Source organism: Pholcus phalangioides, unplaced genomic scaffold, assembly GCF_987345545.1.
Source record: "Pholcus phalangioides strain wild (caught in Gottingen) unplaced genomic scaffold, Ppha-v1.0 ptg000015l_1, whole genome shotgun sequence".
NCBI classification, from domain to species: Eukaryota; Metazoa; Arthropoda; class Arachnida; order Araneae; family Pholcidae; genus Pholcus; species Pholcus phalangioides.
Window position 1 is genome coordinate 76561578 of NW_028301608.1, and position 72089 is coordinate 76633666.

Below are 72089 nucleotides of genomic sequence, written 5' to 3' on the forward strand. Positions count from 1 at the left end.
AAACTTGTCAAGATACTCTCCGACATGTATGCTAAGGCAAAAGTGGGAATCAGAACCCGCGATGGGCTAACTGCTGCAATAAATATTACTAAAGGGGTTTTTGCAGGGTGAAATTTTATCTCCTTCACTTTTCTCTATTTTTATTAAAGAACTCACAGGCCATCTAAATTCCTCTAGTGTATTTCACCAGTTTTTATAAATCATACCACTGGTATACATGCAATTCTGTACGCGGATGATGCCCTAATTTTATCAGATTCCCTAAAAAACTTGCAAAGAAAAATAGATATACTCCATGGTTTTTGCGACAATTTTTTGATTGGCCTTTATATTAATAAAACTCAAGTTATTGTATTCAAAAAATCAGGTAAATTGTCAAAATATGATGAATGGTATTTTAGGGGTCAACAACTAACTACCACTTCGACTTACATGTACTTGAGGGTCCCAATTTCAAGTTCCGGAAAATTTTATACAGCATACTTACACTTTCTGACGATGTCCAAAACAGCAATACAACCAGTAATAAAAATACTTGGAGGAGCTCATAATAATTCCTTGGTCACGGCTTTAAAACTTTTTGATTCCATTTTGCTTTCAACAACCTCGTATGCATCTCCCATTTGGGTATTACAATATATTGATAACATGGATCAAATATTTAGTATTTTCGCTCTAAGAGGCTATTGATAGTTTCTAGAAATACCCCTGGGTACGCTCTGAGAGCTGAACTTGGCCACCCAAGCTTCAGTGTTTCGTTTAAAAAATATATTTTAAAATTCTGGATACGTTTGCTTGAAATGAAACAATCCCGTTTGACAAGAATACGTTATGACCAACTATTTCAATCTTGTAATTCGTCCACTAATAATAAAAATAATTGGGCATTACAAGTCAAAAAGATTCTTGACAGAGATTGCTTTGGTTTTATTTGAGTTCAACAAAATCTTGTAAGTCTTGTAAAATCTTCCACTGATTATCGAGAATATAAAAAACCAGAGTACCAAACTGATTTCTCCCGTATTGTAAATAGTAAAAATTTTTCTCACTATAAAGATATAAAAACAACTTTTCGGATATAAGAATACTTTTTCCTCCTTTTTCATATCTCAGTCAAAAGGATTTTGCCCAACTCAAATTTAATCGGACATCAATTTTCGTTATAATGGCAAAAAATTTTCTACAGATTCCATCAGCAATTGTACATATTGCAACCTTTTGGTATTTGAGGATTGAAATTATGTAATTTTTCACTGCCCTTTTTACTCTAATCCCAAATCCAAATATTTAAATCTCTCTTCAGGTCCCGTTAATACAGTACAATTACTTTCGATCACTGATAACGTATACTCAATATATCTATTTATCTTTGACGTGTATTCGCCTACGCTCGCTCTGTTTGGACTGAATTCCATATATTTCTATTGTTATTAATTTTTTCTTCTTTTATTACTTGCTTTTTGTCCGTTTAATATGTATGTTACCTATTATTATTTGTCTTTATATTGTTTCGTAGTAATTGAGACAGAAAGTCACGAGAGACGAAAAGTTTAAAATCATAAAATATTGTATTCTGTTGAGTAACACATGGTATAGTTATAATGATACGTACAACTTGAATCGATTAATGTATTCATTATTTTTCTCGAACTATCCAAGTCCATGACCTTCTCCTTAAGGTCCCGAAAGTCGCTCTCCTCAAACCAAGCGTCTCTTTCCTTCACATACCCTTGGGTCTGTTTCTGTTTCTCTTCTCCCTCGTACTGCTGGGAGATCGTCAGAATGGAGGGGTCATAACGTCACAATGATTAGGATCATGTTTATTCTGTGTCCTTATCATTCATTCATTTGTTCCCTTGCCTTATACTAATTGTTCTGACACCAACATATGTGCTTCATTATATTACCAATGCATTGTATATTTTGTAAATATGACTGTAGAAAGTAGCAACAACGAGTTGCCACTCATTGAAGGACCTACTGGTAAAATCAATAAAATTATTTGTTTATTTATTTTTATTTAAATTCCATTGATAAATGCTAAATAAATTCCACTGATAAATTCTTTTTTTTTAAATTTCTCTCATCCTCGAAAACTGCGAGTTAAAGGTTGAAAACTTCGAGTAAATGGAAAATTTTAACATTAAAATGCGGAAAAAGCTCTTCGGAATTCATTCATTCACTCGGTTTCAATGACTGAATGGGGCTGAGTCAAAACATTGACTTAAACAGGCACTCGAGTTATCGGAGTTCGACTTATCGCGAATGGCCGTACTTGTAAAATCATCACTTTTACTGGCGATTATGCATAATGTCCAGGTGTCGTCGGTAAATTTTATAAATGCTAAAAAACATTATAACTTTTATTGGTGATTACACGTAATACCCAAGTATCGTCGGTTATAGTCAAGGCTATTAAGTGAGAGTTCATTATATCGGGGTACAATCGTAAAATAGATGTTCGCTATATCGAGGTTCGACTGTAAAGTTCGTGAAATAGGAGTTTGTTATATTGAGGCCTGTTTGTATACGCACAAAAACCTGTAAAAATCCGATGAATCAAAAAATATGTTAAATTGAAGTTCGTTACACCGTGAATCGGTAAAATTTATTAAATGAGATATCATTATATCAGGGTGGGATCGTAAAATTTGTTTGATGGGAGTTCGTTATTGAGGTCTGATTTCGCAATTCGTCAAATAGGAGTTAATTACAGGAGTTACTTCGAGGATGTTTGGAGAAATTTGTTAAATCGGAGTTCATTATATCCGGTTCAGACTCTGTCTCATAAGTACGGTCATCTGTACAATAAATTTTATCGAGGCTATAGGACCGACTTATCATATACCAACTACACGAAATTGTGATTCTTCATAATAGCCGGCAAATTTCGAGGGATTTATCATTTTTACCAACGACGCTTGGGTATTATATATAATCACCGGTGATAAGTTTTTCAGTATTTAATCAAATTCACCACCGATGCTTAGGTATTATGCATAATCGCTGGTATAAAAGATTATTTAGGGAAATTTAGGAACCGTGACATATGCGCGTAAATAGTCTGAAAATAGAATGAAAAATTAAAGATGGCCGGAACAATTAGAATTGGTTTTTTTTTCTTCGGTATTCCGTGCCCTGGGATCGAACTCACTCTCATCGACGCACGTGCGATTAAGGATGAGGACTTGACTCATCCCATTTGCTGCAACGATTCGTTATCTAAGACTCGTGTTGTAGATGTGGTGATGGAAACGTTTCATTTTTCGATGAAACAAACTCGCCGCACTGTGCCTACGGAAGTTTCACTTCAATGAAACTACGTACCTATTTCAATTATTCGTTTCTCGAATCTCGAGCAAATACTGTCCTGTTCGGGTCAAAGACTCGTTACTTCTCAACAAATAAATGAATGAAAATTAATAAGGGGGTCATTCAAGTATTACGTCAGCATCGGGGGGGGGGGAGTTTCCGGATTTGCTGACTTTTGATGACAAGAGGGGGGAGGGGGTCAGTGTTTTGCTGACTTTTGCTGACAAGGGGGGGGGCTAAAAATCTGCTTACGTAATACTTGAATGGCCCCTAAGCATATATGTATGCACTTCCATAATAATGTGTACTAATTCAATCGAGAGGTGAAGTCAACTCGATAAATCGCCAATATCTGTTATAGAAAAAACATTTGTTTTTTTTATTCTTTTCTTTTGTCCAGCATAGTTCTCACTCGACTTTGACCTCGAAAACCAAAGTACGCAAGTTAAGCGAGCAAGTACCACTGAACTTAAGAATGCTTAGGCTTTGAGCTAGGGGCATTCCCCAGAGGTTACATTCATCTTTTCTTGGTCGAAAACCTCGGTACTGAGGAAAAGAGAAACTTGTTATCTAATTCGTTTATTTCAGAAGTCATTTTTCGCTGTGTTTGTGTCTCCGCATTCCTTTCCTAAATCATGTCTTTTGTTTTGATTCCTTGGAATTCCAATCCACCCTCTCTCCGGCCGCGCATTTTTCATCCGGATTCCTAGAGGGATCGTAAATTTCTTCGCGAAAATAAATTGCGAGCGCGAGATATCGACGAAAAGAGAGACTTCCGAACTAGAAGACATCGCGTCCATTCTTGCCTTTTAAAATTAATCGTAACGAGATTGCTTGAGCGCCAGAGAAATTCAAGCAAACGCATCGGTCGCATGCAAAGCAGAGGGGGGAATTATTTCAATCTTAGTTCTTAATTATGATTTCCTTTAGGCTTTGCGCTACTGACGGGATCAATCAAATTTTATATTTCAAGAGCGAAAGAGTTCAATCACACTCGTATTACTTATTTGACAGAAACGAACGTAGATACATCGAACGATAGCTTACTGTGTATACAATACAGATACATCGAAAAACTGGAACCTAGTACCGTCGGATGTGGTTTGTAAAATGTTTAATTTTTACGAAGCGATAGACCAGAGAGCTGTTTGCGTTCAAAAGGAAAATAATACTGTAGAATGTAATCAAGCCGTAGAGTTCCACAGTGCACACCATTGATGTTATGCTGAAGTCCCGTTAGAAATTTTTCAGCTTGTGGCGATCCAGTTACACAAAAATACAACGTTCAACCCCTTAACTGTGGAATATGTTTTGGAAAAATTCATTAAAAATGGAATTATTTATTTATTTATTATTATTATTTTTGTTTAATTTCGTACATTATATCAATGTGACCTTTAAGGTGAAAAGAAAAACAAATTTTTCTCATCACAAGAAAAAGAATTGTCTATAATCACAAATATTGTATTTTTCAGTTGCCCGAATCAAGTTCGGGTGACCCAGGTATTATGGGGGGGTTAATCTTCACGTTGTGAACGTCCATACATATTTCCTGATATGTAATCGAAATGTTTTCTTCCGTGTTGTACACGAACTTTATATTAATTCCCGTATTGGATTTGTCTTTACGGGAATGCATGCTAAACATACGCATTTCATCGGTTCTGCTTGCATTTATCATCGGAATACTTCGGCATTATTAATTTAATTTTTTGACACGCGCTCTTCCATTTTTCGTCAGTTCTCCCCCCCCCCCCGTACACTACTCCAGACGCGTCGCCATGGAGGCCATTTACTACCACGTAATGTGTTAATATGCGTTGCCCCAACGTATTTATGATGTCGAAGTCAGTGTTCACCAATACGCATCAAAATTCAATTTTACTCTTCCAAATTTCATTGTAGAGTGAAAATACTACTTCAATTAGGTAATTTTTTTTATTAGTTATTTCTCATTCACCCGAAGGAAGACATACCTATCTTTTACAAAAATACCCCTCAAAAATTTGGAATGGAGTGAAATTACTGTTCAAAATTATATTTCCGGCAAACACTGGTCGAAGTTATGCGTCTTCGTGATCCAGAAGTGCTGCTATCTGTTTCATCCACTCCATGTCGGAAGTGAAATGCCTTTAACCCAATTACGTACAGGCTTTTGTCGGGAAATTTAAATGATATACAGTTGGAGTATCAACGATGCATCTTGAAATTATATCTTTGTTGAAATTTTGGAAGTGTATAGAATAGAATTTTTGGAAGTACATTAAAATTAGTGAGTAGAATTTTTTCATTTTTTGACAACAAATTAGAACATCTGTGCCCACTGCCCTAACGAAAAATTATACATGCATCGCTGCACCCTTTGATACATAAAGGTGCAGAAAAACCTGGGCTTCAATCAAAATTAGTCCGAAGTCTCATAAACACGTAGCAAATAGTATACTTCGACACTTGCCCGCAAATTCGCTTTGTTTTTTCCTGCGGATTTCCTACCTTCCTCCATTCATTATAAAAGAAATAAATAAATAAAATGCCAGCACTTTCCAAGTCTACATTTCGAAGCTTTTTCTAAAGAAGGAAAAATATTCACCTGCCCCGCCTCACTTTTCCTTAAAAAGAAGAGAAAGGAGGAAAAGTAACTTCCTTGAAATATTTCCGGAAAATTCCGAGAATGGCTTCGGAATATGTCAGAATATTAACTTGCGACGCACGTATTAGAGTTATATCTACTCGTCGATGTAGGCCTGCTCTCGTCATTGTGCTTCATCACTATGACCACCGTCATCGATTCTCTGCCTTCCGCAGCGTCTCTACACGCATACATGCATGTGCACGTGGATATGCACATACGCTATAATCTCTTATGCCTCGAATACAAATATTTTTCTGGAGAAGAATCTTTTGGGGAATCGAAAGTATAAAAATTACTGGAAGAAAATGAAAGTTCGGATTGTGCGACGAGGAGAACCAAGGATCCCTGATGCCGGTCTTTTCAAGCAATTGTGCGAGCTTCCCAGTTTTCAATGACGGACATGAATGGTACGCTTTCAATTAGTCTCGACTTACAGTAAACGAATGTCGCGAGGAACTACGCAAATTGCGCCGCAATCAACTTGCGTGATCGCGGGTAATGCCTGCCACCTCCTTTGGAAATTCGATCAAACTCGGTATATATACAAGGTGGTTTAGAAGTCCTGAACTGTTTCAAAAAATATATATATTTTAAAAAAAGTTGTTTTAAAGATAGAGACAAACGGCTAGAAGAATTTGAAGGAGAAGGCTTCAGAAAGAAAACGAACTTTTAGGGGAATATCAAGTCTAATTCAATTTCCTTCCACGTTATTTTCAACATGGATATTACAAAGAATGAAAGAAACATGAAAAAAATAAAAAAAACGTAAACTCCCTCTCTTTTAATATGCCTCTATTTTTAACAGCTCTTTTTTCCAAATCAGAGACCACCAAGAACTTAATGCAAGTACCGATGTGAAAAAATCCACAGAATTTCAATGAAAACGTTTAGTGGCAACAGCGCTCAACAGAAATAAAATCAATAAATTGTAAAAGAAAAACAAAATCAATTATTATTTTTTACTTCCATTCATTTTACTCGCATCCTCACTTCCATTTCTTGTAACATCCATGTTACAAATAACATGGCAAGAAACACTATATAGGCTTGGCATCCTCCGCGCCACTAAAAGTACGCAACTAGATAAGTAGTAAATAGGACAGACTTCGAAACCTTCTCTTTCGAATTCTTTACGCCGTTTGTTTCTGTCTTCGGCGTTTGTTTTTTTTAATATTTTTTTTAGAAACAGGTGAGGACTTCTCGACCACCTTGTCTGAATCTGCTAAGGAGTCCATAGGATCGCAATCAGAAGATGCAAAAACAAATGATTTCCATAACAAAAAACAACTGAATTCTTATGCCGCACTTTGTTATTAAAATATTGTTATTTCTCAATTTACGGTATATGAATAACGATAATATCAGTCTCTTGGTCCGATCTGAATTCCGTTTTTCTTTCACTATGATTCATTATTATTTTTTATGGAGTTGTAGCCACAGAACTTGCCAAACGAGTCAAAAATAATCGCAATTTACGAACAAAAAAAAGATGTGCTGTATGTATGAGCGTGTTTTTTTTTTTTTTTAACTTTTTTTTAGAATAGGTTAAAATAAAAAAACAGTTGCTCTTTGAAAAGAGCGGCAGCATCAAATCTAAAGCAACAGATTATAAATTCCCAAAGGCATTAGTTCTCTTTCGATTTCCTAAAAGAGTTCGAAATTTCGATCCAAATAAATGGTTTTCTGTAGTCGAGATATTGTTTTCAGCGTCTACCAATAACTGGTTCAACCCAGATAACGGGAAACAATCCGCGAGAACAATACCCAAAGATAGAACTCGGAAAATGAAATGAAAAGAAATGGCTTCTTCTCGGACAAACTATCGCACATCGTAAAAGAGGTTTTGTTTGTTCGATGCGCGTGTCGTTTGGCCATTTCAACCGTCGAATCAACGAGATCAGGCTCAGAATTCGTGCCATTTCATGAATTGTACTTTTTATGATCTCTACTCGTAATTTAAATTGACCGTTTGCAATCTAATGAAGAAAAAATATTGGGGTCATGGAGAGAAAAGCAGATCATTCAGTGCTAACACTAATTAATATATGCTCCCGTCAGGTTTTTTTTTAATGGAACGAGTGATTTCCGATAAACGAGTGAGCTTTACCGTCGCAATAGGTCGATGACGGCAGCCCCAGTTTTCACCAGTGACGCGCGTTTTCTTCAACCCTCTCAGCAGCATTGACGAGATATTTCTCCTAACTTGGTGCTTTGTATTTCGGCAATTACGAGATATCTCGGCTCCTTAAAACCCCTTATTTCGGTAATGAGAAACCCAGATACTGGGTTGCGTTTTTGGCCCGCTCATGCATGTTTTTCATTTCCCACGAACCAGAGCCGCCCTCCAAAAAAAGAGGCAGGTGAGATCCCCGCACTCACGGTAATAGAAGTGAAAATACACATAAATAAAATTTTTTGTAGTAAACAAGATTTCTGAGCTCCAACTGATTTGAAAATTTCATCAATTCTGCAATTGTTACGTTCATCAATTGTGAATCTCCATCAATTCTGGGATTTTTTACTTTCATTAATTCTGCGAGTCTTTCAATTATTTCCAATTTTTAATTTATCAGTTCTAAATTTTAATTAGTTCTCAGATCTATTATTATTATTATTATTTAGAATTATTTCTTTCACCAATTTGAAAAATTCCCTTCAGTTCTCTATTCATCGAGTTTCTTTCATTCAGATGTATAAATTCTTTTAAGTAGATATTTTTAGTATTCTTGTATATTCTGTGATAAAAACATGCATCTTTGGCCCCGCGTCTGATAAGGGGTGGCCCTTCCGAACCTGCCAGACCAACATGATAAGTTCTACTGCATATGTAAGTAAGGGGGGATACATAGTAAGTCCGTTGTTGTTTGTCGTAAAACCTGGCTTTTGCTCTCATTTTGATAACAGAAAGAAATAGGTGTTCGAAATATATATAATACCCTTGGGGGGTGGTATAAAAATATGCGTATAGTATAAATAATAGAAAATGATTACTTCTTTTCTTGATCGGTTGATTGTTCTCGGAGTTGGCGGGGGCTGAAGCACTATCGTCTGCATGAAATTAGATGAAAGTCTTCTTGACAAAAAAAGATGTGGCAATTTTTAAGAGTATTTCGTTATTATTTCCAGTGATAATGTGGATAAGGGAAATTTATCAATCCGTGGGAAGGGTTCGGAGAGAAGTTTTCCTTTTCTTACGCTGTATTGCGAATCATCAATAAGCTATTCAGGCAGTCTATAGTTTCCTCGCGAGGTCCCGGGTTCGAGCACCCCCGTCGCCACAATGGTATCGGGTGAAGTTGGTTTTCTCTGGTTCCCAACTTCAAGGCGCGAATGCGAGCCGATTTCCCCTTTAAAAAGTCTCGCCGCAGAGAGCAACAGATCTATAAACAGTACAAATGTAATTCAATCATAACACATCGCTCATTTCCCTTCTGAAATATAGATGGCAGCACTGAAAAATCAAACACAACACAACACTACATATGTACTCAGACTGTTAGGTACACACACAGCTACACTTCGGGCACAATTCACTAGGTAGTAAATCGCCCAAAGGTGGTGATAGACCTGAGTTGTGCTCGGTTTGAAAGAAAGGGTCTATAGTTTCCACAAAGCAATTTTTTTGACACAGTTATTAGTGGAATGGAAAGAGGAAGCAGGGGCTTCCGCAGCAGTTTTGAGTTACTAACCTTCAAGGGCTAACCCTTTCAGCGGCAATACCGAGATATCTCGTCAAACTTGATCTGCTTTATTACAACCACTCCGAAATATTTCGTCTTCTAAAAACGCGTTGAAGGCATTTTTAACGTAAAACATGTTTTCCATCTCTCCCCTCCAACCAATCAACTGCCAGCTCTTGTTCAAGGCTAGAAAAGCAAAAAATCGAGAAAAATAGATTGTTGTGCTCCTCCCCCCTTCTTTCAGCTCAGTAAAGAAATATAATAATTAAAAAAAAGGTTTCCCCCCCCCAAAAAAAAGTATTTCCTCTTCCTATGGAAAGCCACAACACATGGCAGGTGTTTTTGTATCATAATCAGGGAAATAAAAGCGATGGGCGGAGTAAATTTTCTTGTTAAAGGGGAAAGCAGTTATCAGCTCGCGATCGGGAAAAAATAATTCTTTTCGATAATAGGTGACAATTTGCGGAGGTTTCGAATTTCAAATGTGGCAGTTATAATGCCGATCAGGAAAATTTTAAAAACCGCTCAAAGGGTAAAATCGAAAGAAATCGATAGAAAAGGGTGTATCGATACATATATATATATATATATATTTATTTATTTTTTTTTTTAATTTCTTGATAGTATTATTTAGTTTTGATAATTTGGAGGATTCACGGTTCCCCTATGACCCTTTCTACGTGTGAATGCTCAGTAAGTTTTTACGAGATGGATCACACCCGCAATACCCTCATTTATATGATCATCAGTTTATCAAACGGATGGCATTGCACTTAAACGGGGTTTTAAAGACGTGTTCATCGAGGAAAGGCATTTTCGGGATGTAAATGTCCGGATGAACTCGGAAAGAAAAGTCAGCTCCTCCTCCTCCACAGTTCTCTTACAATCCGGGCAAGTGCACTAACAAATACACCGCAGAAACACGTCAACTCTTTCTTTCTTCAGGCACACAGAATAACGTGACGGACTTATTACAAAGACATAGCTGCCCATCCCCCTTGGGTTGGTGACAGACGTGTTCATGTTTAATCTTGCCGCCAGATCGATGACAAAGCCTGCAGTCATTTTTTTTTTTGTCAGGTCTGAACGTTATTTGATTTTTAAAGCGGGAGAACTACGAAACGTTATTCGAAACGAAATTTAAAACACGGCACAAAAATTCGACACAAAAATACTTCTCATCACACCATCATTTTATATAAAAATGAAATTTACGCTTGCTCCACAGAATTCGTTGGTTTCACTGATAGCGCAACCGAAAAATTCTGCCCCATCACTCGAAAATAGACGGTTTTCATCTCACGCCTTGGATTATTCTTGCCCAATGAAGAGGAGAAATAATGTGTTATGTTCTTTTTTTCGTAATGGATTTTTTCCCCCTTCTCATTTCACAGAGTCGATTATCGTATCGTTTTCCCAGTCGAACCGTTTATCAACGTGCGCTGGAATAACAATTATACCAATAGAATAATAGTTTTGTTTCGGCTATAATGCAGTATCATGTTCATAGATGTGTTTTCACCTTCTGGAAGAGTTCTTCGGAGACGATTCGTAAAACTCTACGATCTCGTTATCTGATAGATATTTGATTTCGGAATCTTCGGCCAACTTGTTCTGCTTCCGCTTCCTTCTTTTGAAAAAGAAGATTGCTGTCGCCGCAGCTGCTCCGATCATTAAACACATGGTGACGACAGCAACCGTAACCGAAGCATTTCCAGCTTCGATCTCGGAAGACTCTGACTTCGGACTCGAATCGGAGTTCCTATATCCGGCTTCGTGATCCTCTTTTTGCGAAACGGCTCGTCCCGATTCCAGATCAGCTGTCGTTCCTTGTTTTATGGTCGTCGATTCAGACGGCGAAACATCTAGGGGTAGAGGGTAAGTCAGTTCGCGAGTGCTACTGCCTAATCTGTATGATGCTGTGGTACTATCGATACTAGGCAGATTGACCGTAGGTGAAGACGTTTTTGAGCTCGAACTACTCGATAGAATAACACCGCTATTTTCCGTAGTATAACCGGGAGAGCTTTTCCTCGTAGAAACTTCTGCTGAGATTCCGTCTGTCGAGGTTGATGTGACGAGACGTGTTTCAGAAGTGTCATCAAGTCCAGAGGTGGTGGATGAATCCTGTGTTGTTGTCGACGGGAAAGAAGAGAAGTGTTCGAAAGGTGTAACAGTCGTCGTCATCTCATTAGACTTCGACAGATCTGATGAAGTCGTTAACGCTAAGCTGCTTCGTTTTTCCTCTGCGCTAGTAGGAGGAGTTGAGGACATAGGTTTCGTACTATCTTCTGTTTCGGATGAAGCATAGGGCGAAAATGGAAACGAACTCATCTCGTCGTTTCGTGCGTTCGGTGGCAACGTCGAAGTAGTTGGTAGCTCAGTCTTGATTCGCGTTTCCGTGAAAGGCTCTCCGGAAGCAGTCACTTGTCTAGTAGTAATGCCTGCCGTCAGGGGCGCTGAAGATGTTATGGAGTTGTCCCACTGGGTTTTGACCGATGTCGATGGAACGATGATATCATCATCCGTTGTTGTCACTTCTTTTATTGAAGTGGAAAAACCTGCAGTGCTCGTGCGAGATGTCGAGTATGACGTGGATGTAGCAATTGAGTGAGACACCTCCGGACTAGTTGCTTCGGTGCGCGCAGCCGATGTTTCAGAAACCACCGTAGTCGAATATTCCAGCATCGTCTCTTGCCATTCGTCTGGTTCAGCTGGAACGGTTACTGTAATGTAGACCGTAGAAAAAAATTTGACACGTAAATTGATAAGATTGGGAATCACCAATTCAAAACAAAAATCTGCAGAAGTAAAACTATCATTTAATTTTTCATACATGTTGCAAACTCTGCACGTATCAATGCATTAAATAACAGTATATTATTTATAATAGTTAATGTACATATATATATATTGATAATAAATAAATATATAGTCTATTTATAGTAGTAAATACAGTCGGCTCTCCGTAATCGCGGGGTTACGTTCCGAGGGTGACCGCGAATAACCGAAACCATAGGTTTTTTTTTTTTTTTGTATAGTTCGTTTGAATAGTTATTGAACAGCTCGAGAAGAGCAGGGTGACGCAGAAGTAGATCTCATGCAAAAGAGGATGCAGCGATTGTTGGTGATGTTTTCTGAAAGAACATTGTCATTTCTTCTTCTTCTTATCCTCAAATATGTTGGACTATGATGACAAGGATTCCTCTACCAATTTTTCTACATGTGAAGAACGTACCATAAAGGGATCTATATCATGAAAATAATTTATCGCTGATTTGAACTTGCGAAGCCCTCCTGCTATGTTACTCATGGTGAACTTGTGGCAAACATTGCGGCCAAAAGTTAATAACCCGAGGTGACTGTTTCTCTCTTGGGAGTTGCCACAGTTTTAGTGATGACAGTAATGTCATTAGAGAGCCAATCCAAAAATGAGCCATCCTAAACATGTACAACTCAAATTTTGTAAACAAAACACATGAATTACGATTTCTGAGTGTCGCAAAAAACTTTTCCAATAAAGGGAGAAAAACCGCGAATACGGGGGGGGGGGCGACTGTAATTTAGTTACCTCATTTTATTTTCGTTTGTGAAGCACATTGATATGTCTATGCGTTAGTGAGTAAGCCAATAATGAGCTTTTAATGAACCACCCGATTTGCATCTTACGGAAAGGAATGAACTTAGTGTGCATCACGAACTCTTCTGTCCACCCCACCCCCTCTTTCGTAATTATGAATTTTCGTCTCGCTACTTATTATCCCAAGCAACAGATGTCTATGTTACTCTGATCATTGTGTTGAACTTTGCGGGGGGAAAAATGTTCTAGAAACCTCATTCGAAAAGTAAGTTTTTACCTGCATTACATACGATGATATAATCGGAACAGCAGGTGGACACGTTGAGGACAGCGCAGCTTCTGGAACAGCTGCAATCGGTGGTTTCTTGCTCGTCTTCAGAGCACCTTCCTCGGCAGGAATCACTGGATGCTGCCGAACGAAAATCTATTAGTCTTTTCATTTTGCATCAACCATGAGAACCAATTAATTTCTAACAGCGTCTCGTGACAGTTCTAAATACTTTTGAATTGAGACAAATTTTATTCCAAGCAAGGTTTGATAATCGATAAATTTAATCAATTTTTTTAAGAACACAAACAATAATTAAAAAAAAAAAGTACGAATATTTTGTTTATCCAACATGACTGATCTCCAAAAAGTACTAATGCCATCATTATACATAAAAATTGGTCACATTAGTTCGTCACAGCCCTAGATGAGAAATCAGCAGCATTAACTCTTTCAGTACCACATTATGGAAAAATGAAATAATTATCATGAAAAATTTTCGGTTAGGTCATTATAGTTCGAATGAAGGCCTCGAAACAAAAAGTTAGTGCACAATGATTTAACTATCCTGGTACTTGAAAGTTTCGTCTGCAGCACTATACGCTTACAGTAAAAAATACAAATTCAAATGTATTGAATAATACATGAATATTTATTTATTTTACAACAAAGAAAGCCATAATTTGTTTTATACATTTGTTCGGGAACATGTTGTAAGAGCGGTGTTTTGCTGCATTACACAAGTGTAATGGACAACCGGGAAACAAACTTCGGCAGGGGTGAAACATCTAACTGAATATTTTATTAATTAACTTGTTTCAAAAAAGAAGTTGACCCACTTATGTTATCATCTGGTAATCGCAAATTACTTATACAGTCTTTATACTTCAAAATACCAACATCCAATAACGTATGCAAAAAAGGTTAAAAAGTTGGCGGTATTTAAAGTACTGAAAAGATCAGTACACCTACAAAATGGTCCCTATGTTTTCTGTGACAAAGATTAAAAGAATGTCAAGGAAACATTTTATTTTTTGGATATTATTCTGAGGTGAACTCGGAAAGAAAAATCTTGTCTCCGCCGGGACTCGAACCTAGGCCCTCTTGCATACCGGGCAAACATGCTACCTTTGGTAGTACCCAGAAAATAAAATATTTCCTTGAAATCTTGGGCTGAGAAAAAGCCGCCTATCTGATTAAAAGAATGGTTTATCGGATTACGCAGTAAAGAAAAAAGAATGGAAGATATTTCCAAAGAAGGACTAAACAAAGAAACGGTAAATCTTTGTTTCACGCTTAACGGCTTCCTAGGTAATCGCAGGACCAAGAAACCACAACCTGAAATTATAGCAAAACATTTCAGAAATAGAATGCCCAAGTGGCACATCACATACATCCTCCACGATCATCTCGACAAATTCAAAGAAAGCACTGGTGCTCACTCAAAAAAGAGCACCTTCACCAAGAAATTCTCAGCATAGAGCATCTGTATCAGAGAGAGAACTCGTCGAAAATATGATGGAAATTATTTTTAGGCACTAAAACATGAAGATGAATAGTACGTATATGGGAATAAAGATGCAAAAAGTCTCACGTTATTTTTGTAGATAATAAACATTCCCCCCCCCCCTAATTTCCTTTTCTATATATGAAATTTCTAGATACGCGACTTGTATTCTGAAAGTTATTTACACTTTTTAAAATGCTTTAATACTCACGTCAATTTCAACATTCTAGTCGGCCAATAGTGAATAATGAATTCACAAATATAGATCCCTCATACCATCACCACAAAAGCGAAGTTTAAAGGAAATCATCATCATTTTCATAATTATTCAAACTAAACAAATACAGATACGCCAACTTCTACCCAGGAAAAGAAAACTGCAAAAGTTCGGTGTTTAAGGGTTCCAAAATCACTCACCTCACTAATAAAAATGCTACTTACATGAGAGAGACTCGCATGTTTCATGCTTTTGCCCGACCCCTGTATTAAGCGGAATTTATTGTACAATAAAAGTATATTGTACTTATAAAACTTCGATTAACCGTCACCGTCTGGACCAAGGCTGTAACGAATAACCGAATAGACGGATAACGTAAATGTCTTAATACATATGTATAGTAGCGTGATTTCATTTTGGCCTTGTGGGGAAAATGAAAATAAAATCCTTAAAAGTGAATAATGTACATATTGTATTTAATTTTACACACACACACAAAAACGATCAATATAAACTTCAATATGAGGTCATCCCAGGCAGTGGCGATATTGAAAATAGCGTCCTTTATGTTGTATCCCTTCCAAAATTCTCTGACAGTCATGGCATCATCAGATGAAAGCGAGCCTTCGATATAAAAGCTTTTCCGTAACGTCGCTTCATATTTTCAATTATGTCCTGTTCCATAGGCTGGATAAGTGGAGTTGTATTCGCTGAAAGAAAGAGGCATGTTATTTTGCCATCATCACTTTTGAGTTCACTAGAGGGGTGTGTCGGGACGTTGTCCATTAATAGCAGTGCTTCTTGCGGCAACTGCTTTTCGGCCATGTGAGCTCTATTTTGAGGCAAAATAACGTTGTGGGGGAACCATTCGGGAAAAAAAAATGTTTGGTCCATCCAAGCACTTTTTTTAGCCATAATAGTTCACAGGCAATGCGTTCATACTTCAGTGATCCGATCTTTTCGGACCTTAAAAACCTGGGGCTGTTTTTTTCCGTATATTTTTTTTAGACGATGACGGGTAACAAAAACTGACAGTTAAACGGGTGACGGTTAATTGAAGTTTTACTGTATTACGTTTTTAATGAAGCACGTAGCATTCGGGGGGGGGGGGAGGGTAGTGAGGAACGTCTTTTTTCAGTAATTTGTACTTTTGCCGCGATCGGTAGCAACGGACTTCTTACCTTCAGCTGGAGAAGTGCTCGCAGAATGGACGAGGACATTGCTGCAGTTGTCTTCCAGCAAATTTACATCGTCGATCGCGATGTCGCTCTCGTAATTCGGGCCTCGAACGCCTTCCACGACTATCTGCAGAATGGGAAGTGACGAACGAAACAAGATTAGAAATTTATCACATTTAACACTTTCTTTTGTACGTGTGTACACACGAACAGACAGACACACGGGATTACAGAATGCCATTTACCATGCCTTTCATACAAAAGTGTGTCAGAATGTGAAAAATTCTGATTTTTCGAGGAGTTTTAAATTTTTGGTGCTTTGTGTTTTTTTGCCTCAACTTCAGATTGAACGTTCAGGTCAACAAGCTCAGAAAAGAAAAAAAGTTGAAAAAGGAAGACGCACGCTAAAGCGAAATTTCCAAAACGAAGCGTTCTAGCAAGAAATCGAATAGCTGCGCTTCCGAATAAATACTTTCACCGGAATAAACTCATTTCACGGTTAACAACACAATGATTGATAACGCATCTTAGAGTCAGACGCAACCATTACAGAAAAAAAAATGATCAGGGCTTTTTTGCATGTCTTTAACTTCAAGTCGTAGAATTCGGCTCGTGTGATAGCTATTGTCGCAGCGAAAAATCTAGTCTGTACTACTCTGACAGTTTAACAACCAGATACAATCGAAGTCGAATTACGGAGTTACGTATATGTTACGGTAAATGTGATAAATTAGTTATACTATGCATACTTATCAATCGTCTTGATAAGTTTGATAGATTTATCGCTTTTACCAGTGAATATGCATGATACCCAAGCGTTGTTGGTAAATTTCATAAACACTACTATACTCAACGGTATATGCACCTCGTACACATTCCTCTACGGAATTTCCAACGAATTGGTACATGCCGGAATGTGCGTATACATGTTGTGAACCTAACGTGGAATTTTTTTCTGTGTAATGCTTTTTATGTGTAGTGTGCTGCCATCTGCCATCAATTTTTTTAACTATGAGTGAATTGTAATCTATCTGTAGTGTCAGTCCGCTGTTTCTCCATCGGGTGACTTCTACTTAATTAACTAAGTATTAAACCAATTAATAATTCTCACGATTCGATCGTATAGTGGCCATGAAGTTTCGTTGTGTTTGACATAAAAAAACATAATTACAGTAACCCGGTGATTACACGCACGGAGGCAAGTTTAAAGTATAAAAAATATTTAATTTATAAATTGCAATTACAGTCATTAACGTTAAGAAAGATGTCTCCTATATCCGTTTAAGAGAATATATATTACAATACCCGCCACAGGTGATTCAACTTATTAACTTATGCATCTGAGAACATGTAACATCCTGACCCCTTACTTAACTGGACATTCAGGTCACAGGAAAAGTAGATAAGTGTACTCACATCGGTCATCGTTGGTGATTTCCTTGGGTCGTCCTAGGTCGGCGCACTTCCTCCACACGGCACTACGGCACTTCTTACACATGGCGCTACGGCCTTTTCATATCCCGCAACTCAAACTTCGGGAAACCTCAACTCTGTCTCCTCAAAAGCAAATTTTCAACTTCCATATCTATTTCTATCTCCTTCCATCATCGGTCCTCCTGATTTTATATCCTCTTCGGCTCCTCCTTAGAACCCAGGATTCACTCCGTCTTGAAATCTTTCTTTCCGTACTACATTTTAATTTCAGGCCTCCAGCAAGGGCAATTCGATTGGACTTCCGCGTGATCATTCCTGAGGGGGCGAAACAACCCCTACCAAAGGATCCTCCTCCTTTTCAGAGGATTCTGAGAAAATCTGTGCTATTCATCTACCCTAATAACCTTCGACCCTTCCTAAATAATTAGAACGCCGACTTGCACCGGTCACCTTCATATCAATACTTAAGGCCACCGCTAGGTTACTTGCAGAGCACAGGTGCTCTAATGGGCAATGTCGCTTTGTATTTATATTTCCTCTCTTACATCCATTTCTGAGCGAGCAATATCCTTACTATTAATTAATTTCAACATTTCATTATTCTCGCTCTCCATAACTTCTCCACAGCTACGCCTCAAGAATCGAATCTCATTCCGTGACAGCTTCTATTCATGTATTTTAGAAAAACACCTTTCTCCTGTCACCAAGCCTTGAGTATGCCAGGTGACGGTTACACACCCGTGTGAAAGTCGCACCGACAGTTTGCTTAAGGGTAACCTATGCATGGCGATTCGATCTCTTTCTAATGTTATATTCTCACTCTTCAATACCCTCTCTTTCTCTTCAAGTTGCGTTCAAATTGCGTCTTCTTTTCAGTGGTGGTCCCGAATCTATTGACATCCACTATTCACACACACAAACACACACACATGTATTTTCCCTTTTACATTCCTATTTCGTAGCTTCATACATTGCCAGATGAACAGATGAATTGTGCTTCATCGGCAGTTGGCCTAAAGCACCTCCTCTTTCTTACATAATCTTTTATAACTCGTCACCCTCCTGCACGTGTCTTTTACGAATACCAAAAGCCAAGCCTCAATTAATACCACACCTGTTACCTTTTCACCTTTCAAATAATCCCTTAAATACAAAATAATACCCAAACAATTAACCATTCAAATAAATTAACAATTTTAACTAATTACCTTTATATTCAAATAATTACGAATAATTATGAGCGCAACGGACCCACTCATAATAGGCCTACAACATCCAGTCTTCCGTATATCTTGAATTTTTAATGGTTTGTCACTTTTTCAATCTTTTTTTTCCAATAATGGAAGGAAATCCGGGCAGCGCTAGGTATTATAGCTAATGATTGAATAATTATACTGTTGTAGGCCTGATGCTGTCTGTGGTGAGACTTTTTAACGGAAAGATCAGCTGGCATTTGCCCCTTGAAGTTGGGAACCACAGAAAACCAACTTCAGCCGACCACCACTCTGGCGACCCGGATCCTCATTTGATTAATACTGAAAACATTATCACTTTTACATACGATTATGCATAATAACTCGAACCCGGATGTTCAGACACTACAAATAGTCGAAATAGGCAGGCAAAAAAGGCACTAAAAATGCCTAAAATAGGTACTAAAAGAAAGGCATTTATAATTTTTAGAAGGAAGAAAGTATTAGTGTTTGTCGGCGTCGGAAAAACTCAAGCCAGCCTTTTCTTTATATAACTACTATAACGTTTTTTTTTTTTTAATTAAACATAATATAAGAACAATTACATGTTTAAGTAGGAAGACGGAAGAGCATCCTATCAGAACCACGTGGTCTGGCCAAGTGTGTCAACTCCTAGTGTTGCTAGATTCATATCTCTTTCTGCTTCTTCCTGGCACTACTGGATCTGTCTGCATTGGTTGTTTCTAGGACGCACTAGATACACCACAGAAGTATAATTCAAAACTTAGGTATGAAGAGTCCAAAAACTATTTGAAAAATTGGTTGCACGTGATCCGTCTACTGTTTCAATTAGAGTTTATAATAACTGCATTATTATCCAAGTTAAATTGATTTCAAGCCCAAAATAAAGTGTTTCAAGTCCCTCGGGATAAGGTCAATTTCAGGGCCACCATTACCAGATATGGAGCCTGAACATAAAATAGTCTGTGGGGTTCCATAGGTGCAAATAATTCTCGTTTATTTCTGATGTATTATTTTAAACAAACCATTATTATTCCTATAGTTATAACACCTTGTTCTATTGTTGTAAAAAAAATTAACTTTTTTTATATTACCACATATGCCTGCGGGACTCCTTCAAAAGCGGGGCCCTGTGGGGCCGCATCTGTCGCATATCCTTTGGGTGACTCTAGTCAATTTAATTAGTCGAATACTAAATATCTATGTAAAATAAATAGCCATGGTTGCTTGCAGTGCATGTATGACGTAAAAAAAATAAAATCACAGCAACATGGGCCACGTTGTGTCTGCTCCTAACCCGTCTTGTGTGAGCCATGACATCAACTGATGACCTCTTCTGGCAGTCGTCAGTTATGCATTGCATATACAGTGCAGTTCAATGCCTGAATGAGACATAATATGTGGAGAAACATATTTCTAATTTTTCTCAGCTTCTCTCATATACGTATAACTGCGTTCATCTGAAACAAAAGCATTTATATATAACACCATCCGGTTGAAGCAAAGTTAATGCACGGCACTACCAAGTTCCCTGTCTCTCAAATCGCTCATTCGCATTTGAATGGGGGGGGGGCCTGCAAGAGCCGGGCTTTTGATGAAAATTAATACTGAGAGTTGGAAAAAAAATTTAAAAACCAATTATTTTGTTCTCAATACTCAAAATATCTGAGTATTGCAGATTATGGCGTCTGAAATTCAATTATAAACTTAAAACTATGTTAAAATGGGCATGTATGGCAGGAAAAGTAAAAAAAAAGCGTTTTTACAAAAAGCTTGAAATAGGCAAAAAAAGGCATTTATAGCATTTTGCCTGGACTTCCGGGCTCTAATAATAACCAAGTGTCGTTGGTAAATTTGATAAATACTTGAAATTTATAACATTCATCTTTGATTATGAGTAATACCCTAGTCTAGTGTAATTGGTGAGTTTGATATAAATATGAAAAAAATATGTGATGAATATAGTCGGTCCTCCTATATAATAACATATTTTACGATCGTACCCCCGATAATGATACAATACGTGTATGAATTATCATGTGTAGTATATCATATAGTACGATTTATCATGTTTAACAACGACGCGACAATTGGGTATTATGCATGATCGACGGTAAAAGTGATAATTTTTTTATTACTGTTATTTATTGCTGTTTTTTATTTCTTTTATTACTTATTAAATTTATCAACGACGCTTGAGTATGTATAATCACCGGTAAAAGTGATTGATTTAGGGAAATTTATGAAATTTGCCAAAATGCATAATAACCGATTTATCACATTTACCGTGACATATATAGAGTACCGTATATACTCGTGTATAAGCCGACCCCCTCACTTCAGGACCACCAAAACAGTAATAAATTAAAAACCCGTGTATCAGCCGACCCCAAAAAATCCGTGCATTTTAGAGGGAAAAAAATTCTTATATTTTCATAGAAAATGAAACCTGCGGAAATTTACAACAGAAAATGATTCAAATTTTTTAATCCGTTTCATCTGAGTCTCCAAACTCATCGTAATTCATCAGATCCTCCCAGGGTGCGGCGCATCTTTGTTTTTATCCTCATCTGGGCTGTCATTGCCATTGTCATTTTCAAGGAGGATATCATCTTCAGTTCCGTCCATCGCATTGCTGATGCAACACTTTTTGAAGAATTAGCGGAAACAGAATTCCACGCCTCATGTACCCATTGGCACACTAGGCCAATGTCAGGTTTCTTCAAGGCACCACTTTTTCTAGTTCCTTGATCATCGGAACTCATCCATTCGATCCACAAATTCCTCAAATAGTCTTTGAGAGGCTTGTTGATGCTCACATCTAAAGGCTGTGCAAACGACATTAGCCCACCTGGTATCAAAGCCAATGATGTTTTCGATTTCTTTGCCTTGGCTTTATTTGACATTATCGGTTCTGTGGAGTTTGAACATATCCCATACAAATAATTCGGGGGTCGATATTTTCTCATCAAAAACTGACCCAAGTATAAGCCGACCCCCCCCCCCCCCCACTTGAGGAACGAATTTTCTTTTTCCACAAAAAAAAACTCGGCTTATACACGAGTATATACGGTAATTTTTATTTTCCGAAGACGAATTTCGAGCACTAGTTTCCTTCTTCTGAGATTCAAATAGAAATACTGTTTGTTGTTGGTTTGTTTCTCCTTTACTTACTTGGAAGTTCTCTGGAATGTCTGGGACTGTAAAAATGCCTCGTAGCCACTGATTTCCCTGATCCCCAAACTTCTCCCAAGATTCCGGAATGTTGCCGAAAACATGGCTTTCCTGCTTTATGTAGACTTTCAGGCCTCCTATCGATAAAAAGTGTGTATGAGAGTCACGACTCAACAAACATCACCTTTCGGACAAAACAAATAAAAACATATTACAGATCATAATACACCTAATCAAATAAGTTATTAAAATTATTCCACTTACCCTTCCTTTCCTTACCCCCCACGTGTCCTTTCACAAACAACTTTCACCTAGTCTACTTCGTCCAATATACTATCTCATGGGGAAAATCACAACTTCATCATAATAAAAATCATCGTGAAGGACTCGTTCTTTCGATCAAGTATGTAACGACCGTGAGAAGATGACTTGATTGTTTATCAGCATCCAGCTCCTAGCGATCAATTTGACGCTAGTTCGTAGCTTTTTCCTCAAACTTTGACAACTGTTTCACTTCATATACATGTGAGGTATTTACGATTTCATAAGCAGTGACGTGTGTTCCGTGATTTCCACTACTAGCTTTGTATGTACTTTTTGGTCGGTGAAGTCTAGTTATCTACACTGTCATGTACATCGCTTTGTTTAATTCTTCGTATATTTTTCTTTTGTATAATGCATATTTTACAGTAAAGTTCTATTTGATTCCCACTACATTACTAACATTGTTATATAGCAATTGCAATGTTTTTATTCATTTTATTTTCACATATTTTTGAACAGTGAAGTTCGTGAGAATTTCACTGTTACGTTTTGTTTCAATTCTCAAATGGACAGTGGTGTTCTTTAGATTCCCATTGCATTGATACAAATAGCGAACATCATCTCGTTAATATTCTATATGTCATGCCAATGAATTTCTTGAATTCAACAAATGTCAATTTTCATATTCTGCATACGTAATATATCTACAATTGCATTAATAGCGATGTTCTTTGATTGCAACTGCTAACTTTATATGTGATTTATTGAACATTGAAGGCCAATGATCTCAAGTGTCATGCATATTTCATTTTTGTTAATTACTGTATATTTTTACATAATGCATATTTTCATTAGAGAGAGTGAAAACACAGTGTGTAACAAAATGAAAAAATCTAAATTTTTACACTGTCCCCTTGTCTTCTAACTTCCAATTAGAAGTTTGTTGCCCTGTCTCTCCTGATGCCAAAAAAATCCATGTTTTTAAGTGCAATATTCACAGAGATATTTGAATTCGAAGAACGGAGAAAATTTGGGAAAGAACAGTGTTAAATGCGGAAATTTTGCAGTTGAAATGCATCCGTTTTACCCGCATTTAATGCTGTTCTTAACCAAATTTCCTCCGCCGTTTTTCGAATTCAAATATCTCTGTGAATATTGCACTTAAAGCATGGATTTCTTTTGGCATCAGGAGAGACGGGGCAACAAATTTCTAATTGGAAGTTAGAGTACAAGGGGACAGTGTAAAAATTTAGATTTTTTATTTTGTTACACACTGTGTTCTCATTCTCAAAACTGGTACAGGGTAATTTTTGAACGCCTGTCGAAAATTTTTTAAGCTGGAATCACACCTCTACGACGGATTTTTTAATGTTTTTGCACAAAAAGAATAAAATATCGAAAGAAAATACCTTTTACATGCTATGTTGGTTCGATTTCTGTTAATTCAAATGCTTTTTGAAGGTTCAAAATTTCTCTGGAAGAAATTCCTTACTTTTAAAGTCTTTTGTGCCCCCCCCCCCCTCGCAAAGGTTGGTCCTACGGGCTTCCCTGCATCAAAGGAACGCGGGAGAGAAAAACATAAGTTAATTTTATTTATTTTTTAATGTTTGAATTCAGACTGGCTATATAGGATTGGAAATACCGGCCAAGAATCAGAATCACAAGCTCTCCATTATGAAGAGACATTGTCAACTCATACAAACTGTATGTGTACGCTGCAACATGGACCTCAACTTATTTCCATTCGAAGATCGACATAATGTTCAGCTGCAGCGTCATGTGCCGTACACTTTTAGACAGAACTCAAATGAAAACATACTCGGCATGTTTCCATGGCAGAAGTTATATGTACATTCACGTATATTGAAATTCACTCAAAGAAGAAAACACGAAACAACAAAGAAGACTGTTCCGGGTGTGTTTAAATAGGTGAAGGTCCACATTTTGATAACGGTCCAAATTTGGGGCACCGCTTAATCTAGGGGCACGAAACGATAGCTTATAAACAGGAGGTCTTGTCATCAACCCCTGATTGCGAAAAGCACCGACTAGCACTAGCAGGAGTACTGCTTGATATGTACGCCGAATAGACGCTCGACAAATTGGTTCATGCACTAGCGGACTTCGAAAGGAGCCACACCATCGGGCTGAGAAGCGTGTCTCAAAAGCCAGTTGCGTGTATCGTATTGGCCGGTGATACCGCGTGCGGTTCGTGGAAAAAAGTCATTTCGAATGCAGATTGAAATATTGCATGATAAATACAGCGAAACTTTGTTAATTATAACTTTTGAATAATTTTAATAATAAATTTTTAATAATTTTTAATAATAAATTTTGAATAATTTTTAATAACTTTTGAATAATTTGATTTTTTCCGCAGTTTCCTTGAACCTCAAGTGATCCAAGCTGAACTGAACATATAGTAAGGGAACAAGAAAGTCGGAAGAGAGCGTAATACCAAAGCCTCCTAGATACAGTGCTACTCTATCTACTAGTATTAGACCAGTATTATCTAGTAGAGGCTTTGTAATAACCCGTCAAAAAATAAGCAGCAATCATTTACTATAGCACTTGAAACCATGTGATAAAAGTAACATAAAATATTTGATCAGTGTTATGACTCATAGTAGCTGCCAAGTCTGGAATTTCTACTCCATCCACCGGACTCCCGAATTTTTCCAGCGAAATTGTCGCCATAGTGCAAAATCGCGAGAAAAAAAAAAGTTTCATCTTGGCGAGGAAAAGACAAAATTCATCAAACAGCAAGCATCAGTTCAGCTTTTCTACAGTTGAACGTGTCTTATATGATCCATAGAGGAGGAATAAAGGAGAGAAAATTAAAATTATATATTTCCTCTAAGGCAGGGGTTGCAAACAGCTGCCCCGGCGCGACCCGCGACCAGATGAAAAAAATATTATATTTTTGATATTAGTTTCGATCAACGAAATTGTGCTTAATGTAGGAAAAAATATTATTTCTAATTTGACAAAAACAATTTGTATTTTCAGTACACAAACACAAAACCTCTTTAAACACACCAGTCACATGATTGATTTCAAAAACCTACTGTGGGAGTTATAGAAAGGAAATAAGCAGCAGCAAATTTCTTGCTCAATCATCGGAGCTCAGTGATGATAATCTCGACGAACAAAACTTTTGTTTTTTTTTCTCCTTCAAAAATTTCCCACGAAGTTTTTTCGTATGAAATTCAAAAATAATGTGCTGCCGTCTATTGGTAGAAATATTCAGTCAAGTATTTACTAGGCTAAAAAAGCAAACTAGAAAGCATTACACGAAATTCTGAAAGAATAACAAACTTCAAATTAAATGAAATTATTGATTTGTTCGATAAACTTCAAATGATTTATGAAGTAACATTCTCACCAATGCTCTTGTTAGAGCATTACATTCATAATTTTCTGAAAGAAAAGAAAGATGAGAGAAACTTTTCTTATTAATTGAAGGGGAAAAAAATCTAAAAGCTTCCAGTTCAACATGGAATTTACCAGCATACAAATGGTCCTTGTTAGTGATGTTTGAGTCTGGTCTGGTAAGACACTGTAGTCCATGCTGCAGCTATTTACGCAACTTCCTCCGGCGCTGAATTTCACTGTCTATGAGATAACATATAAATACTCTTTTCCAAAAACTGAAGACTTCAGTTAATAGTTCATTAATAATTATTTATAGTTAGTATTTAATTGAATGAAGTTAATTATTCATAAATAATCCCGTCAAAATATTTGTGGCCCGCGATGATATAGCAAGCAATCATACTGGGTGCGGCTTATATTCCGGAGGTCTCCCACCCTTCCTTGTGCATGTGGCTACCGGAACGGCGTCCCTGTCGCGGTCCGCGACGCTGCATATGACCATTATGTTGGCCCTCGAACAAAAAGAAGTTGACCACCGAGGTATGACTGTGTCCCGTTTGGTCAGTCTGTCTCGTGTTTTGACGGAATGGTGGTTCTTATTGGCATGGTTTTGATCAGTCTTTGACAGTTAATATTTATCTTACTGTTTGGCAAGGACTGGTGATGTTACGCTAACAAGGATAATGTCACATTTTTTTAAAGAAGGAATCCCTACGATTTTGCTTTGATAAAAAAACCTTTAATATATGTTTATTTCTCTGTATTCGTCTGTGATTTCTGAATAGAGTTCTCCGAAGTTGACGGCTATGGATTGGAAAATAATAGCAACCAAGGAGTGGTGTTTTATGTTCCTTCCATACAACTTTCAACGTGATGTTACGTCAAAAACATCCGAGTGGTTATGGACGGAACTTTCATTTTTTGTACTCCGTTGGATCGATTGAGTTCCGTTCGCGTTTACGCTCTGCCAGTAAAACTGTGTCACGAAGAACAGAAAATTCGATTTACTCGGCCATTCACACGTTTCGGTCATATTTCACTATTATTGATTATTTGAGGGGGAAAAAACACACACAGTCGATCCCGCTTAGAACATTTTCCCGATGTACGTCTTTCTTTCGTGGTCCCAACTCTAGCCAATTCTCATTTAGATTTAGATTTCCCGTTTTCCCGCTTAAAAGACTTTTATAAAGGTTTTCGAAAAACTTTATAAAGTATTTATCCACTGTACATGTTCTAAACAAGGATGAAGCTATCGGCCAATAATCTTGTGTGTGGTGAGAAAAATGTAACTATTTTGTCCTACTACATCCTTCTAATGTCCTTTATTTCTTGAGCAGACACCGACAATCTCGGAGGTATATTAAAGGGGGTGGGAAGCCTAAGCGGCCTATTGTCCAGGGCGGTAAATTCGGAGGAACTGCAGATGTTTGTGTATTGGGTGATCAAGAACATAAATTGGCTAAGAGCGACGAAATTTGAGTAGCCCGCTGGCAGCTAGGCTTCCGAAGAGGAAGTAGAAATAGTCTCGGGACACCAACGTTCCCTCTAATCTTTCAGTTCTCGCAAATACTAGCCCTTAGGGGTCATTCAAGTATTACGTCATCGTCAAGGGGGGGGGGGGGGGGGAGGGGGTTTCCGATTTGCTGACTTTCGATGACAAGGGGGAGGGGGGTTTGGATAATGCTTACGTCATCGACCACTCCTTATGAAAATATGAGTTAGGATTCAGAGGAGTAGAGCTGATGACGAAATTTTGCTGACAAGAAGGGGGAGGGGGTCAGCGTTTTGCTGACTTTTGCTGACAAGGGGGGGGAGAGGGTCAAAAATGTCCAAAAATTTGCTTATGTAATACTTGAACGGCCCCTTACTCGGACTTTTTAAGACAAAGCATCTGGGTTTTTATGGTTGAAGAACCTTGAAGAGAATGAGTGCATACGTCAGTGTTCGTCATCATATTGATCTGGCATTCTTTTTAACTGATCTACTGAATTTTGAATGTGATGATGTAACTTCTAAAATTTTAAACATGACTTTTCTTAAACACGGAGGATTTTGTTATAACTCCGCCCTGTTTCCAGCAAAATTTATTTAGTCAACTTGAAGGGGATATCTTTCAGCTTTCACAAACACAAAACTTTGTTGTGCATTCGTGCGCTTTTTTTAAAGCAAAAATTGAATTTGAAGATACTACGAATAATACCGGAAATTCAAAAGGCATATGAATAATTTCTACTATGTATGGGAATAACGTCGCGAGCAGATGATAAAACCTCAAAATCATTGAAAGATTTAGTTAAGGTTAAGATAGAGATCTAATGGCAACGATATATATATATATATATACTAGCTGATACCCGGCGACGTTGCCCGCCCCGTAAAAAATTTATATATGTATAGCTTAATAATTATTTTTTAATGAATGAAATTTCCGCATCAAGTAAGAAAAAATTACTTTTATTTTTAAATATTTTAATTAAAAACTTGAGGCAATCGCTTGTGGATACACAATATTTTTTGTTTTTCCATCTGGTGTGTAGATGTACAAATTTTTGGGATTACCAACACGCGAACAGGCGACGTAAGGCTGTCCGTGTGGAAAACAGGGCTCAAGTAGTATTCAAAGACATCAGAAATTCTGCAGGATCCAGAACTGTCTGCGCTGAGTCTGTGAAAGTGTCAACCGATTTGTAAGATGTGGTCTCCAGGAATAATTTTTAGGATTTTTTCGTTTGATCTTGTTCATTTTTCGATGCCAGAATCGCTCTCTCACAAAGCCACTCATGGTTTCGGTGATTTTGCTGAATGTTTGGGAAAACTGTCTGAGTAAATTCTTGAACTGAGTTCAACAATTGGCAAAATCCATTTGGGAACGTAATCAGTCCAGTGCTTGGGTCTACGGAAATTCTTCCATTGCCAAGTTTGATCAACTGATGCGAAAATGATAGCAGTGCTGAGTCATTTTGCGCGCATGTTGGTGGATAATGATAATTTTTTAACTTCGTGCCAGAGTGTTGATAATTTGAGGCAAGCATTGAGTTCATCAGCTGGCGTTGAACATTTTTATTCTCAGTTTTGTCGTCGTAGTTGTTGTTCTCTGTTGTTAGCGACGTTATACGTTCAACTTGTGCAGCGAATATTATTCAAACGGCTTTTAAGCATTTTTTAAATTGAAACTATACCTCTACGATGGGCGGTTGATGAGATAAAGGCCGCATTAGCACTTACAGAACACCTTGTATATAGGCTAGCAGAAATACCCGGCGCTTCCATTATAAAGGAATAAACTGTTATTATGGCAGCATTAAAGATGTGACAAACCATTGTAAAGGCATATATTCACGTCTGAAACGCATTATTGGAAACCACGGTAACCAAAGTAAGCGTTCCGAAAGTAATTGTTGAGGCCCCAAAACTATTGTTGCTCGACAGTTTTTCGCCCATTTCGGGCATTTGCGACGACGAAGGCTCTGACGAAGTTTTAAAGTAGCCTACGGTTCAATCCCGGACCTGTTTGGTATATATGCAAAATCTGGCGATGATCGGTTTGAAACTGTAGATTTGTATAAAGAACATACATACATACTTTCACATTTATATATAAGAAGACTAGCTATAATACTCGGCGTTGCCCGGGGTTTTTTCAATGAGGCTTTTTTGGATCACCTGATATCTCCCTCTACTCTTTCTTTGAGGGACATGCAAACCGTGTCTAAGTTCACCAATATGGCGACTTCCTGCGCGGCTCATGAAAGAAACAAATCTAGATTTACAGAAACGTAAAAAAAAAAATTTTTTTTTTCTTTTTTCAAAGGGTGTTAGGTATTTCGATTCCGCCCTTTGAACTTATCTATCTCTGCCTGTTTCTGCTTCAAAAAATGCTTAATTAAAGCTGTGGAATTTTTTCGATGAACTTTTTACGGGCCCATAATTAATTTTAAAGCAACCTAAACTATATGTGAATTTATGCAGTTGAATATTAAAAGACAATACGGAGACATTCATTTTCATGCTTGAGTGGATATAAATAAAAAGTTGAAATCAATGTTATTGCATGGATATCCAACTCAAAAGTATATATATATATACATAGGTCCGGCTAATTACTTCATATTTAATCTCCTGGGTTTCGTATATCTCTAAGCGAACTCAATATTTCAAAAATCGAGAATTCAATACAATTTTTAAAATTATTGATGGGGCGGAAAATCCCACTAATTTCCGCATTTCTACAGTAAAATCGACAATTTTAGCACTGATTTCTATGAGGATCACCCTTTCCCTGACTCTCAAAGCGATGCTGATGATGATTATGACGTCTATTCAAAAAGCCTCATTACTGAGAGTATATTGAAAATGTGGCAAACCATTATAAAGGCATAAACTATCATACATATACTAACAGGATTAAAGAAGTGACAAACCATTGTAAAGGCATATACACGTCTGAAACGCATTGCTAGGGAACCACGGTAACCAAAGTAAACGTTCGGAAAGTGATTGTTGAGGCCCAAAAACCATTGTTGCCGGACAGTTTTTTGCCCATTTGGGGCATTTGCCCTGGGCTGACGAAATTTTAAAGTAGCCTATCGTTCAAGTCGGGGTATATATGCAAAATTTGGCGACGATCGATCTAAAATTGTAGATTTGTATAGAGAACATACACACACAGACAGACAGAAAATCAATTTTATATATATAGATAGATATACATTAAAAAGGCAGCTTAAAAGGCAACTACTTTACGATCAAGGAACTAATATTGCGTCCAAATGCCTGTGGAATAAATTTAAATCAGCTCTCTCTATTTTCTTTCCTCTCTACTCATCCCTACGAGGCTTTGTTGTAACTCTACGAAGTTGTTCTTTTACCTTCTTTTTATTTCTATGCAATTATTAGTGATTTTTTCTCCACATATGATGTATCCTTCTACCATATACATATAAGAGCGAAAGAGAACAGGTAGGGTGAGGGTGAAGAGAGAAATTCATTTCTCTCAGTTAGATTAGGACAAGGATACCATGTTTATCTCCCATTCATCAAACAAAGATCACCCCACCCCCGTGGATCGGAATGGCATAGCGCTGTGGGTGTGGACCCGCCTTGGGAAAGAACTCAACAAAAAAGCCAGCTGATTTCGTGGTTCGAACGCGCCCGAGTGGCGCAGTGGTAAGATGTTCGTCTTCCACTATGAAAATTGCCTTCAAGGTCCACGGGCCCCGATCTGGGCAATAACATCATAAACAAGTTCTTCACGTGGGGTGATCACCGACACATGGCGCCTTCATTTCCCACCCAATTCCACGGGTTGGAAATTGCCGTAGGGCGATATATCACCGGAGTTCGTGTGCGGTTTAATTAGTTCGGCTCGTGAATTTTTTTTTTATTGTATTCGATTCCAAAGATGAATTCGAAAAAATTGCAAAAGGCTTTTTTCGAATGAAAGACCGCGCATTGAAGTTGGGAAACCAATTTTATCTGACCACCAGTTTATCCGGGAAGCGATCCCGGGTCATGGCCAGTAATTGTGGTACAACTCAAAAAGAAAAGAAAAATTGTATTTTTTTGCACAATAGAGCAATTGATGGGAACAAAAATCTTTAAGCTATTTTTTTTTCCCAAAAGTAACTTTTTTAAATTGTGCCATTATGGCAGCCATGACGTAGTAAGTTAACATTGTATTCACATACGACGTAATCTGGTCAGTTAATTACCTGTTCCATTCCCATACATGTGATACCAGAAAACAAAACATCCTGGACTGGAACTTGGAGGGTACACCGGGGAGAAGAGCCTGGCCACGTCGTTTTCTTTTTGAGGCGTAGAGGCTTCCAAATACATGTAAAAACCTTGAAAGAAAGGTTTAGAAAAGACATTTTTTTTGATTATTATTATTCATTCCAACTACAGAAGGGAATTCCGTTGCAGTTGAAGGGGGGGTGAAACACAAAACGAACGAAAATAGAAAACAAGAGTGAAATTATAACTAATAACTGAATGAATGTGAATAAAATAAGCGCACAAAAATAGATATCTCTTGGAGGGAATTTCGCATAAAAATATATAAATGATTTGAAAATACAGTCGACGCCGCTTATCAGAATTACGGATAACGTTACCCTTTTGTATTTTTATCACTTTTGCAAGGAACGGAACAGACCAATACTATAATATAGGAAAAATTCGGTTTAGCTGTATGAACTTCGGATAATGCTATACATTTTTTTTCCGTCGAAAGGGTTTTTTTTTGCTGCTGCATTGTGTGTGAAGCTGAACAGTGTTACAAAAAACAATTGTTATTTTTTTTTTTTTTTTGGTGCGCAGAATTTGATTTAGACTATATTTGGTGTGCTGATTTCCAATACGAAAACAGTTTTTCTCTATCAGCTCTAGTTTTTGAAATTCAGCATAGCTCAAATATGCAATATTTTAACATTGAGTAGTAGTTAAGTATTTTTATGTAGACTCGTTTTCCTCTGCTTTTTTCTTCCTGCTCCGTGTGTCCAAGTTAAATGTGTGCTGTCCGGCTGTCGCATGGTCGTGGAACAATCCGGATCTAAATAAAGATTTAAGTGTTTTTTTAATCTATTCTCTAGGATTTTTATTCCGCAAATCACGAACAACTACATAAATTATAAAGTTCTTAGGGCTGAATATGCAGAAAAGAAAAAATGGCATCCAGTCGAAGAAGTTGTAATGATCATCCTGATGTACTTTGCTACAGACGTAGTGAATACACCCTAAAAGAGAACGGTAAAGCCATTTTTCTGATTTTGTGAAAAGAGCTTGACTTGGGTATTTTGGCGTTAAACTTGGTGACCAAGATAAAGTTTGTACTCCACACACAGTGTGTAAAACTTGTACATAACATCTATGACTGTGGACTAATGGGAAGAGAAGGGGTCTAAATGGGGTCAATATATCCATTGCTCGCTCAACTAAAATGAAAGAGGAATACGATGGTATGATGGAATACACTTTGGTCATAGAAAAGATACCCTTCACAAACATCAATGATTTGTATGGACTTGAAAATGATTAACTTTCTTCTTGGTCAGCAAGGGGGCTATACGAAATATCATTGCTTCGTGTGCCTATGGAATAGCAAAGCCTAACAATACGGCTGGATAGGAAAAGAGTGGCATACGAGAGAGAACATGGTTGTTGGAGAAAGAAATGCCGTTCGTGAACCCTTAGCCAGACGAGACAGAATCATCTCGCTTCCGTTGCGTATAAAGCTAGGGAACAGTCCATGAAAGCTCTTGATCACAGGACAGCCCTTTCTTTGCATACATAGGACAAAAAATGCCTGGAATAAGTACAGAAAAACTTAAAGCTGGAATTTTTGATGGTCCTCAAATCATATAGCTCATAAATTATCCTTATTTCGTAGATTCCATGAACGAGACAGTGTGGATCTCATTTGCCTTATTCCCGGAAAATCTAGGTGATACTATGGTACTAGTGAGAAACAAGATGAACGATTTCACCAGCACATAAAAGCAATGGTAAACCGATACCAGGGCAGATGGGATACTCATATGGGAGTACATTACAGTTGAAATCTGTAGAGACCGCGTAAACAAAGTTCATTTAAGAATTCCAAACAAAAGAAGCTTTCGGAGTGGAAAAAAATAACTTTTCCTGTTGTTTTTATCTGATTTTTTTCATTTCTGATTTTTAATTAAGCTATTGAGTTTTTCAAGAGTTTTGCTGTGTCTTTCTTTTTCTTCAATTTAATGTGTTAACGTTATTTTCATGTCTCACAAACAAGAGCTGATGGGCGAAAACTAATGTCATATTCGATGATTGTACGTACGATAGAGGAGCAGCTTGCTGTTGTCTGATTTTTGTGGGCAAAAGGACTGGATGCAAAGAATATTCACATAGAAATGTTTCCTGTTTATGGGAAGAAATGTTTATCGCGTATAAAGCAGTGTGCAATCTGGTCGAGAGATTTTCTCAAGGCCGCTCAAAAATTCGTTACAATGATCACGAAGCGGTGTCCCATTTTGATTGAGGCAGAATCAACAATACAGCAGGAGGGGGAATCGATCGACATAAAGGTTGCTTAACACAGGAGACCATTCAAAAATTTGGTTGGAAACTTCTTCAGCATCCAATCATACAGCCTCGGCTTAGATTTTCATATTAGCCCACTAAAAAACTACGTTGGAGGCAAACACTTTGCAGATGATGAAAAGGTTCAAGATGAGAGAGAGTTCAATGCGGCTGAGGCAACCCAAAGAATTTTATGCAGCTAGTATTGATGCACTTACAAAACGATGGGATAGGTGCATAAATATTGCTGGAGATTATGTTGAGATATAATTTTGAACTGATTATCACTGTAAGTTATTTTTTAATTATCTTTTGTGACTTACTTAATGACTCCCTCGTACATTAGACTGTTTCATTCTAACGCATCACATGGCTGATTAACAGAAATTCAGAATTTCAGCTTAAAGGGGGAAAAAAGGGCCCCGTTTTAGAATAGAATAAAAAAAAAGATGGAACATTGTAACATTTTGCAACCAATTAAGTGGGAAAGAAAAACAGTTGTCATGTGTTACCAATACCTGTTTACCATACATCCCGTTCAACCAAACGGGATGTATGGTCACTGTACTAGTAAACGGGACTTTTCGGTATGGTTATCATTTGGTTATTGTTATCAGAAACTCTGAGTCTCAATGTGATTACATTAAGCGGCGTGGACTGTTTCTCAATATAAAAAGGAATAAATATCTATACACATAAAATAACATGTCCTGACTGATTCATCATCGCCGAGCCGAAACCGCTGCAGCGACGAATATGATATACGGTTAAAGTTTTATTTTATAACTAGCTATATAATTCGCGGCGCTGCGCGGGTTTTCTTCAATTATTGGGAAGATTGAAGAAGTGACAAACCATTATACAGGAATGAACTAATACTTTGCAACATTAAAGAAATGACAGACCATTGTAAAGGCATATGCACGTCGGGAAAACATTGCTAGGGAACCACGGTAACCAAAGTAAACGTTCGGAAAGTGATTGTTGAGGCCCAAAAACCATTGTTGCCGAAACCATTGTTCCGAAAGGGGTCATTCAAGTATTACGTAAGCAGATTTTCAGCCATTTTTGGCCCCTCCCCCCTTGTCAGCAAAAGTCAGCAAAACACTGACCCCCCTCCTCCCCTGTCAGCAAAATTTCGTCAGCAGCTTAGAATATTTCATATCTTTAAAAGGGGGTGGTTGATGACGTAAGCAACCTTCAACCCCCCTCCTCCCATGTCATCAAAAGTCAGCAAATCCAAAACCCTCTCCCCCTTTGATGCTGACGTAATACTTGAATGACCCCAAAGTGGTTGTTGAGGCCCAGGAACCATTGCTGCCCGACGGGTTTTACTCATTTCGGGAATATTTTCCCAGCTCTGACAAACTTTTAAAGTAGCCTATCGTTCAATCTCATATCTCATATGTTCGCAAAAAATTAGCATGTGCAGTATAATGTACCCATAAAAACGCCTTCTATTGATGAATGATTTAACTGATTTTTTCTGGCGAGAGATTTTGAGACTATGACTTCCAGTTACACCCATCCTTCGAGAAGGTTCTAAATTGCATACGTGATGAGTGCGTGCGTGTGATTGAACTTACATGAATTCATTTGATGGTACACTTTCGTTAATAAATACGCAGTTCGACCTACAGCTGCAAGAGAGAAATCATACGCACCTGCTTTTCCAGGTCCAAAAGTGTGATCTCCGGATGGACCAGTTCCGAAATGACCCGAAGGAGTTATAAACTGGTTTCTTCTCCAGTCCACGTCGTGACTAGGATCCTGAGTCCATCCGCATAAATCCGATTCCTCGAAATCGCAAGAGAAAGTCGGCTCCTGAGTCGCAACTGAATAAAATAAACGTCCATAATCATCAAATTTATGATCCCATATTCACTTGAGCATTCGATTCCATTGCACAAAAATAAATTATCAGTTTGTTAGAAACAAGGAAAAATAGTGCGAGAGGTTCGTTTTATGCTTAATTAGATCGGACTGGAGACATTTTGGCTCGAGATTGAAATCACCAGTCGGCCAATAAACTTAGTGCCGCAATAAAAGAGCTATTGAAAAATAAACTGGTAATACAGTTTATTATATACTGCGCGGTTCACCTCCGCAGAGAGCAGGTTTACACACCTTCAATTTGATGTCATAAGAAAAAATAATTCTGAAGAGTATAATTTCCCTGCTCTCTAAAATTTTAAGGAAACGTTTTGGAAAAAGCGAGATATTTTTTTATGAAAAACAGGGGAAATAAATTCTATTTCAAAAAAATGAACTTTTCGAAGGAGTATTTTCACACTCCTGAACGAAATTTGGAGGAATAAAATTCAATGTTGTTGCGTGAATCACGCATCTAGATGTATATTGGTGAACACTACTTCAACATGATATTTATGTAGCGTGAAAATTAAAGCATTTACCATCGTCCTTTCAAAATATGGAAGACAGGTGGCAGCACTTCAACAACACGAAACAATGAGAATTATGACAACATAAGTACGCTAATGGCCACACATACACTCAGCACACATTCCAGCATATGCCAATCCGTTAGAAATTCCTCAGAGGAACGCATACGTCGTGCATGTACGGTTAAGTAGTACTACTGTATAGTTCTTTAGTAGTGGTGGCAGCAGGTAAATTGAACTCTGTTGATGGGAGAACCGCAAAAGTCTAGCATTTGCTTTCAGTTCAATGAACACTCCACGTTAACAGTCACTTTCTTGAATCCCGTGGAACAGAACTACTAGTAAACCGCATTTATACCTCATCCATATTCCTCTGGACTTTTAACAAATTGGCACATGTTGGAATGTGCATGTACGTGTTGTGAACCTACCGAAAAATCACGTCTGCCAACAGATCCGCCTCTGATTTATTGAGCAATTTTTAATTTTGCAAAAGCTATAGGACTAGCTTATAAAAGTTATCTGTCGAGCATCACGTGACCACAACTGTCTTAACGAGTTCCCTCAAGCATTCTTCATGACTAATTTTAATTAATGGCAAAATTAAAAAATATATTGCATTCATATGCAAATTAATAAAAAATTTCAATAGTTTAGAACTCTTGACTTCGGGGGGGGGGGGCTCTTTTCTTGGGCAATGCGATCATAATCGAACACATAAATTACCTTTTACGTATGAAATTATCTGCATTGCTATATGTTTTACGATTCCCTCGGTTACCGAGTCTCCAAAAAAAAATAGGGGTAGTTGGTCCGATTTTCAATTCAACTCCTGTCTGGGGTCCTTTACAGGCATATATCTTGAGGCATACATCGTAAGCCACTGATACATGTACCATTATCATTACTATGGGAATTGCTAACGAATCTGTGTATGCCGGAACGTATTGTGAGTACGTATGTATAAGGCCCTTGACGTATTACGACGTCAGAGTTATGCGCATTTTGTGTGTGAGAAGTGACGCCATCTGTCCTCATATTGATATAAGAAAGCTTGTTTAAAAAAAAATCACTAATTTTTTAAATAGTTCTTTCGGGGCATGTTAAATTATTCTGGGGGGGGGGGAGGAATAGTCACACGAAACGAAACAAACTCGTGCTAACCTATTTTTTTATTTTCGCGCACGTAAAAGAATCGTGAAATTCGTAACTCAGTCAATCGCTAACCAATGATATTTTGGAAATGCACGAGATATATATATCCGTGCCTGCAATAAACGAGTTCAAATGCGAGTTTTTTTTCTGGTTTTTTTTAATGGCTATTATTGTTCCCGTCGTAGGAATTTGCTTGGAACTTTCGATTCAAACCAATTACGAGCATGTGCTCGTTTTTATACATTGGAATCATTATATAATAAATCCCGAGTGAATTTCTATTCATCGGAAATTGGTTCCAACAAAACTTCGTAAAATAAGACGAAACGACGTCCAGAATATAACTAATAAACTGGAATTAATGTCTCTGTATCTGGTATTAAATGAATGGGGCGTTTCCCCTTGGAAATGTCTCGACGCACACCTGTAGCCGTCTCCAGAAGTGGGGAGGAGTCTTTTTTTTCAATCGGTGGAGGATCACTTAATGTTTACGGCGTCAATTTTTAATAAGACTGTTGCTCCTGCTCCCCCCGTCGGTGCCGAATGACGTCATTCCTCCGTTGCCGCGGTAACGCATGTTGCAAACGTCCCGTGAGAAATCGCTAGGCTCGTGCACAGCAGCAGCGGCTTCCGATGCACGACTGGCGAGCGTGCGTGCAACGTATTCAAAAGCATGAACGACACATGCGTGCAAACAACGTATACGGCATATATATATGTACGTTGTGCCACGAATCTCAGAGATGCGTCCACCTCTGACATTTTAGAAGTACTACAGGAAAGAGAATCTTCTTCGTTCGGCGTTAAAAATGATCGCGATGCAAATTTAATCAAGTGGGGGTGTGAAGCAATCACGTCACTTTCTTTAATCCCGTAGCAAAACATTCGCTCGTAAATGGCTTCGCTTACTTATTTAAGATGCAATAAACTAAATTAATAGTTATTGTCCTTATTTCACTTCCCCGATGTAATTTCTGGTGCAAAGCGGATCAAAAACTCGCGCATTTTCTGCGCGAAACCTTATGGCTAGTTTTATGGCAAATGAAAACGGCACTTTGCCACTATTTGCCTCGTTCCTTATCCGTACATTCATTTCTGCGCTTTGCAAAAACACCCGCTTCCCGACATAAAAATTTTTAAAAATGAGAAAATTAGTACTCCTCGGACTGGAAAAAATAAAGCCACACACCGTACATGCAACAGTCCAAAATTAGACTAGAATTAAACTAGAATATGCTAATTTTGGTAGTTTTGTTTAGAGACGCTACCGTAAATGTTTTACGCCAGTAATTCCAATTCAATGAGCTCCATTGGAAAGTCGGGAGTTTGTTGAAAAGAATTTTTCCACCGTTTAATCATTCTGTAGATCAGGGGTTTCAGACTTTTTGCAATCGTGGCAGCCGAGTATTACTAGCGGAGGAAGGCTTTGGGAGTTATGCATCGCAATTTGAAAACACCCATACTTTTTTGATTATCCGATTGAAACATGATTTAACGCGTCGACGTTTTCTTTAATAATTTGTCGGTTAGCTCCGGGAGGGGGATGGTTGGGCCCCATAACTTGCTCTTTGCATACGCCAGTATCACCACCATCGTGATAAGACATGATGGATCAGCTGAGATAACGCTAGTGGCGCCAGTACATAGAATAAACTAGAATAAGGGGACGGACCTGAAAAAGAGGTTTTGCTACGATATATTGGGTGACGTCGTAAAGTGATACAACGACGAATCATTATCATCTGATGACATCACGAGAAATTTTGCGTTATTCAGTTGAAATATATCGTTTTCGCAACTTCTGTAGCATTGTGTGTGTGATCAGCAACAACTACATGTGCAATTGTGCACGCCTGTCTCGTGTCATTTTGAGAGTTCAACGTCTTTTTTTTACACACCAAAAAATATTTCGGAAATAAATTTCGAGCATGTGCACATGCTTATTCGCCTCGAAATGTGTATGTGAAACGAAAGGGGCATAGACACAGACATAGGCATACGCATGCAGATCATTTTTCTTCTTTATCATTGTAAAAGGTGCGTTCCATAAGAACTTGGAGCAGAATCATAGAAAAAGACCAAGAAATATAATTTATTCTTTCACAAAGTATCTTCCCTCAGATGATATGCAATATTTCAATCCATCGTTCAATCCATTTTCCAAAGCAAGTAGAGAAGACTATTTCTGGAAGCTGCCTCAGTGAGCCCTGCACAAAAAAATTCTACTAGTTCCCAACTCTTCCTCGATATGTGTTGTCACAAACTTTTCAAACTGAAACGTAATATGTAGTAAATGTAATATTGAAATCATGCCACACCCCGGATCTCGCACCGTAGGATTTCTGGCTGTTTCTGACGTTGAAGATCTCCGTGGGAGAATTATTAGTTATTTCAGCTGTGTAGGGCTCACTGAGACAGCTTCCAGGAAAAAGCCTCCTCTACTTGCTTTGAAAAGAGGGATTGAACGGTAAGACAATTGCATATCATCTGATGGATGATACTTTGAAAAAGAACAAATTATTTTTTTCTGTGTACCTATATTTATATTTATTGTACCTATACATACTTAGATTCTCCTAATCCAGAATTTCAAGACCTAATACATCGAGGAAGCCGGTGCAGTAACCACGATGTTGTAATTAGGTGGTGGTACAGGGTAACTCATGGAAAAGAAGAAACATAAGTAAGTGAATCTATGACAGTTTGCGTCGCGAAATGTTTCCTTTAAACCGAACTGGGGCCGATAACGAAAATGGCTTCCGCCTTATTATTTCAGTGTAGTTACGATTAGAAGACTTTAGTTGTGGCTATCAAAGTGAAAAAAGGGGGGCGAGAGAGATGAATGGGGCTGACTCACCTTCGCAAATGGGGGCGGCTTCGCTCCATTTGGAACCGTCGCAATAGAGTGACGAAGGTCCGTGCCGAATGTAACCGGGTAGACAATCATAGATGAGAAGAGCCCCGCGGTACATGTCCGTCACTTTGCTGTTCTCTGGCTTCGGAAGCCTGTAGCAACCGGCGGCTTGAGATAAACAAAATAAAACCATTATTTGCATTTCTCCGAATGTTAATTTTAAAATAAAATACCGAAAATGCATCAGAAAACGTACGTCTCGTTGCAAATTTATTAAATTCGGGTTTAGTCGAGAGGAAAGTCTTCTGTTTATACTCGTATATAAGCCGAGTTGAACACAAATTACGGTAATTGCTACACAAGGCCATCTGAGCTCCAAAAGGATCTGCGGCAGTGCCCAGGTGAGCCCTACTTGAAAGTGTTTCTAAAAAAATATTTGGAACTATCCATTGTCACAATACTGACAGCAGGGATAGCGGACAGTTTCATCATCCTTGGATAAGTCGCCATCTGCTGGTGGCAATATCAGTATTGTGAGCTTTCGCCCGAGTTAGAGCCGACAGTCCATGTACGATCCCATTCAGCGCACACGAGCTCTAAGAAAAGATTGATATTCGTTGCCTTTGTAGTCTAGTGCGCTCACTCGGCAAATGAGAGGACGTGAGTTCGATTCCCCGTAACGGCAGTTGAAAATTTTCTTTCTTTCTTGAATTCATCTTCCCATCAGCCAGCTGTCGTAAACCTTCGTAAACGTGTTATTGTTGTGTCACGTAGAGTGTCGGCCGAATAAATTTAGGAGGGGAAAAAGATTCTTAAGGTTTTTAATTATTATTCATTGTAACCTTTATATATCTCACAAATATACATTTTATATCCACTAAAATATGTCTGATTTTGGAGGTGGTTAGCTTATATGAGGGTTTTAGATTAATTGCCTATTTGGTGACCTCAAGTGGAAGGAAGGTCGACTTATACACGAGTATATACGGTATTCATATTTTCCAATATTCAAATGTGGTGTTACTCGTGATTTTTTTTTTCTTTCTTTCTTATCAGAAAGGAGACCGGCTCGAAGTTGGAAAACGTAGGACATCAACTTCAGCTGGCCATCAATGTGGGGATCGCCTAGACTTCGCGATACAATTGAATTACTATTCCCACACATAGGCTGCGGCTCTGAGATACCTGGGAGACTGTCCAACCATAGAGGCATTAGGTATGCACACTCCTAGAAATGCGTGCGCAGCTTCCATACTCATTGAAAAGCGTAAAAGATGAGTAGTTCTCTAGAAATATCTCCCTCGTATAATTGTGCCATGACTACTTTTTTTGAATTTGTTCATTAGTTTGATCGGTTTTGTTTTTTTTCCCTGCCATTGCTACTTAGTACCTCCTGAATGACCTGCTACGTGCACCCAGGAATACGTGCAACACAGGTTGGTTGGGAAAACGAGAGTAAATCATCCAAAGTTGAAAGAGTTTTCAAATTCGAAACAGCGCTAAAAGTCAGTTTCAGTTCGATAATATGTATAACAGGCCGGTAAAAAAAATAGGCGTCGATGGGAATGAGTGAAAACCAGAACGACTTACATACGCATATAGGAACATCGTTGTTCCACTGTCCTCTGACGCAAGTGGCGAATCTTTTGCCGACCAACTCGTAGCCGACGTTGCAGGCGAACTTGGCTATTCGGCCCCTAGATCTCATTTTCACTCGTCCGTTCTTCAACTTGTCACGAATCCACGGGCACCTGCCCCACGATGCTGCTGCGTCAAAAAAAAACAAACAATTTCAACAAAGACACACGTAATTATGGCGTTGAGATAAAACTTAAAAATAATTTTCATTATATGTATCACAACATTTTACGAACAATAATGCATGACTTTCTTCCATTGTGTAATTATGCGTTGAGTATTCTCTTCTCGAGGGAAAGTTACCAAAAATAAATGGAAAGAAAAATAGAGGAATATATGGAATGCACTAACTTCGAATGACAATATACACAGAGATCTCGTATGATGCTAATGATGCTGTCAGTGTCATCCAATACTAGCTATCAATACGATGTCCACCATTCGCATAATGCATTCACTCGAATGCTCTATCACAGCGGTTCTCAACCTTTTTTTGACTCGCGGAACCCTTTCTGGTATATAATTTCCATGGAGGAGCCCCGTAGGCCTATTTTTCATTCATTCATCAAAATTACTGTTTTATTATTATTATTCAAAAATACTTATAATTACTTTTTCCGAATTTACTGGTTTTTTTTGTATTTTTCTCGAGCTGCCGTGGAGCCGCAAGGGATCCGCGGTGAACCGGTTGAGAACCGCTGCTCTATCAGATTCGGATTGGGAGAGCGGGCTCACGTAATTGTCATTTTAAGCTAGAGATGGCGTTGGCTGACCTCTCTTTGTGGATAAGACTCTACTCTGCGAGACAACGGGTGGGCTTTGCGAGGGCGGACATCTTCCGCCCGCAATACACATGCCGAACAGTGAGCGCTCCATAAAATCTGACCATCAGGGGAAACACACGCATATGTTTGTTCGTCTACCATCTAATCTAACTGAAAAGGTATGCCAGCATCGAGTCCTGGTCGCATGCGCGAGCGTCCAATTTAAATAGCGGCGCGTCCAGGAATCGTTTTTACGTCGTTGTAGACTGTGCAATGACGTCAGTGCCTGCCACTTCCAACAACTTTTGTAATAATTATTCAAATAAATCTTTTTGTAGTTATTATCGTACATTTTGTCGTTCCAGCGTGACGTTCGACGTTCCAACGTCAAAACCTGCATGCGATTTTCACCCTCTCAACGTGGTTTGCGACACCATGTTCCATTGCCATTTTTGTTCCTCTTGATGTCTACTAGCAATCCTCTGAATTTGTCGGACCATTAACAGAACACCCTGTATAATGTATAATTTGAATAATACTTACATGCTCGGATACGATTCGGGAAATTCATACTGGCTGTCGCTTATATCTGCTCAAGTTTTTGAAGATCGACACTATCGAGAGATTTTTTTTTTAATATTCAAATACTGTGAAAATATATACCACCATCTATAACGATAACCACCTATGTTATGATCTGTCATCCTGATGCTCTTTTCAGCGTGTTATGTTCCATTTATAACGACACGTTTCTCCGGTCCCTTAAGTATCGTTATGAGGGTGTTTCACTATGTTTTACTTTGTCGGGAACTATCAATAGCTTCGTACCGTATATAAATTTACTAAAAATCAATAGAGCAGTGCCAGTGTATTTGGCAGGAATTTTTGTGTTTACTCTCAGAGTAAAATATCATAAGAAAATAAGAAATACGATTTTTTACGACAGACTTAGATAAATTAGATATAACTGGAAGCACAGCAATTGATCTATAGTTATCGAAATCACCAGACCTGAGAATCGTTGTCACAGTAGCTGTCTTCAAGCCTTAGGAAAAACGCGCGATTCGTTACAGAGCGAATCCGGAAAAATTTGTTTTTCAATGAAGAATTTCTACAACTTTTAGAATCAAATGTCAGATTTCATAAGAGATTTAAAATTCTCGAGAGAATAATCTTTAGGAGAATATTCTCATCTAGAAAAATATTCGTGAATATTCTCTGGAACGACTACTATTACAAATAATTTGAGGATATTCCTATTATTCCCAATGAGAATATTCTCCAGTTATTTGTAATAGTTGTTTCAGAGAAGATTCTCAATAACATTTATAACAATGTATATTATAACAAATATTCTTTGTAAATAACTTTCAATTTATATACGGAATATTGAGATAATATTGATGAATATTGAGAATATTTTCATCGACGGGAATACTGGGGAATATTCTCTGGAAGGTGACTATTATTTAAATAACTTGAGAATATTCTTATTATTCTCGATGAGTTATTTTTATAGATGTAAAATTCTCTCTGTAATAATCTTTTGAAAGATTCTCGAGAATATTCTTTGAAGTTACAATAACGTCACCTTATTTTTCTTTGGTAATGAATGTCTCCAAAATTAAAAAATATGGCACATATGCATCACAATGTATCATAATATGCTATGTTTATGAATAATTAAAATATATTTGCAAATAATGGTAAATTGATTATATTTACATTTGTGAGAGAAGAAAGCTATACTTTGTTACTTTCCTGCAAACAAAAGTAGCTATACAAAAAATATCCTCATTCTCAGACGATACGGAGCTGTTCAAAACGGGTATTCGGACTAATTATTCACAATTGCTTGAAATTGAATATAGAGCAGTTTCTCAACCTTTCTGAATCTCGGGACCAGAAAAATGTCTGAAACAATTAGACGGACCACAAACTTGAAACATGGTGCTGTCCCGTATTTTACTTGACTGCCAGAATGGCCAGATTTTTGGTTGTTCCGACTATTTTATACACTTGCACCGTTTTTTTCAACGAAGTTTATTTGAATTTGTAAGCATTACTAAACTCGGTTGCTGATGATAGTTTTTATAGCTTATAAATCATATTTTCATAATTATGGCTACATTTATATTAACAGCGATTTCTAATATTCCTTCATTTCCTAAGAATTTGTCATTTTTCAGCAATTTTAGCAACTATTGTTGATTTATGGTTACGTTTTGCCAACACTTATGGCAACGTTTTTGGTGACAAACGACGATGTCTTGTATTATGCCGTACTTTACTTAATGCAATATGGTCACCAAGTTATGACGAATGTTTGTTTCAAAAAATACATATTTTTTACTGCGTTTGCAGTAGTTTTATTTGAGCAAATTATGCAATATTTAGCAAATCTGTAGTAAGTTGCATTTTTGGCTACAACTCGTGATATTTAGGGTCACAAAATTTCCCACATTTTCCTCGGTGACGCCAAGTATGAAGTTGTAATTTTTAGTTGAACCCATAGGACATCACTAATATCAATTACACCAATCAAACAATTTTATAACTGATTTATACGTAAATTATCAAGTCTGCCTGCGGACCTCCTGCAGCATCGTCGCGGACCATAGGTTGAGAAACACTGGAATAGAGTAAAGAAAAAGCAATGATAAAGGTAAATGGTGAGAAAAATCTTGGGTCAAAATTTATCTAATTTCAAAAGAAATTTTTTAATCTTTAACTACTTTACGATCAGAGGACGTAATATTACGTCCAAATGCCAGGGCAAGAATTCAAACAAGAGAATTCACTATGTTTTCTTTCCTCTCTCCAGACGACCCAGAAGCTTTGTTGCAACCTTACAATTTTTTTTTTCCTTCTGGTTCTTTGTATACCCTGATAGTGATTTTTTTCCCTCACATATGATGTATCTTTCTTATAAGAGTGAAAGAGAACAAGTAAAAAGAAATGTAACTTTATACCTGCATTCTTATCACCTTATCTTTTATACTGCCTTACTCTTTTATTTGTGGTTTTTTTTCTTCCCTTTTTCTAACGCGTGGTTAGGTTAGGACAAGGTTGCTACATTTATGGCCGATTCGTCAAATAGAGAGCATCCGAATTTCTTGCCAATTCGCTTGCAAGCGAAGGTGTTAAAGGTTTCCAAAATCTTCATAACCAAAACTTTTGGAACCTCTCACCATGACAGAGAATATTCTCCAACTAAAACTTGTCATTATGAGATGATCATGTTCTAAATCTTTCAGGCAATGAAAACTGAATTATATTTCATATTATAAAGAAAATTAGTAAATTTCTTCATTATTGAAAGAAAAAAAGAATATTCTCGAATATTCTTCAATTTCTACATCCAGGAGAATATTCTCGGAGAACGAGAATAAAATATTCTTTCATCTCTAATTTCGATTTACTTGGAGGGAAGTTAGATAATACAATTTGGACTGCATTATTCTGCATCTCTGGAAATGCTATCAAATGAGGTCAAATATTGCTGTGAACATCCGAAAGAAATTTCTGGTTATGGCTGCTGATCCTAATATAAACGAGCAGAATAAGAAAAAAGTAATAATAATAATAATAATAAGAGTAGTTTCTTCAAAATATCACAAACGTCTGAAAAAGAACGAAACGAAAAGACTTTTGCGAAAGTGTTTTAAACGCATCCTTCGTGTAATAAACATGAGTCTCGTGTTTTCCAAGTCTTTTTCAAACTGGATACTTTTAAAATTCATATGAAATATATTTCTTCATATCTCAACGTTCGCTGCTCGTTCGCACAAAATTCAAGTCCCAAAATTTTCGAGTGATGTGTGGCTCATATTATTTTTCTTTCTCTTTTTTTTACCAAATCGATTTTTGGTCGCTTGAAGATAAGACACCGCAAGACAACAAAATTTATCCGATTGTTAGTATGCGTTCGTTGGGATCGAAACGTTTCTTTTACGATATTAAGCCATGACGATATCGGCCGTATGAGGATGAAAGAGTGATGAATGAAAAAATTATCAAATTTCTTCTCCTTTTTTTCCTGTACGGGGGAGTCGACTGAATGATAATACTTATCAGTTAGATCTGGTTATTTTCTATATTTTAAGGTCTTGTTCTCACGTGCTATCTAAATAATGTGTTTCGTTATTATTACGTGGCTGATATTGCTGATGAGACAAATCTGCGTTCTTTAGAAAGCTCAGGGCTGCAAACAACAATCTGAATCTCTAATTGAGAATTAATGTTCGGTCGCAAGTTCGAACTGTTATCGCAAGAAAAACGTATTATCAAATAGTTATGGACCATGTAATGCCTGTACGATATCGTATATTTGTATGAAGGATATCGGACGTTATAGATTATTTGCCTAGCCGTAGTCCAGCCATCGTCAGACATGAGCCGAAGGTCAATCGATCATATGAAATGGAAATTTATGGTTAGACGACATATTAATTACCAGACCAAAACGGAAAAACACAACGCGCGAGAGCTTCCTTTCTTTCAAGGACTACCGTTAACAATGAACTAATGAACTCGTAACCGCCAATCAAAAACCTGACAACACAAGCAAGGTTTAAATCATTTAGACGACGAAACAGAATAGGAATTTGTACAAAAACGATCCGAAAGAAATATATCTCATACAACATCTCATGAAATGTTAAAACTTTTTTTGCTCAAGTGCATTCTAACTTCAAAACATCAATTTGTCGAACGCAGGTGTTATAATGGCATTTTGCATACCATTACGTTTGGTCAAAAATACCTGACGATAATTTTGTGAGAACAAATTCCTATCGCGTAAGAGACATTACTTGTAGTGAAGAAAAGATCAAATATATATACAGCAGATCCAGCTTACAACGTTTTTCAAAAAATCGGCATGAAAAAACGTTGTAAGCGAGAAAAAGCTTTAAACGGGAAACCTTAATGAGAATTTATTAGAGTTAAGACCACGAAATAAGACCACGTCTACTGAGCGGGAAAAATAAATTTCATCAACCAAGCTATAAACATTTGTTTCAAGAAATTAAAACATCTCAGAAACTCTCGAGAACCAGTTCATGAAATGCTGAAGTTAGAAAGCCCAACTTTACAGTATGCATTTTACAAATTTGCATTTCCATCTTCTAGAGCTGAGGTGCACAACCTTCGGCACGCGGACTAAATGCTGTTCACCAAGGTGTTCCTGTAGAAAAGTAACGATACACACACGATAAATGCCTAAGCTGACAATAATTCTTATCTAGATCCATACGAGGTATCGCCAATTATCGCAAAAAATTATCAAATGCAAGTAAAGTTGCCAATTATAGCCAAAAAAATTCGAAGCCTAGTAAAGTTGCCATCTATGACTGAAATTGCTGAAAAATCGCCATTGACGGAAAATAAAGGGCTGATGAAAGTGACGATGGATAAAAATGTAATTCACCAAAAAAGCATGTATGTTCGACAACGTAAGATGAATATATTTGCATGACTATATGATTAATTACGATAGAATCACAATTATCATGATAAAATTTTTTAAGCCGTGTAAATAATCTTAATCTTGATTTCAAAAATTCAAGAAAGCCTTGTTAAAAATAAGAGAAAAAAACGGGACATTTTATAAGAAAAATAGGATGGCGAAAATTACGTAAATGTCTCGTAAAATACGGGTCATATGGTCATTCACTCATACATACGCGTTTGCGTTTCGCAGACTGAAAAAGTTGTGCACCCCTTTTCTAGAGCATATTGGACACGAGCTAAATCTTGATGGCAAATGGAATTTTCCATCTCCATACAAGCCTTCAACTTCTGAAAAATGGCATGCCTGTGAAGTCAATCCAGCGTGCAACCGCGCGCTCGCGCGTTCTAACAATTGTAACGTACAGGATGGCGTCCGCACCATTTATTCACTGTGACGCAAATTTGCATGCGGTTTCTTCTTGCCAGGTTACATTTGCATGCATGGTGTTCTTTTTCTCCCGATAAATTTCAACAGAAATGCCGTTTTAACGTTTGCGGAGCATCCGTTTCGAAACTCGCTAGTGCGTTTGCGTTTCATGTTAGACCATGCATTCTTTGATGACAATTGTTCGTATTGGTTTGTGCTATCACCTCTTGAAGTTTTTCCCATCTTTTCTGAATCACCCTGTATACCAGAAAGTGCTGCGCGGGTCAAAAAAGGTTGAGGAAACAACCTTTGGTTGATTAATTTGCATTTTCATCTTCTAAGAGATGGAATTATACAGAAATCCCGTAAATTTTTACTTCCAAAAATTTCATAAACTGCTCTCGCAAGTTTCTCGGATGTTCTACTATTTTCGACAAACGCATAGACTATATTGACAGGGAAGAAAACGATAATTAAAGGCACCGGACTTCCATCATCGTCGTCAGCTGAAATGAGTTGTCTAACTTCGAGTCACAAATGCGAACCGGACTCCCCTTGAAAAAACAAAACTCCACAGTGACATTTTTTAATGCGACAGACACGCAACATGATACTTACGAAACACAAGACTTCGGTCATCCCCCACTTCCACTCCGAATTTTCAAAACAGATGGCAGCACTTCGAACAAAAATAAAAAAAACCAGGCACATCTCAGACCACTCATAAATGCATTAGGGACACAAACCCACACATGAATGGTCTCTTCGCTTTCTCCTAGTCATCCTTCCGCTTTTCCTGGGATTAATTCGTTCTGGCATAGAATATACGCCGAAAAAATCGTGTCACGATTGAGGGAGTGCATAGAAGAGCCATTAAAATACTAGTGGGTATGCGAGGCTTGAGCTATGAAGAGTGACCTCATTCTTTGAATGAACATAGGTGCCAGAGAGATATGACCGGAGATATTTGATTTTTAATGGGTCGAATATTATGGACCATGAAATATGTACTGCATGGTCAATTAAATTCTGCGACTACGAGACACCAGTATCAATGGGTATAATTCTAGATTGCTGTGCCACAAGTTTTTTTTCTGAGTTGTGAACGCATGGAATAGTTTACCATCTGTTGCCGCGAATTACATCACAATAGACATCTTCAAGATGAAATTTGACTAGTTTTTGGTGGGAGTAATGGAGAAATTATCCCTACTTTCATGAATGACAATCACATATTTTTATATGCAGTTGTATGATGCCTGTTGAATCAAAGGTTCTACCGCTGACAAGGGACGAATAAGAGAGATTATTCGCTTTCGCTGTATTCTGGGAACAAAATTTGCCGTTCAAAAGAGCTGTAGTTGTTTTATGAAGAAGAAAAAACTGATTTTTTTTAAATAAATATAATACTAACTTACGCTTTATTTCATCCTCGTAATCACTGCTGATTGCCATAGCCGTAGTCCACGAATTGAAGAAGCACAGCACAAAAACAACAGTGAACAGGCTCCTTGATATCAATTTATCCATCGAAGGGAATAAATAATATATAAAAAAAATTATCTATTTCGGTGCAAATGATATCGTTCTACTCAGAAGACTTTCTCTCTGCTCACCATCAATAAAACTCGAGTTTCGGTATGAATTTCCTAACGCATTCCGAGTCTCTCTACTTTGCTAACAGTACCAGCAAAAATAAACGTCCAAACAAACGAAAACATAGCTCAAGCTGCAGTTAATTTTTTTTTCTTCTATGGGATTCGGCTGAAGGAAGTCGGCTTGGCCACAGGGCCTCCGTTTTCCGGATATCCGTCAGGAAGAAATTGGAAATTACGATACGCTCATGCACACGCAACATCGTTAACAGAAACATTTCGAAAGCAATTGGAAGCGAATCTCCCGAGTCTCGTGTGCTTTCAAATATACTTTCCCAATTCTAATCATTAAATTCTTGACGTTAAAGAATTTTACGTCTGGGTAAGATAATATTTCGGAAAATATCAGGAATCGACAAATAAATACAAATACATTTGCTATACGAGCAAGACCTCCGCAGGCAAAATACTCAGCGAAAAAGATGAAATGTATGTACACAATTGAAAAAGTTGCCAAAACATGATTTGTTTCATTTGGTTCCATAAGGCATATGCCTATAAAATTTCCCCTAAACCAAGAGAACAAAATAACGTGATAAGTTTGATCGAAGGATGTGAAAAAAAAAACATGAATAATTAAAATTTAACCATAACCGGAGAAAATATTAATAATTCTCTATACAATAGGGTGTGTCCAAAATTTATGTTGGAGATTTTTTAATTTCAAACTCTTTATGATCTTATTTAGAAAAACTACTGTTGAGATGTAGATCCGTTATTAATAGGTTAAAACTTAATTTTTACTAACGTTTTTCTTCATTTTAGATGTGGACACACGTTTTGTTGAATTTAGAAAAGTCTCACCAAACGCCCGTCGAAAAGGAACGAGAGTTGTTGAGAACGTTAAAAGACGAATTATTAAATACCTCTCCTCCAAATAAAAAAAAAGATTGCAAAAGAGGGAGCGTATGCGGAAATACCAAAACTAGTTCAAAAAACCTGAAAGCTCATAGTCGAGCACCGACTATGCACTTTCGGGGTTTTTTGTGAATGAGAATTTCGTTGTTGGGAATTTATCCCGTTATTAAAGATGTTCTTGGTGTTTGAGAACTAAGGGGGCGGGGCTAACTGCCCCGGGACGACAATTTTAGGGGGGGGGGAGAAACAAAAAAGCACTGTTGTAAAATTATTGAATTTCACAGTGGAGAGGGAGGCAAAATCATCTTGCCCCACCCCATAAAAATTGCAGTTACGACCTTGATTTGCGGATTCGTAACGAGAAGTAGAATTTCGTGAAAGAAGAAAAAAAGATATACATTTCACACACACAATACTCCGCTAAGCGTAAAAGGTAGCGCTTACGACGACAACAACAAAAAGTTTTCTCTTATTTTAACCAATACACAATGTGGAAAAGGGAACAACAAATAAGAACTGCAACTAGAATGACATAGTGTACTCATATACAAGTGATGTCGAAAGGGGATCCATATTTCATTTGTCTTCGGGAAAGTCAATTTACCTTGCGAAGGAGTTATTTTTATATGAGCCATGCAGCGTTTCTTTCATTCTTCTTATGACCGTATTTTCTGGTAAAAATCAAACCGCAAATCACGGCAATTCCGCCTCCAGACCAACCATGACCCCCGCTCTGTCCCCTTTAAAATATATACTCAGCACCGCCAACCGTCATGACCATACGCTCGGCAGGTTCGCTGATCATTTATAAAGACATTCACTAAAAGTTTCACTCATGCTCAAAAAACACCAGTGCGCACGTGTGTGTGCGTGTATAATGGCTATTTCATTTTTTCGAACGAGGGAAAAAAATAGTAATCGAGGAAGACATATTTGCTAGTGTGTTATCCTCCTAGTTAGTGCAGGAATTCTCTGAAATGTTTACGTTGCCAACACGGGTGGAAAAGGGAGTAGGATTTCATATATCTGGTGGCATAGTGTCGAAGCACCTAAAAGTACCACAACGATTCAGAATCACTGTGCTATTCACCTACTAGTACGTGTCATTCCGTTCTAGAAAAGATAGATTATTCACTACCTGTGGCCCCGTATATCATCGCGCATCTTGAATTTATTTTCACATACCATATAAGCGGATTATTTCGTGTTCGGTGATAAAGGATGCATACAAATTCGCAGGTTATTCAGATACGAAATTTTCCGATTTTCGAAATCCGAACTATTCAAAATTTGCTCCTCGTAGTAAAAAAAAGGATTTAAATTTCCTAGATATTCTGCTGGTTCAACGACTATATCGCTAATCAATCACACATTATCGTTCGCTCTTCATCTGAACATCTGAAAAGAAACTGACAGAAAGCTGCTTATATAATTAATTATATGAACTGTTTTTGAGTAGTCCGTTCGACTTTCCTTGGTCGGGATTCTCGATCTTGACAGGACGCGGGAAGTCTTATCGACGTCCGTTTCCGAATGTAAAAATTTGAACGTCCACGCCAAATGACATGACCACCAAGAGTAACGTCGTGCCGAAGAAAAACAGAATTCCTCTCCACCCTTATATCTTCTCCAAGATCACCGTTCAGCATGAATTCTGTAGAAAGTATCGACTTATTCCGCAATGTATTCACGAGTATTATCATCAGTTCAGGGAGACTGGATGTCTTTGCAGACGAAAAAGTCCTGTGCTACCAGGTACACGAAATGTTGAGCAATCAAGCACTGAAGAGAATGCTGAAAGATTGATAGATCTTCCAACTTTCAACCTACGCAGCCTGAGAAAAATCGACTCACAGCATGACAGTAATGAAAGTAGCGTGCCTTACAAACACTGAAGCCTAGTGATGAGCTAAAATTACTGAAATTCTGTCCCTTTACATGCTAGAAAGGCAGACAGTTTTCACATCCAACTCCCATAGAACAAGGGTTCCTTAACCTTTTTGAGTTCTTTGAGCCCCCTTCCCCCACCATGCGAAAAAAAACCAACGACGATGGGGCTCCTTTAACAGAATAATATTCTGTTAATGAAAGAAACAATAAGGCGACCGTTTTTTCATTCAAGCTGTCTGGCTCCCCTGAAATATCTCTAAAAAGACTCCCGAGGGAGGCGTGAACGAACACCTGATTGAGCTAACCCGATCGATTAACCGATCAATCGGACCAGCCCTAGTATTTTTTGAAAGCAAGTCATGAGAGGGGTCGAGAGATAAATTGGAATGGAGGTAGTTCCACAGCCCAGGTGGGCCTTCAGAAAAATCACTTTGCATGGAGAGGCCGCAAGATGCTGTTAATAAGACAACCTTGATGTAGCATTCCTCCCCTACTAATAAGATCTAGTACTGTGATTTTCAGACGCATGTAAATTGGTAAGGGCTGGTACTTCCACTCTGGTATGGGGACCCTCATGATTTTTTCTGCCTCAAAATGTTAGCAGCATTTTTTCATTGACTAACGAAACATATTTGACCTTAATCGCAGGGGACCCCAAAATTTTTGCTTTACCCGGGGAGCCCCATATCAAAGGCCATGGCATCAGAACATCACCTTGCCGGGGCCGCATGATACTGTGTGTGGGTGTGTAGGAGGCGCAACGTCGTTTGGTAATCGAACTCGCAAGTTAAATATCGATTTTTAATTATTCACTTGTTTTATTTACAATTAATACAATTATTAATACCAATACTGGGAGCGTGTGACGAACGTGTCGATAAGACGAATGTAAACAAATAACAGTGATGGTTGGCTTTGACTCCAAAAATTACACTTGTTGCCACATTATACTAAATAATAACGAGAATCAAAAATGCTTACATTTACAAGCAGAAAACAACTCTCTCAAACGATCATTGTACGAGACGAACGATAGATTAACTTCATTGGGAATATTTTCATTGGAAACTAAAAGCAGAGGATGTAACATCGAAATAAATGGAGTGCCCGAGGACAGAAATGAAAATATTGAACACATTGTTGAAACCATAAAAATGTGCGATTCTCATCGGAGCAATCCAGAATTCAATGGATAAATAAAGCGAAGGTAGGAAATCTGACAGCTGAAAACATCGACCCAAAGTTCGGCTCGCGAAAGATATATGTAAATGAACGCCGACAGCCCTGTATAATTACTATTGTATTGTGTATATGTAAATGAACATTTACCCGTGGCTGTAAAGAAATTGTTCTATTGTGCAAGAAAATTCAAAGTGGAAAACAACTATACTTCCGGGAAGATTCTCTCTCTCTCTCTCTCTCTCATTAGGAAAACTCCATCATCCAGAGTGATACGAGTATGGAACGAGGATTTTTCGAGTCACTTACAAATTAAGGACAATGAAAGTGATGCTTCTGGACAATCGGAACAATCTACACCATTGCAAGGTAATGAATGATAATTCAGAGACATGTTTTTGTTGATATATTTCCCCTCTAGAACTAAAAACTACGCGTTTAATCAAATTGAAAAGACATTCAATTTCCGATGGTTATACATGATATGTTTTTTTTATTATACAGGGTGATTATAAAAAAACTATCCCGACATATGGGCCCCTAACTAATCATACCATTCACAGAAACTGAATGAAATTTTGGCATAAGGTATTTTGATGTATGCGCTCAAGAATGATATGGAAAACAACAGTGTCACTCTAACAGTTACGGTTACAGTGAGAAAATATCAAATGGCAACACCAAGTTTTTTGTATTGGAATGTGATCTCCATTGTGAAAAACCCTAAATAGCGTTCGAACGGCAACTGTAGCATGAAAATCACCGGCGGTAGATAGGCTAAAAGTGAGGACTACCAATAAGGATAGAGAAGCAGCATAAAATAAAGCATTTTATTGTGTTTCACAAATTTTCCACATGACCTCGTGGAGGACTAATCAGGCTGGGATCTCAGCCGAAGAAACGGTGTGACGAATGAAACGAACATTAAAGCTCTGGTGCACGGCAAAATCCTTTTTACTTTTTCCTTGCCTAGCTCCGGGGATTTTCGTGCTACAGGTGCCATTCCAACGCTATTTAGTGTTTTTCAGTATGGAGATCGCATTCCAATACAAAAAACTTGGTGTTGCCATTTGATATTTTCGAAATTTTCTCACTGTAACCGTAACTGTTAGAGTGACACTGTTGTTTTCCATATCATTCTTGAGCGCATACATCAAAATACCTTATGCCAAAATTTCATTCAGTTTCTGTGAATGGTATGATAGTTAGGGGCCCATATGTCGGGATAGTTTTTTTATAATCACCCCGTATTTTGAACGTACTAAAAAAATTTTCAGAAAATAATACAGTATATACATATTTTTATCGTTATGTCAGCCGATCAAATGTTAAATACTGACCAATTTGATGATGTTGATACAAAAAAAACAAATAGATTTTCAAAGACAATTTTTTCCAAATATTGACATATGAAGGTAATTTGTGTGGTGATGTAATTACGTTTTTAAATTTAAATATTCAAAGTATCCGAAAAAATTTTGATGAATTCCTGACATTTTTAAAATCGTTTGAAGTAGAAATTGATGTGATCTGCTTCACAGAGATATGGGTTCAAGAAGATGAAATATCAGCATATAACATAAATGATTTTGATTGTTTTGCCAAGTATGATTGTTTTGTCAAAAAAATTAGGGATTACAATAGATCTGGAGGTGTTATTATGTTTATTAGAAACGAACTCTCTCAGGGCTATCGAAAAATCAGTGAAATTCAATACAGCAGAAGCCATAAATGTATATATTGATAATATAAAAATAGCTATACTGTTGATCTATAGATCACATCTGTATACTATAAATGAATTCAACTTAGAGTAAAATATCTTCCTCACAAAAAAATAAAAACAGCATGTTACTAATTGGGGACTGTTATGTAAATATACTAGCCGATAGCACTTGAACTACGAGACAGATTACCCACGTAATAATATTCCTTACGGAACCTCTAACGTAAAGGGTATCTGTTGGAAAAGTAGCAACACCAGCCGATAGCACTGATATAAATTACTACAAAGATACAATGTACATAAATGGATTAGATCCAGTAATAAATCAGATCACCAGAGAATCTGGAGATGTGGCACTTATATAGATCATGTCTACTATAGAAAAAAAATGAATAAATATCAAAAATTTATTGTGTACGATGCAAAACAAAAAACTGATCATTTCCTAATACTAGGGTACATCTCTAAAAAACTGAAATGCATATACCCCGAAAAATTAATACCAAAATCAAAATAAATTATAAAGAATTTGAGAAATTTATCGTAAATATAAACTTTAATAATATATATGAGGAAAATGATATACAAATACAACGCCACAACAGGCGAAATGCCCAACAAGGTGGCTGAGAAAAAGATGCCCATAACAAATATGGATGTCATATTTCAAAAATACAGCAACCCAATTAAAAACAATCACAAAAATTATAAACAATATATACACATGATAAAATATTATACAATGCCCATAAAGAATACTTATGGTTGTCTTAAATGATATATATAATAAATATAAACGTTTTCATGACACATTATTACTTTGAATAGAAACTTACGGGAAACAAAAACAAATAAAGCGCAAAAATGATAAAAATTGGATAAATAAACACTTAATAGACAAAATTTAATATCAAAGAAAAATTACACAAAAAACATAAAAAATATTCCCATGTTAAAGATTATGAAGATACGTATAAAAATTATGACAAACCTCTGAAACAGGAGACTAAAATAGTGAAAAATGAGTACTTCAGGAAAAAAATTTTAAATTGTAATAATGATATCCGTAAACAATGGGGGTTCATAAACCAAACAATAACAAATAAAAAAAAATTACCTTGCCAGATACAGCAACTTATGAACAAATGGCTAAAACCTTTAATGTAGATTTTATAAATCGCAATTTAGATAATAAGCAGTCCAATGTAGGAGCTTCTTTTTGAAAATAACGCATCGATATCTTCAATGACGATAACTGGCATTGGAAATAATATTCTACACCAAATAATCTCCGAACTGAATGAACATAAAGCGACAGGATATGATGGTATTACAGCAAAAATGATCAAAATTATAGCCAAATATCGTAATAATCTGTTATTGTACCTGATTAATACATCACTAATTGAAGGAATTTTTTATCCAATTATTGGGAATTGTATACCCAATTTTTAAAAAAGGTGACAAGAACCTTTTATCTAACTATAGACCAAACTCAGTACTCCCTATTTTTTCAAAACTAGTTGAAAAAGCATGAAAATAAAATTGATTAATTATTCAAAACACGCGTAGACTATTTCGCTGAGAATCAATATGCATTTCAAACAGGAAAAAGCACTGAAACGGCAATCGCAAAAGTAAACAAATGTCTAAATCAAAGTTTCAACAACAATAGTTACTCTATATCAATTTTTATTGATTTGAAAAACCTTTGATAATGTAGATTTTTAACTCTACTATTGAATAAATTAGAGGAAATTGGAATTCGTAGTGAGTTTTTGCGATGGTTCGAGATGTATTGCTATGGACGAACACGGGCAGTTGGTAAAATGAACGAAAATGGCGCAATTATCTTGAAATAAAAAAAATAATACCTCAGGGAACAGTACTCGGACCACTCTTTATCTAATCTACATTAATGATTTATACCGTTTAAAATTGCATGGTAAGATAGTGTCTTTTACGGATGATACTGTTTTGTATGTCGAAGATAAAAATACTTCCCATTTGATTACTAAAGTTGAAGATGACCTTAAACAAATTTACATGTGGCTAACAAAAAATAAATTGCTCCCAAACATTGAAAAAACAAAATTCATGCGTCTAAAAACTAGAGATATAAAACCTCAATCCCCAATATCAATGAAGTTACACACTCGTGAATATTCTCCCCAAAGCTGTTCTTACAATTATTAGAAAGAGTAAATATACATATTTAGGCGTTATTATACAAGACGATTTGAAATGGAATAGTCACACAAACAATGTTTGTAGTAGAATTAGGAAACAAATAGCAGTATTATACAGATTGAGAAACATCATAAGTCCGGAACTCCTTAAAACAGTCTTCCATGCATGGATCCAATCAAGAGTAACTTACGCAATAACGATATGGGGAGATGCTTACCACGACAATATCAAAAATTTAAATTACACTTACAATCGCATAAAACGCAATATTTTACCATTTAATAATCCAAACTTACTTAATTCAGATGTTTTAACACTTGAACTGAGGCAAGTCTATGTGTATAAACTAATAATTTTCATGGTAAAGGGAGAGAATCATAATTTCTTTATAAATAACAACGATAGAACTTCAAAAATAGGTAGTTTCTTTTATTCAACACCAAAAACACATAAATACCTTATACAAAAAAAGTATGAATTACTTGGGACCACCATTTGTAACAAATTCTGAAAAAAATTGTCCATAGTAATACTTAATAAACATCTCAAGGAAGAAATTTTTACATTTGCAAATTCTATCTCAAATTTCGAAACATTCATTGAAAGTATAAAAAAAGTGCTCAAGACAAAATTTGAATGAAACTAAAAAATAACAATAAATAAAAAGGAAAAAAAAATCTGAAATGTATTTACACCTGAATTTACATCTGAATGTATGTACACATAATAAAATTACAAGATTCATCGAAAGACTGGTAATTTGTGGAGATGAAGATTACAAGGAAGAAAATTCATCACTGCCCCCACGAGGACTCGAACCCCAGTCCCTCGCTTGCCGGACGAGTGCTCTACCATCTAAGCTATGGAAGCAGATAGAATATTTCAACCTTGGAGCGTATATATATATGTTGAAAGGCACCGTACATGGACGGCGTCAACAATCAACTAATAGCTCGTGAATGACAAAGGCCAACCAGATGGCCATATGCATATATAAAATTAGTTGCTTTCTGATTATAGAAAAAATTTATTAAGCTCTGGGACGGACCGATTGGGTCCCAAAGGCCCCTTTACACGCACAATCTTCCCCGCACGCCCGAAGCGGGACGTTCTTGCTCGAAGGGAAGCGTGTGGCGAAATTCATACGCTTTTGCGTGGCGTGTGGACTTTCGAGGAAGCACAAAACTCCACGTTCCTGGCCAAAGTTTTTTCCCTGTTGGCAGATCGAATTCGACTGACGTTTGCGCGGAAAAAATAGATTTCAAAAGCTTATTATTACTACGGGGATTATTCATTTTTAAAAATAATATTTTTCAATACTTATTTTTTGAAATTACTGTTACAAATTCATGGTAATTTTTTTATGCAATTGATAAGAAATTCAGAAATAAAATTTCTGTGATCGTAAATTTCGAATTTTTATTGTTTCGATTTGACTTTCATTTGTTCGTTCGACTTTAATTGCTGTAATTATCTCTTAACTACATTTCCTGAATTTAATTGTTTATATATTTAATATTATAATTTTACCGAATCAAGAAAAAATCCGATTTTTTTTCCTTCCATCACACACACGCAAAATTATTGACTTGATGTGCAGCTGATGTTTTTTTTTAATACTACCAGCCAGAAAAATAGATAAAAAGCATTACAAAATTACTACATTGAAACCTCGCTACAACGATTCTCGATATAACGATAAATTCTTTTACAACGATATATCTTCAAATCTTTTTTGGAAATGTCTATATTCTAATGTTAAACTCCTGCCTCCCGATATAACGATAATCCCTCTAGAACAATATGTTTTTCTTGGTCCGCTGAGTATCGTTATATCGAGGTTTCACTGCACTTTTTTTGAAATTATGGTGTCATTTTGTAGGACTTTATTTCAGATATTTTTAGGAAATTCTTGATAAATTTCTCTCGGTTGTATTCATATCCTCAAAAAATCATTTCAGTTTAATGTTGTCGAGCATAATAACAATACAAAAAATAAAAAATAAATTGAAGCATAATTTTTTTTCAAATTTTTACAACTCTAAATACACGTATTCTTACCCGTGTAAAACAATTCGTTGAGAGTCATGCTATGACAGCAATAAAATTAAAAGTGTGAATAGCAATACGTTTTTAGTTGGATATCATTCATGATATTTAATGGTTTTTCGTTTTAAATGAAATTGGCGATAATCTTATAACATGAAACATCCCTTTTACTTGGTATTTTGAACATCACTTGACCTTGGACATCTTTTGTGATCTTATCATGAAAAAATACAGCACATTGTCCATTGAACACCTGCTATGAACGCAGAGTTGGCTGGATCTAATGAATGGGGTGCTTCTTTTTAAACAGCACACACACACATCATTGTTAACCTTCAGATATTCAGATAATGGAAGTTTTTCCACAACCCTAAATCCCTTTTTAAAATTTTTTTTCTAATGCGTTGAAGTCAAATTTATACTGTCAAATTTAAATCAGATATTCTTAACCTTTTTAGCAGCGACTTGAAAACATCAACTATGTGTTCCCCAGATGTATTTCCAATTTTAAAAATATGCTTATTGAATAAATTTCTAAATAATGAAATGGTTTTTTCTGTAGTCAGTGGTAGGCGTCTTAACGGGTGAGTGAATGGAAATGGAAGGAGTGCCAAATCAAAACGGGGCCCCAAATTATTGAAAGGCTTTCATCTATTCTGAAATTATTTCTTTTTTTACTTCTGAATTTTTATTAATTTTGGAATAATTTATTTCATCAATTCTCGCATTATTTTGCATTAATTATGGATTTATGTACATACTTCTATCGTTAATTTCAAATTTTGAAACTGGTCTTTCTTAAAATATTTATTTTCTATTAAAAAAAGCAACTATTTTCCTTAAAAAGAAAAGGTAGAACTTATGGGTTAAAAAAGCCCCTAGTTAAACTATTTCAAATTTTTCCCACACCCTGAGGGTAAATGAAAGCTTGTGAAGTTATCAAAATAATAATAGTAATTTAACATATCTATAAATCTGATATAATAATGTTTGTAGATAAAGGAACCAAATCAAAGTTCGAAAATTATTGCAATAACCTAATAAATGTAACTACGGCATTTGAAAAACTAATTTATTATTTCTTTAAAAAAAACAATTCGTTGGAAAAAGGAAGAAAAATCGTCAAAATGACTGAAAAAAAAAGTGCAATCAATGTTATCGCTGAAAAAAATTATTTATATTGTATATCTTTTTTTTAGAACGATAATGAAGGGAGACCAGGGATTCGCCCCGTTTTTGCCCGGAGGGTAGGTTTGCGTTTAGTTAAGAGCTGCAGAGCGTATGTTTTCTTTTGTACTATTGTCTTATTTTGTATATTATTTGTATTTGTTTGTGTTATTTTGCAATTAAAAAAATTTAATTACTTTCCAATTGCGATAGACAGGGGGTTCAACACCAAGATCGTTGACGAATTAAGTAGAAAATTCTTGAAACCGGCACGAGGAACCACTCTAGAAAATATTACAGAGAGACCACTCAGAGAAAGTGTAGTCATACCCTACGATCCAATACTCTCACTGAAGATCAAACCGATTCTTAAAAAGTTTAATCTAACAACCATAGATATGCCCCCTAAGGATGCTATACCGCAGAATAAACAATGGGGCATTTATTACATTCCATGTGGTGATTGCTCTCTTGGTTATATAGGACAGACAAGGAGACCCATAAAAGCAAGATTAAATGAACACGCTCGCTGTGTTAAGAATCAGGAATGTGAAAAATCGACCATCGCCGCTCACTGTTGGCAAGAAGGCCACAAATTCAAATTTCAAGAAGCGAGAGTTTTTCACAAAGTCAAGTCCACAGTTGATCTAGATTTCTACGAAGGCACATATATTCGGGCCTTCAAAAATATACCAGTGAACGATAATAAATCTACACCCCCAGAACCAGAATAAAAATTTTAAGGGGATGCCTGGCCCTTAAGCGGGCCATATATTCCCCGTACAGGCTGGGGGCCCGTCGCGTCCCCCTGATGAAGGAAAAAAGACAAGGGAGTAATGTTTGTGTAATTATGTATGTGAGTGTACGAGAGGGGAAAGGTTGGGAGAAATTCCTCTTTTGAAAAAGTTAATTAATGGTTCACTGGTTTTCAATTACAATTAAATTTAGACGATGTAAAATGCCACCACTTCCTTACGATGTTAGTATTATTATGATTAAGCTTCGCATGTGAAGAAGCCCGGTCGGGCAACGCTTTGATGTTGGCCTGCACGTCTGGGATTGGATTAGACGCCTTCGTGATTCCGTATTGGCTGGAATCTGAAAAGATACATGTTATGCACAAAATAAAATTATTAGTGGCAAGAAGTGGGAAAAAAAGAGATAGAGTTAATACGATTATTTTTCAAAGTCGAGAAATGATAGAAAAACGATGAAGAGAAAGTTTAAAAATACGATTTTTTTTTTTTTTTCATTTTTTTTTTTTTTTTTTTCACAAAAAATCTACACCCCCGATCGCAACACCATGGCTTAAATTCATTTTGAGCGGGAATTACAAGAAAATTCGAATGGACCAATCGGGTAGCACTATTCCGCAAAGGTCCAATCAGGACGCTGCATTAGTATCTCACGCAGGCTCACAGCTTCATTCTGACCACGACGTTTGAAGTGAACAGACGTACTTCTTCCGCTGAGCAACCGAGCGTGAAGATTTGGTATTCAACCCAAATGGGAAACTCGGTCAGCGAAACTAGTGGTTAAATTTTTCCTCTGAAGACGGCACCCATTGGTGTTGAAATGCATTAGGACTTTTATTATTTTTTGTGTATTTGCCTTATTCGTTGGTGTCTTCTAAATATAACTTTCCAATTGATTAATTTAATTTTTTAATTAATTTGAAAAATGTAAATTATATTTCATGCTTTGTGTACTTAACACAAACATTTCTCTGTAGAATTTCTAGCAAATCACTGCATGCCGGGAAGTTCGTATATTATGCGTGCCTATAATGTATCTATGATGTCATGGTTATAAGTGGTTTGTGTTCGAGAAGTTTTGCCATCAGTTTTTTATATCAGAAGTAAAACTGGCAGATGCCTGAAGTTTCGTATTATGCAAATACCACGTTAAAATCCGGCCTGCTCTCTTCGGGAAAATTTTTCAAATACAAACGAAACGAAAGACCAGTTAGTATTCGTACCTCGAAGTTGGAAAACCAAAAAAAAACTCGCTCCAGCCATCACTACTGTGCCGCTGGTATGGGGCAAACCTGAGTCATCACGGTATGAGTCCATCATGATGCCCACACAATCGCACAGTGGCTATCACATGCTACTAGATTGCAGACGCAGAAGCAAAGATTGCCATGAATCCAAAAAGGTTTGGGAACCACTGCCTAGGAATTTCAAACGGATTGGTGGATGCCAGAAATTGTCGTATGTGTCCATAATGTATTTGTCTAAAGCGTAATACGTGTTTGAAATGCCATTGTCCATCTTCCGAATCGAAGTGGGAGGTGTATAAATCGATTGAAACAATTTTCATGTTTGCTGGAAATATTTTGTCCTTTAATAAAGGAGGGAACAGGGGCTGCTTTGAGCATGCTTTCAGATGAAGAGCTTGAGAGCAATTTTCAAAAATGGAAATGAAAACCTTCACTACTTCTTCTCTCAAATTCATACAAACCCAAACACTGTGAAACTGCAAGAGGCGCATAATAAGTAGAGTTTTTTTTGTCACTCAATGAGAGAAGGTTATTGAAGGTAGAAAATGAAAAATTCAAATTTTTTTAATCATATTGTTTTGGAGACCGAAAGTCATTTAAGGAGAATAGGCGCCAATGTAGGCAAAATTTTGATTGGCTTTCAAATTTGATTTGAATCGCTCCCCCCCCCCCCTTCCGGCCTAGGATTGGCTTATTGATTGAGGCCACAACAAGTTTCCAAACGAAATTTTTAGTTACACCAAAGTCCAAGTTGATTATCTTAATACCAAATGTAGCAATTTGCATGTCATTAGCAGCAGTTATCTGAAAGGAATTTGTTTTGTTTGACAATTCAGATTTCCTAGCAGGTAAAACAGATGCCGATGCTCCAGTATCAGCAAGGAAGTGCAATCCATATTTACGATCATACACAAATAAGCGACTTGCAATATTAGCATTTTCGCTGTGCGCCTCCAACGAATGCTCTACTCGTTTTTTGATTGCTTGTAAGAGCATGGCGCTTCTGAGCTTTTTCTCTGAATTTCCTATGGTACCAGCATATTTGAGATGTTTGTCCCGCTGAGAGAGATTGGCGAGACCTGGATCGCGAACGATAATGAAAACGCTGTCCGTGAGGTCTAGTTTTTAATCTAGACAGTCGAGTACACAGGGCCGGCGCCAGGCATGAGGCGACATGATTACAGGGGCGGCATTTTTTATGACAAATTTATTATGACATTTTCACTTTCTGAAATTTTTACACATCGAAATAATTTTGAAGGAGAAGTGTGAGTGGATAAATAAGAGCAGGTAAAGGAAACACTTTTCAGTGTTGAAACACTCTATTCAACTCTTTGCTATTCAATACTTAATTCATCGCAACACACCGCCTTTCTTGCACTTCCAAAAAGTGTCACTTATCTCTAGAGAAGCTGGTTTGTGAAAAAAAATCAGATTCTTTCTCTTTTTTGTTAAAGATCTTTACACTCTTTATCAACATTTTTCCGAATAACTTTCCTTTCTTTAGCCGATTTCCCCGGCATAAATTTTGATTCCTTGTTCTCATCTCCCGACAAATGCCTCTTTCTGCCAACACCATAATAGAAGAATCTCAAATGTCGTTTTGTTTAGCACCGGAATGTTCTGCCTGCTCATTTCTGTATACCTATATCTGCTCTCTATTCCAGGATAAAGTTTCTCACGGAACCCTTATACAAATACAAACAAAAAGCCCCAAAAGGCAAAATGCCCAACGAGGTGGCCTATGATGCTCATAACAAATATGGATGTCATATATTTCAAAAATACAGCAACCCAATTAAAAATGAAATTACAAATAATAATAATATAATATATATACATACATGATAAAATATTATACAATGCCCATAAAGAATACTTATAGTTGTCTAATTCTAAATATGTATAGCTTCTCGATTTACCCCAACATGTTTATCATATTTCTTTTTAAACGAGTCAATTGTGTTACAATTTACTACCTCCGGGGATAAGCTATTCTATTTATTAACAATCCTATTAGAGAAAAATTCCCTGCGACACCATAACCTCGCATTGTCCCTTACCAATCAATACTTTTTTTTTTTTAACCGAGCACAACTCAGGTCTATCGCCATAGGCAATTTACTACCTAGTAAGTTGTGCCGGAAGTGTAATTGTGTGTACCTAACAGTCTGAGTGCGTATCTAGTGTTGTGTACGATTTTTCAGTGCTGCCATCTATATCTCAGAAGTGAAGTGAGTGATGTGTCGTGACTGAATATTTGTACTGTTTGTAGGTCTGTTGCTCTCTGTGGCGAGACTTTTTAACGGGGAGATAATACCAATCAATACTGGTGTCCCCTTGTAAAAGCAGTCGATTGACGGTGTACTAATAATTCATGGTCCATCCTATCCATCCCGCTGAAAATTTTGAACACTTAGATCATATCTCCCCGACACCTGCGTTCATCCGATGTAAACATATTCAAAAAATGAAGTTTCTCTTCATAACTCAAGCCCCTTGTGCCAATAAGGACACGCGTAGCTCTTCTCTGCACCCCTTCAACCAACTCTCCCTCTATAGGTATGGTCTCCAAAACCTTACAGCATACTCCAGTCCAGGACGAACTAAGTCTCGGAAAAGCGGAAGAATGACTTTAGGAGAACGCGAAGAGACTTTTTTGAAAATGAGACCAAGCATTCTATTCGCTTTTTTGACCACCCCTGAACAATGTTCAGAAAACCTAAGCCGCTCGTCAATGAGAATTCCTAAATCGGTGACCCTAGTTGCATCCGGGATAGTGACACCATTCAACCAACTCGTAAGAGAACCGTTGGTTGTTCGAACCAAAATGAGGGACCATGCACTTATCAACGATAAAAGTCATGCTCCATTCATTTGCCCATGCTGCAATCCTGCTTAAGTTGGTCTGCAGCAACCCCCTATCGCTTTGATACCCGATTACCTCCATTAGACGTCATCTTCGAATTAGCTAGCAATCCCATCGATACCCTGATCGAGTTTATCGATAAAAAGTGAATATGGGGCCAAGGACACTTCCTTGAGGAACTCCACTTGTGACGCCTGTCCAACCAGAGAATTCCCCGTTCACCATAAGGGGCCGTTCAAGTATTACGTAAGCAAAATTTTTGCCATTTTTGACCCCCCCCCCCGGTCAGCAAAATTTCGTCATCACTGCCCCCCTACCTCCTAACGCATGTTGGTGGGATCAGAAACGTACGCGGGATGGAGGCATAGGGGTCTCGTGCGCCTCCCTCTCCCCAGACGAAAAAAAAAATCATTTTTTAATGCAAAGAAAAAAAAATATTTTTTAAAAAATTAAAATTTCGAAAGAAAGTACCTTTATATGTTATTATAATCGATTTCTGTTAATTTCAATGCTATTTGAATTTAAGAACTCAAAATCTCTCTATAAAAAATTCATTGCGACTTAAACCATATATGGTAAACCCTTGACCCGCAGACCAAATGTGGTCCTGAAGGTTATCTGATGTGGCTTGCCCCCTCCAACCTAATTTTGTAAAAATGAACTAAGCGGAACATTTAAAAATCGCTTAAATGACCAGTGGCAAAATTCCAGAGCATTTAAGTGGCCCGTGGCACATTTTCAGATCACTGAGGTAGGTTTCAAAGATCACTTTCACATTCAAAGATCACCTAAGTAACCCGCGGACACAGTTACAGCAGAATTAAACGATCTGTGGCACATTTAGAGATCTCTTGAGTGACATGTGGCACAGTTTTAGAGCACTTAAGCGGCCCCCAGTGAGGTTTTACATATCTCTCCAAGTTACCCGCGAAACATTCCCAGATTACTTGGCATAATTAAGAATCCGTGGCACAGTTCCAGAGCACGTAAGCGGCCCGGAAACATTTCCAGAGCACTTGAAGGATCCGTGAAACATTTAGAGTTCATTAAAGTAGCTCAGCAGGGCAGGGTTTTCCAACGTGAAAGCCCGCGCGGAAACCTTGATGGTAACGATGCTATTTCGCGGAACCCTCAACATATTTTGAATATTTCTTCAATATACAGGGTGTCCTAAAAGCCCGCATTCGCTCTGCGAAACAAGAATCCTCACTTGCAGTAGATAAAAGTGTCAAAAAATATATATATTTGCGAGTTAAACATAGTGTGACCATATGATCAATATTTTACGGGGCAGAATTGTTTTTCATAATATTCAGTTATTTCATTGTTTTAATAAAAATGTTAGTTTTGTGAAACTTTCCAAAAAAAGTCACTTTGAAATTTTTAAATCGTGAGTTCGTTATTTTTACATGAGCTATGGATCAATGGAAAAGTCCGTTTTTTTTTTGTTGTTTTTTTTCATATGGTCATCCTAGTTATGCACATACCTTTAGGATAACGAAAAACATGCTCATTTAATATTTTTTTCTCCTCCACATTCATTTTTGTTATTTTCAATAAACTAACTAGACCGTTACTTGATTGTCACAGCCGATTCCGAACATCTTTTTTGTTTCTCACCGAGAGGGATTTGAATGCCAAACGTTTGGCGTGCACACTTTCTTCAATAGCAATGTGCTGTTTGATCATCATGGCGCTGTTTTCGCAATAGTTCCTTGTATCAGAAAAAGCACTACGAAGGACAAAAGAGGGTATTGAACACACGACATCTCTGAGCATCTTGTGGCACAGTTCACGAGTATCTTGACAACTAGTACACAATATCACTGATTTCTCGTTTAAGTATTCACGTTAAAATTCACGAAATGCCAGAAACTGTCAAAAGAACAAGAAACTAGTAAAAAAATAGATGAAATCAAGGCCGAACTGGGGAGGGGGCAACTGCCCTGGGCGCCAAACTTTGGGGGGGGGGCAAATATCAGTGAAGAACAAAAATACTGCTATAAAATCATCAGAATTTAAGTGGAGAGGGTGACAAAATCATGTTTGCCCCTCCTCATAAAAATTGTAGTCACTACCTTGGATGAAATTTCGTTAACGATAAATAATATTGATAACAAAATACAGAACAAGAGGAAAAAAATACTACTCACTGTACTTGGTCATGGGTCGAGTGTGAATTTTGGCATACACCATTCTCATCCAAAATGTGGAACAAGTGGTCAAAGTAAGAGAAAGGGTGAATATTACCCCCCCCCCTGGTCCAGGATGCGAAACCAAATCCAACTATAGTGAATATGAACAGAAACTATTTATTCTTAAGCTTCAACAGAGTAAAACAAGATGAGCTGAAGCTTCAAAAAATAAGAACAGAACAAAACTACAGCCAAATCGCTGGATCACTTCCCTTGTGATGAAAGAGATCACAAACTGATATCGTGGCCTCAGAGGAGCGAAAAATTCCAACTTGAGCAAAAACACGAAAGTGAAAGGACGGTCAGTTTTTAGCAATTGACCATTTTGTTTTCCTGGAGCATGCCAAATGTTTGCTTGTCATGGGATGTTACATGACCAACACTCATTAGAGATTGAGAGCGATTATGTGTTGTTACTAGGGGTGGGAATATTGACATTTTCAGTGAACTCACCCACATACAATGATGGTCACTCGAGGGCTCTACTGCGGGATCAAAGGGGGCCATGGGTCTTCATGTAATGCCCGGTTGAACTCATGGTTGGGATTCACGAAGTTGGAGCCCTGTCGACCTATTGGGAGGCATATTCACGGACCGAGAGCTTTGATTGTAACTCTCACCAGAAGAAAGCACCCACACAAGAACTCTGACATATGACTTACGCTGAAATAATCATAATGCTAATCATTGAATCACACACAGGGTGTTCATCTGAGTTGTCTGTGAATATCTCCTGAGTATGAAATCAAGCATCTATCCTCAATGCTTTAAGTGAGCACAATGACCCCTGGCAGGGCTCTAGCATAGGAGCCTGGGACAAACCTCATTGTTTTCCTTTTTTTACACTATAAATTCACTATAAAGGAGGCCTCATCAAAGATCTCAGTCTTGGGGGTCTCAGCTCCAGGATGGTGGGGGAAAATGATAAGCACCAAGATGCTCGCAATAAAAAGAAAAAACATGTGAAATGTGACCTTGAATTTTTTTCCCAGATAGAGAGCTCATTGCCTTTTATTACACCTGCACACAGACTTCTTTGCTCATAGAATTTCGATATCTGTGCAGTATGATAAAATAGCATGCTGCCTTATGCAATGTAGGGAATTTTTTTCAGTGCAGCAAAAAAACTGTACATGGAGCCATTCTCAGACTCAAAACTGTCATATTTTGTAAATTTATTCACCATGAAAAAATGATGCCTTTCTGAGGCACTTTTGGCCATAACCTATAAACGGGTAAAAATAAAATTTCATCAGCAAATATATGCCTTCTTGAAAGCAATTATACAGTATAGTACTGTATTTAAATGTGAGAAACTCAACAATAAACTAGAACTCCTTCCGCCACCTATCAAATAAAACTGTTACAATTCTTCGATTGAAATTAGTAACAAGATTTCGATTGATGTACTTTGTGAAAAACATGACATGATATTAGTTAATACAGTGTAACTTTGCTTAACGACAATTTGCATAATGAAGAAAAATTTTGAACAAATTTTGATTCGATTAATGAGCGATGATTCGCAACTGCAGCCGTCCTTGGCTTTCATATTGTTTTTGCTTGTAATCACAGAAAACCTACGATAGCTACATTTTGTAAGTTTTACTAACAATATTTTACCACGCATAAATAACAACTGTTGAAATTTTGAGGCAAACTTGATAATTTAACTAATATATTATTGCTTATAAAATAACAGTGATGGTCGTCTTTGACTCCAACAATTATACTTGGTGCCACACTATACTAAATAATAAAGAGAATCATAATAATAATAAAATACAGTTGAAAAGGGTCACTAAGAAAAAACTTCATGCACACGAACAAAGATTAAAAAGAGCTATTAGATCTGACAACAATCCTACGGAATTCAAAAACTATACAACAAATATAAAGCAGAATATTTCAAACTTATCAAAACTACCAAAAAAAAGCCTGGTTGAAATTCTGCATTGAAGAAACAAACACGTTTGGTAATGTCTACAAATTCATATTCAAAAAGAAAAGGTTTTCCACGCAACTTTTAATGCACCATACAAAATACTTCATATCAGCAAGCCATGAACCAACAACTTGAAGCTTTTTTCCCAAGTACAGATGGCAACATAGTTCCATCCTCAGTATGCCAATATCAGTCAAACTTACCCACACATCCAAAGACACAAGATCAAGAAAATCATTCAAGAACTAAATCCCAAGAAAGTCCCGGGGAAGGATCTCATAACCAATACGATTCCCACTAGCATCTTTTATGCTGCACCAGACTTTTTCACCTCGCTGTTCAATAAGTGGTTACAACATCGATTATTTCCTACTAGATTCAAATAAAGAAAACTTATTACTTTTAGAGAAGTATAAAAATCCTAAATTATACTCATCATACAGACCCATCACGTTATTGCCAACATTTGGGAAGCTATTCGAAAAGGTATTAATTCAGAGATTAACATACCTCAGAGACAAATGGGTGGCTCAGCCCAAGGCAGTACGGGTTCAGATCCAGAAAATCTTGCAAAACAGCACTTCACAATCTTCTACAGGTCACTGAACAGCACAAGAGCAATGGGGCTTGGTGGCAGTTATCACTTTGGATGTTGTCAAGGCATTTGATTCATTATCTCACAATCTAATATACACTGGTGAAATAAATTAAGAGAATTTGCATATTTTATCGAATTTCATGAAAAGAACTGAACTGAATGTAAAACCACTGCTTCTAGACAAAAATGCAAATCTTGTACGTCAAATACATAAGCGTACACGTGCGTTTGTAGGTGGAGCCAGTAGAGAAACAGGCTTTATAAGCGCGCGTAAGTTAAGACGCATTTCGTTCGCTAGCACACCTCAGCGAATTTCTTGGTGTTATTTTGCAGCAATCGGTTAATTTCAAATTGTAACAGTAAAAATGAGTAACCACCAACGTTTACATGATGGAATGAGGTGGCGAATTGTGGGGAAGCTAGAAGCAGGCCAATCTCAAGTCCAGATTTGTAGAGAGTTCAATTTAACGCCCAGCGTCGTGTGTAACTTATGGAAACAGTTCCAGGATACCGGATCCATCGAGAGAAAACCTGGACAAGGTCGTCCAAGAGCCACGACGGCCGGAGAAGATCGCCATTTGTCGATTATAGTGAGGCGTAACAAGAGTGCTGCAGCTTCTCAGCTCTCTCGTGACTTGTATGCAGCCACAGGAACCGGTGTATCAAGGGTGACTGTTTCCAAAAGACTTCATGAGAGATGGTTGTTTGCAAGAAGACCTGCTGTTTGCGTCCTGCTCACTTCTACGGACAGGAGAATCCGTTTATCATGGTGCAGAGAGTATAGAGATTGGAGCATGGATCAATGGGCGACCGTTCTCTTCACTGATGAGTTTTGGTTCAGCCTAAGCACCGATTCTCGTCGTACGTTCATATGGAGAGAACCAGGGGGCCGCTACCTACCCTCCAATGTCCGCGAAATCCACCATTATGGCGGAGGAAGTTTAATGGTCTGGGTAGGCATCATGTTAGATGGTCACACACCTCTCCATGTCTTTGAAAGAGGCACTGTGACTGGCGTGAGGTATAGGAATGAGATCTTGGAGCCCTATGTTCGCCTTTTCACGGGTGCAGTTGGCTCTGAGTTCATTTTAATGGACGATAACGCGAGGCCACATAGAGCTCTTCTGCTCGACGATTTTATAGAGAGTGAGGATATTCGCCGGAGGATGGATTGGC

At 37.3% G+C, this 72089-nt stretch overlaps 1 protein-coding gene across 2 annotated transcripts; it reads right to left on the minus strand.

Moving 5' to 3' along the window:
- Positions 1-10796: 10796 nt before the first annotated feature.
- LOC149076713 (uncharacterized) lies at positions 10797-50343 on the minus strand. 2 transcript variants are annotated; one of them, XM_089244340.1, is made up of 9 exons: positions 50009-50343; positions 41898-42071; positions 40311-40475; positions 35561-35731; positions 31550-31684; positions 22197-22333; positions 16378-16501; positions 13482-13613; positions 10797-12350 (listed from the first exon to the last, which is right to left on the minus strand). In XM_089244340.1, the coding sequence occupies exons 1-9, from the start codon at positions 50118-50120 to the stop codon at positions 11143-11145; spliced, it is 2358 nt and encodes a 785-aa protein (XP_089100466.1). In that variant the 5' UTR covers positions 50121-50343; the 3' UTR covers positions 10797-11142. The 2 variants fall into 2 exon arrangements, with proteins under 2 accessions (XP_089100466.1, XP_089100465.1); XM_089244339.1 differs by having other exon boundaries at positions 41898-42074; positions 50009-50323.
- Positions 50344-72089: the final 21746 nt, after the last annotated feature.

What these genes read in the sequence shown, in the direction of transcription:
- LOC149076713 (XM_089244339.1), bottom strand. Translation starts at nt 50,120, where the DNA reads ATGGATAAATTGATATCAAGGAGCCTGTTCACTGTTGTTTTTGTGCTG. An exon ending in TTACGAGGATGAAATAAAGC is followed by an intron (nt 42,075 to 50,008) that starts GTAAGTTAGTAT and finishes TTTTTGACGCAG; the next exon opens with CAGCATCGTGGGGCAGGTGC. An exon ending in AGCCGCCCCCATTTGCGAAG is followed by an intron (nt 35,732 to 40,310) that starts GTGAGTCAGCCC and finishes TATTTTATTCAG; the next exon opens with TTGCGACTCAGGAGCCGACT.